The 71,599-nt window shown below is 32.8% G+C and overlaps 5 protein-coding genes and 1 long non-coding RNA gene across 8 annotated transcripts; 4 read left to right on the top strand and 2 right to left on the bottom strand.

The window, feature by feature from the left end:
• Positions 1-2,068: 2,068 nt before the first annotated feature.
• Positions 2,069-14,852, top strand: LOC129307733 (phosphoglucan, water dikinase, chloroplastic). Of its 2 annotated transcripts, none has more exons than XM_054948605.1 (19): positions 2,069-2,467; positions 2,861-3,476; positions 3,892-3,978; positions 4,071-4,202; positions 4,695-4,820; positions 4,907-5,085; positions 5,240-5,324; positions 6,720-6,881; positions 6,995-7,047; positions 9,278-9,486; positions 9,604-9,722; positions 10,059-10,129; positions 10,576-10,693; positions 10,960-11,046; positions 11,126-11,212; positions 11,295-11,371; positions 11,489-11,639; positions 12,127-12,235; positions 13,419-14,852. In XM_054948605.1, exons 1-19 carry the CDS (start codon positions 2,262-2,264, stop codon positions 14,321-14,323), a joined length of 3,579 nt encoding a protein of 1,192 aa, XP_054804580.1. In that variant the 5' UTR covers positions 2,069-2,261; the 3' UTR covers positions 14,324-14,852. The 2 variants fall into 2 exon arrangements, with proteins under 2 accessions (XP_054804580.1, XP_054804581.1); XM_054948606.1 differs by having other exon boundaries at positions 2,070-2,458.
• On the bottom strand, positions 13,311-16,559 carry LOC129307734 (uncharacterized). The gene is made up of 2 exons (XR_008592473.1): positions 15,471-16,559; positions 13,311-15,037 (listed from the first exon to the last, which is right to left on the bottom strand). It is a non-coding gene; the product is annotated as an uncharacterized LOC129307734 (long non-coding RNA).
• Positions 16,560-17,086: 527 nt separating this feature from the next.
• On the top strand, positions 17,087-20,177 carry LOC129308345 (CRIB domain-containing protein RIC4-like). Its single transcript, XM_054949423.1, has 3 exons — positions 17,087-17,343; positions 17,445-17,612; positions 19,781-20,177. The coding sequence occupies exons 1-3, from the start codon at positions 17,229-17,231 to the stop codon at positions 20,032-20,034; spliced, it is 537 nt and encodes a 178-aa protein (XP_054805398.1). The 5' UTR covers positions 17,087-17,228; the 3' UTR covers positions 20,035-20,177.
• An 11,777-nt stretch (positions 20,178-31,954) lies between these two features.
• LOC129310111 (chitinase-like protein 1) lies at positions 31,955-35,079 on the top strand. Its single transcript, XM_054951965.1, has 3 exons — positions 31,955-32,608; positions 33,245-33,404; positions 34,336-35,079. Exons 1-3 carry the CDS (start codon positions 32,221-32,223, stop codon positions 34,751-34,753), a joined length of 966 nt encoding a protein of 321 aa, XP_054807940.1. The 5' UTR covers positions 31,955-32,220; the 3' UTR covers positions 34,754-35,079.
• Positions 35,080-44,941: 9,862 nt separating this feature from the next.
• Positions 44,942-49,289, top strand: LOC129309112 (probable protein phosphatase 2C 33). Of its 2 annotated transcripts, XM_054950494.1 has the most exons (7): positions 44,952-45,288; positions 45,526-45,636; positions 45,735-46,118; positions 46,835-47,209; positions 47,292-47,409; positions 47,980-48,203; positions 48,378-49,289. In XM_054950494.1, exons 2-7 carry the CDS (start codon positions 45,628-45,630, stop codon positions 48,639-48,641), a joined length of 1,374 nt encoding a protein of 457 aa, XP_054806469.1. In that variant the 5' UTR covers positions 44,952-45,288; positions 45,526-45,627; the 3' UTR covers positions 48,642-49,289. The 2 variants fall into 2 exon arrangements, with proteins under 2 accessions (XP_054806470.1, XP_054806469.1); XM_054950495.1 differs by having other exon boundaries at positions 44,942-45,636; positions 47,120-47,209.
• Positions 49,290-57,654: 8,365 nt separating this feature from the next.
• LOC129308499 (aspartic proteinase 36) lies at positions 57,655-65,903 on the bottom strand. The gene is made up of 10 exons (XM_054949621.1): positions 65,470-65,903; positions 65,043-65,172; positions 64,577-64,824; positions 64,098-64,325; positions 62,785-62,947; positions 62,609-62,682; positions 61,446-61,533; positions 59,788-59,863; positions 59,003-59,074; positions 57,655-58,246 (listed from the first exon to the last, which is right to left on the bottom strand). Exons 1-10 carry the CDS (start codon positions 65,697-65,699, stop codon positions 58,089-58,091), a joined length of 1,467 nt encoding a protein of 488 aa, XP_054805596.1. The 5' UTR covers positions 65,700-65,903; the 3' UTR covers positions 57,655-58,088.
• Positions 65,904-71,599: the final 5,696 nt, after the last annotated feature.

The following is a 71,599-nucleotide window of genomic DNA, read 5'->3' on the forward strand; positions in this document are numbered from 1 at the left end:
TTTTTGGGCCGAAAACAATCCATACCTAACTTCCTCCGCCATCAATGGCAACTTTAGCATTGCAAACCCTCAATAAACCAATCCCTTCGGAACTCGTGGCTCTCTCTCTCTCACACTCTTCCAAACTCCCTCTATCCTCATACTTCTTTGTCTGTGTGTGACCATGCAGGACCCTGCCCGCTCAGTCCCTTGTGGTGGTTGGAACTTTGTACTAAGATTTTTCTCAAATTGTTAAACTTAATCATGGTGGTTGGAGCCCAAACAAAAGATAATTACGAACAAAACTCATTCATGGTCTTAAGATTCAATAAAAATTGTATGTGAATAGATTTTCAAGCCTTCATTTTACTGCCAGAAATCATGCCACATGACAGGTGTTTATTGCGTAAACTTAAATTTAGTGGATGTGAAAAATTCTATCACAATAAACTCTAATCATGCCTTCATACGAGAACCAAAGACCAATTCCAGATAAGATCACAAGGATCGACAATTAAAAACAGAGAAGTAGGAGCCAATATTCAATTTGGAGCAAGGAGAAGACAAAGGATGCAGACAATGAGAAAGGAAAAGGAAGGATCTAAGAATTTTTTAAGAAAATTATTTTCCAAGGATAACATATTAAAATTGATTTATGAACAAATTCCTAGAGACTAAAAAATAATTATCACCTTTTAGGATACTTGATTGTCATTTGAGTATTTCAACGATATTTTTCTATTATTTTCCCTTAAAAAAATAAAGAAAAAATATAAGATGCTATTAATTATAAAGAAAATGATAACAAAATTCTTTTAAATTATATAAATGACAGTCTGATTTTTTAAAATATCATAATTTTAAAAAAGCATCTTAAAACTTTTTTATCAATAAATTTTAAATCAAAAAAATTATTTTACCTTATTGACAGAAAGGTTTATAAAAATTTTATTGATATTACAATATTTTGAGAGATTAAATTATTATTTATATAATTCAAAATAATTTTGTTATATTTTTTCTTAATTATAATTAAGAAGTCTTGATTTTGAGTATCATAATAATATTAGGCGGGCATATTTGCATTAGAAGTGTTTACAGGACAGGATCGGGACATCTCGTCCCAAAAAAAATTAAGATTGAATTTTGGTTTTGTATCTTGTCTTATCCCAAAAGTCGTCTCGTCTCGTTAGGAGTCGGGAAGGGATCAAGATAAGATCGAGGCATCCCACCGTCTCGATAAATCGGATAATATAGGAGAAAGTTCTAGATAATAATGTTCATTAAAATTTTAAATCATATAATTTATTAAGTTTAAAATCAAAACAATACAAGTACATAAATTACAACAATTTAAAGTCAATTATTAAATTACATTAGTCACAACTACATATTATAATAGCAAATACAAGTGATCTTTATCAAGTAGCAATAACAGGCAAGTCAAACACAATATCAAATTATTGTTCTTCTACTTTAGTAAAGATGTACTAAGCTAATTCCTCTTCTAAAAATAAAACAAGAAATACGTTATAAATAAAAATTATTAAATAGATAGACATAAGAATAAATTATATTAATATAATTAATATATTATAAAAAAAGATATCACCGTGTTTACTTAATGTTATTAAAATTATTAATATAAAAATTTAATTTTAAATAAGAATTATAAGTAGTAAAATTATAATTGATATAATTAATATAAGTATAAATTATATTAATATAATTAATATATTTAAAATAAAAAATTACGAGACGTTTTAATAGTAATCCCATCCCATTTTGAACCCCTTTCTTATCCTATCTTGTAAAGTCTCGTCTTGATTATTTTTGAATTGAGACAAGACCCGTCTTCATATGATTGAGACGATATCAAATGAATTGAGACGGATATAAGCTAAACACCCATAATTTGCATTATTCATGGTTTATGACAAGACTTTGTTAAATAAAGAAAATATCCTTTCACACACACACACACATATTTGGGTGTTGCTTTTCGTCATATTTCAGGATATTTTTGCATTTTTCTGCATCTAAAGAGGGAATTGCTATTGCCCTGCATTACTGCGCATCATCTTCATGATTAAGATCCCATTATAGCAATTCTTTCAGCCGTTAAATTCTGATCCAAGTGTTTACAAGATCAGCCTTCCTGCTTTCGCTCCTTAGCCGTCATGAAAGCCCCCGCCTTCTGTTCTCCTTTCTCTTCACTCTTCAGTTTTAACTGTTACACACGCGCTCCGAGACTTAACCTTTGTTTCTCTCTTTGAACAATAATGGATTCTCTCCGTGTCTTCCACAGCTCTTCTTCTCCCCAGATCCACCTTTCCCGGAAGCCATTCCGATCCCTTCATCAATGTCATAAAACTCCACTTGACAATGCTTCCATATTCTTCAGGCACCCCATTTCTGTTCACTTCTACGGCTCGAAGCCCCATCATAGCGCTATTTCTGCTGTCTCCACCGAAGCAAGGTGCTCTATGTACATTTCTTTTCTTGCTAACTTCATTTTGTTGTATTGTTTTTGAATTTGCATTCGAGAGTAATCGGGGCTATGAATTCGTCGGAGTTGAAGTTTGTGGAAGCCTTTCGAGGGGAAAAAAAAGTTCTGTAGCTTTTCCTTGCTCGGGCTGAATTTTTGAATGAACAACCAGTGGTGGCGAAGCCTTATAACATACAGGGAGGATAAAGATAAGGCCAATTGCTGGTGATTTATTTGGAAACGATCAGTTTGTAGCAGTTTACCTATAAGAGACTATTTTTGTTTTCCTTACGCCACACCTTTTTTTGCCTACAAAAAGTCACTTTTTTCTATAACGGTATTGAATGCCCTTGAAATTTGATTATACTTTTAATGCTGTAATGATTTTGACAGGGACGAAGAAGCGATAGAAATGAAGAATAAGATGAAAACTTCAGGACATGGGAAAGTGAAGCTGCATATTAGATTGGATCACCAAGTCCAATTTGGCGAGCATGTTGTGATTCTAGGATCAACGAAAGATCTGGGCTCATGGAAGAGAAGTGTTCCGATGTCCTGGACGGAGAGTGGGTGGGTGGGTGACTTAGAGTTGCGAGAAGGTAAAAATATTGAGTTTAAATTTGTGATTGTGAGGAAGGACGGAAGTTTAGCATGGGAAGATGGAGAGAACAGGGTTTTGAAACTCCAGAAAGGAGGGAAATTTAGTATTGATGCTAGATGGAACTCGACAAAGGAGAATCTAGAGCTGCTTCCTTTGGTTCATGATGAGGGTGGAGAAACCGAGAAGAATTTGGCAGATGAAAAGTCTGAAGTGATTGATTGTGCTTCTGTTTTGGAAGCAGAGCCAAGTCCTTTTGTAGGACAGTGGCAAGGTAAAGTTGCGTCTTTCATGCAATCCAGTGAGCATCGCAACCATGAAACAGAAAGAAAACGGGACTTTACGGGTCTTGAAGGCTCGGCTCTGAAGTTGGTGGAAGGTGATCAGAAATCAAGGAATTGGTGGAGAAAGGTAATGCAATTAATAATTTTCTCTTCTGGATTTTTCACTTGCAGTACTTCTTTGTTATATTATTCTCTTATTGGTAGAGTTGCATTGATATTAATTAAGAACCTACAAGAAGTATGGATGCTGACATGGGCACAATGACAATGAACAAATATAAAGTGCTCAGGTGCCGTTTGAAGTGTTATATTGTCCCAATAAAAAGTGTTTGAATGTGTGTGGATGTGGCTTCCTTTTTAAAACTGTCCGTTCATATTTCAACATGATTCCTCTATAACCATATGTTTTATGATTTTGGCTCTAGGAGGGGTAGGTACTTTGTGCAAGCAACTTCCAAGAGTTTTTTTTTTTTTTCTTTCGCTTTTTTGAATAGATCACTAACAGATTGCAATGTTCACTTATCTATGATTTTATTTTGAAGCTTGATGTCGTACGTGATATCATTGTTGAAAGTTTGCAAGGTGAAGATCGATTGGAGGCTCTTATATACTCTGCTATCTACCTGAAGGTCTTCTTTACTCCCTTATCTCTGTTTTTTTTTTTTTCTTGATATCAATTCATGCATTCCCTTCTTATTCCCTATATGATTATCTTATGCAGTGGATAAACACAGGGCAAATTGCTTGTTTTGAAGATGGAGGCCACCACCGGCCAAATAGACATGCTGAGATTTCAAGGCTCATATTTCGTGAATTAGAGCGACATTCTAGTAGGAAAGATGCCTCACCACAGGTAGACTATTAATTTGTTTAACATCGGTATAGAAGGTTAATTTTCCAGCCGGTTGTCTTTTATATGCATATTCCAACCAAAGCATTGAAACAGATGCTGGTAGGATGCATTTGCCCCTCATGAACTAAAATCAACCTTTGCTTTACTGGATAACTTTTTTGTAAGATGATTATTGCCCAGAGTTCATCATGGATTGAAATTTGGCACATGTGTGCCATGCTCGTAAAATTTTACATTGGTATAAGACTATTTGTTCTCCTACTATATATAAACTAACATAAAAATATATATTTTGAAAAAAAGAAAAGATTAACTAGTTGAACACACTCATAATTATCTACTTTTGTTAAAACTTAATGAGCATGATTAATCATTGTATTTTAATTACTTAAAATTCATCAACAGGATTTCACTACTAAAGAAAGAATTGATAGTTTTAATAATGGTTGTCATGCTTATAAAATTTCACATTAAGTTGTGATTTACACCCAGGAAATTCTAGTCATTCAGAAGATTCATCCATGTTTGCCATCTTTCAAAGCAGAATTCACTGCTTCTGTTCCTTTGACTCGAATTAGAGATATTGCTCATCGAAATGATATCCCTAAAGATGTCAAGGTAATCCTTCCTGAAGTATTTGGGGTATCTATTCTTAGTATAGTTAGACAGCATTTTTGCTGTTTTACAATTTGTTTACATTCCAGCTTCAAATTAAGCATACAATACAAAACAAGCTTCACAGAAATGCTGGCCCTGAAGATTTGGTTGCTACTGAAGCAATGCTGGCTAAAATTACAAAGCACCCTGGAGAGTATAGTGAAGCATTTGTCGAACAGTTTAAGATATTTCATCGTGAACTCAAAGATTTCTTTAATGCTGGCAGGTTTGACTTACAAGTCCTAAGCATCGTCATAAGCCTCATTCCATTCCTTCTGTAAATTTAAGTTTATTTATATTATGTTGTAACTTATGGTAGCTGGTAAATCATAAGTTTACTGATTAAGTATCTTATAAATTATAATTTTATCCTTTTGCAGCCTTGCAGAACAGCTAGAATCCATCAGGGATTCTTTGGGTGAAAGGGACATTTTAGCTCTTAATTCATTCTTGGAGTGCAAAAAGGTACTTCTTCCATCCCAAATTATAGAATACTTTTGAAGGAGTTTCTCCATCCCAAAATATAAGATACTTTGGGTAGATTAGGGTTTCATTAAATGCACCAATTTCAATATTACCCTTTCTCTCTTTACAATTAATTTTTATTCCTTCTTTTTTCAATGTATTAAATGATTAGTATTTTTGAAAGTTTGTATTTATATTTTGGAAAGATAAGGTTGTTAAGTGTATTTAATGAGGTTTATTAGTATGTGAGATTTTGTCTAAAAGTGTCTTATAATTTGAGACAGAGGGAGTAATTTGATTAATATGATGTCCTTGGTATTATTATCTCCAGTTTGAAGATGTAATAAGCCACTTATGGGATAATATGAAGTTTTTTATAATTATTGTCAAAAGTGCTTCAATATGTAACAATGCACTTTTACTGCAAGATGTGATTTGGGTTTGAATTATTATCCTCAAAGTATGCAGTTAATTAATGTTTGTCTTTATGATTGCTTTTCTGCTATGGTTGTCTAAAGCTGTTAAGATGCATGGGCTCTTTTGATTCTGGATAATTAGATTAGCTATTATTTTCTTAATTGTAGAAAGTCATTTTCACTAGTTTTCTACCCTTTTCTGGTTGCCTAATACCATAGGTTTGGGTATTGATTTCACTTTTCTATTCTATGTTGACTTGATTAAGGGATTTATGGTAGAATTGTCAGCCTCCTCTTCCCTTTTTAATTTTCAATTTAAATTGAGAGATTCAGATTCACTTTTCTGAAAACTTTTTCCACATTTCTCCAGAACCAGACACAAATTAATGAGGGCATAATAAACATTCAAAAATTTTCATTTAATTCGATTCGTGTGACCATTTAAACTCTTGAGTGTGGTTAGATGTGCCTATAGAAGTAAATTTGAAGGCTGAGGAAAGAGAGTTATCGTTTTTAACTGTGATTTGGCTATGAAATCTAGTTGCTATAGTCTAAATACTCTACTGTTTCTCTTTTGCCTACTGAGAAAAGAACACAAATAATATTTGAGCAATATGTCTCTGTAATTGGCAGTTTACATAGGATGCTTAATCACTATCTTGGGTGATATGTATGTGATTCTTTCAACCATTTGTCTCCTTCTCTCCCTTTCTGTTTTCTCTCTTAATACTTTTCCACAATAGATACAGATGAAATAAAAATACAAGAATAAATTCTAAGTTATATTTGCTCCTGTCGAATTGATGAAATTAACTGAAATCTGGTGCTTTTTGTCAAACTCTTGTTTGCATAGAAACTGCCTTGCCTTGCTTTTTTAGGAGGAACAAGTACTATTGATGCCTCTCATTTGACTTTGGCTTCCGAAGGAGTTCTTATTCTTGCATCTACTGATAAGTGATTATGCATTATATATCTCCAGAATATGGATGCAGACTCAAATGATATCAAGGGAGACCAAGGAATTACTTTGCTGTTTAAAACCATGGACTCTTTGAATGCATTAAGAGAAATAATTATGAAGGGTCTTGAAAGTGGCCTTAGGAATGATGCTTCTGATACTGCAATAGCTATGCGTCAAAAGGTGATAATGATTTTACCTGATTATTCAGCAGAAGCTTTTGAATGGATATTTATTTCATGCATGCTTGAACTTGCTTTTTCAATACCTTTTGATTCAAAGTCTTGTATGTGCAGTGGCGCCTCTGTGAGATTGGGCTAGAGGACTACTTATTTGTTCTTCTAAGCAGGTTAGTATGTTCTTGGTATATCTTCTAATAGAGAAGTCCAATTATTGATAGGTGTTAAAACTTTTTCACAATACATGTGAAGGGCACAGCAGTCTGCTTAATGAAGAATTCTTATTTATTAATCTAAGACTAGCTGAGTTGTTTGGGCTTTTTTTTTTTTTTTTAAAATGTTGAGATCCTTTCTGTTTGGAGCAGTTCTCAGTAATCAATTTTCAGAGTTTCTGGCTGGAGGAACCGTGGGAAAATTTATTCTGTATGCAGTTTATGCCATTATTTTGTGCATCTGATTGGAGCCAAATATTCCTATTTTTAGTACAACAACAACAAGCAACAATAACAAGCCTTTATTTCACTATGTGGGGTCGGCTACATGGATTGCAAGACGCCATTGTGTTCTATCATTTATCAAGCTTTTAGGAATATTATTAATTAAGAGATCGCGTTCAACAACTTCCAAGAGTGTTCTCTTAGGCCTTCCTCTACCTCTCTTAATCGGACTCAAAGTTATATGTTCCACTCTTCTCACTGGTGCCTCCCTTGGTCTTCTTTGTACATGCCCAAACCATCTCAACCGATTTCCTCAATAGGTGCCACCCTCACTTTTTCGCATACGTGCTCATTTCGAATTTTATCTTTATGTGTATGTCCGCACATCCATCGTAACATTCTCATCTCTGCTACTCCAACTTTATACTCTTGCTGTCCCGTTAGAGCCCAGCATTCACTACTATATAATATTGCCGGTCTGATAGCAGTGCGATAAAACTTTCCTTTAAGTTTATTAGGCATCTTACGGTCGCAAATAACTCCTTTAGCTTTTCTCCAATTAAACCACCCAGCTTGAATTCTATGTGAAATATCTCCACTGATTTCGCCATCATTTTGAATAATGGCTCCCAAATATCTAAACTTTTCCACTTGAGGTATAATTTGATCTCCCAATTTCACTTCCAAATTATTGTCGAATAGTCCTTTACCAAATTTACAATATAAATATTCTGTCTTACTTCTACTCAGACGAAAACCTTTCGACTTCAATGTCCTCCTCCATAACTCAAGTTTGCAATTAACCTCTTCTATTGTTTCTGCTATAAGAACTATATCATCCGCGAAGAGCATACATTTCGAAATTTCCTCTTGAATGTGTTCCGTCAAAACATTTAAGATCAAGTTGAACAAATAAGGACTCAGAGATGATCTCTGATGTAGTCCAATCTTTATAGGAAAATCCTTTGTTTGACCACTAGGCGTTCTTATACTAGTTTTTACCCCCTCATACATATCTTGTATGGCTTTAATATAAGCAATCCGTACTTCCTTTTTTTCCAACGCTTTCCAAAGCACTTCTCTTGGTATACGGTCATAAGCTTTTTCTAAATCAATAAAAACCATGTGTAGATCTTTATCTTTACAACGATACTTTTCCATTAATTCCCTTAGTAAATAAATCGCCTCTGTAGTTGATCTACCTACATAAAACCAAATTGATTCTCAAAAATACTCGTCTCCAATCTCAACCTGTGCTCAATTACTTTCTCCCACAATTTCATTATGTGGCTCATGAGTTTAATTCCTATTTATAAAAATAAAGGAGATATTCAGAACTGTACTAACATAGAGGGACTATTTTTAGTATTTCAGTCATTTTCTTTTCATCTCTTGGGGAATAGAATAGTTTTTTGGCTTCACTTTGGCATCACGCCCATGGTTTTCTTACGGATCTTCTTGTTGTGTATGCTGATGGATGAAAACCCTAATTGCAGATTGCAGTGATGTGCTTTTTGCTGTTACTGCTGAAGCGTTTATCTTTCATGTATTTTTTTTTCTTTTCCAAAGCAATATCTTGCCATCTGCTTTTCATACACCCCTTCTTTTTCATTTATCGTTATTGATCCTTGGTTGACAACAAGCCTTATCCCATTAGGTGGGGTTAGCTACATGGTTGACCAAAAACATTGTGAAAAATAAATTGCTAAATATTAAGCAATATTTGGTTAATTTAATCCATAGGTGTCTTTAGAATATATTGTAAGGAGCACTGCTCAGCATATTTTGCTGGAAAAGGAGCAAGTGAATCGTGATCTAGGATCTATTTCTATAGCAGGTTGTGTGTTTAGAACTTGTTAAAAAATATCTTACTTCCTTACCTATGTATCAAACTTTCCCGTTGAAGTTTAAAGGTTTTCCAGATGTGCATGGATTATCACAATGCATTATACTCCTTTTTTAGGTTTCTCAATGTGCTTGATGTTATGGGAGGTGCTGGTTGGATGGCAGCAAATGTGGAATCAAAGAATGTAAATGCTTGGAACGATCCTCTTGGAGCCCTTATTATTGGAGTACACCAGCTGAAGTTATCTAGTTGGAAACCTGAAGAATGTGCTGCTATTGAAAATGAGCTCCTTGCTTGGAAGAAAAGAGGCCTTTCCGAAATGGAAGGTTGCTTTCTTGTATTTTTGTTTGTAGCTTTGAATATGGGTTTTATTACATTACTTTTAAAAGAGTCCCTGGCCTTTTCTCCATTCTGATTTTGCTTTCTGTTGTCCATTTTTGAAGGAAGTGAAGACGGGAAAACAATTTGGGCATTGAGACTGAAAGCTACTCTTGACAGATCAAGGCGGCTCACTAATGAATATACTGAAGAACTTCTGAAGATATTCCCTGAAAAAGTCCAGGTTAGAATACATTTTTCTCTTCATGGCCTCATACTTGTAATGTCCAATGCTAAAGTTACAATGAGGTTTTTCAAGGAGGATTGAATTCTATTTTCTTATTCCAAAATAACAAAGTTTTTTAATTACACTGACAAGTTTTGATAGTTGTGTCATTTTTGGCGTCCCATCTCTCTAGAATAATGAGTACTTATACTATCAATATACATTACGTGTCTTTCCAGTAAGTAGTTTATAGTCTATCTTGATTGTTTGACTCTATAATGTGAAAAACACTATTGTTCTTCTTCTGGTGCATATATCTTGGAGTGTACTGACTTGTCACTTGAACCGTTCCAGGTGCTAGGAAAAGCCCTAGGAATCCCTGAAAACAGTGTAAGAACATATACTGAAGCTGAGATTCGTGCTAGGTATGGTAATTTGTTTTCTTCACATTTTTGTAACCAGAAAATTCTCATGAATTATTAGCTATTGTGGCTTTCAGGGGCATCAATGGTTTGCTTTTACTTTTTTCTTCTTTACTTTTAAGTTTCAGTAAAACTAGACATTTTTCCCTGTGATGCATAGAAGAGATAACAACTAAAAAATGTTTCAAAAATTGTACTCATTCTTTTAACTTTAAACCACTGTTGAAATATGTGAAGAATTTTTAAAGCAACAAAAATAAAGTTGCATGGTTGCCCTCTAAATTTGTGGAAAAAGTCGGAAGAATTAAAAAAAAAAAAAGGTTTCACAAAGCCTAAAAGGAGCTGCATTGTTGTGACTCATAAATAGTGACATTTCTTATAGATTTTATATTTTATATTGATTAGGAACCCAGAAGATTTTCTAACTTTTCTTCTTTGGAAAATCTTAGTGTGATTTTTCAGGTTTCAAAATTGTGTACACTTCTTCTAAAGGCTGTGAGAAGTACTCTTGGTTCTCAAGGTTGGGATGTTCTTGTACCTGGAAATACTTTGGGAAAATTGATTCAGGTACACTAAGTTGCATCAAGTAACGTTAACTCTAATTTTCTTAAATTGTTGTTTCTATGCACCAGTGAGTTTTGATGCTTCAAGTTCATGGAATGGAATCAAGAAATGATACATTCTCAATGCTTACTGTTTGTAATTCCTGCATCATAGAAATAAAGACAAAGTCTAGTGCTGGCAGAAACTTCTAGCTCTTGAATGCTGTGTCTCTTTATGCTCATTGCAAAAGATGTGGCTGAATTACATGAGTCTCAGTTTCTTTGACTTAGGTCGAAAGAATTGTCCCTGGCTCGTTACCACCCTCAACAGAAGGACCCGTTATCCTTGTAGTTGACAAGGCTGATGGAGATGAGGAGGTTTGCTAGATTTATATTGACTTTATATGACCTAATTGAACGTTTTGTATTAATCAATAGGTTTTAACCGTTCTGGCAGGTAACCGCAGCAGGAAGGAATATAGTGGGAGTTATACTTAAGCAAGAGCTACCTCAGTTGTCTCATCTTGGTGTTAGGGCCCGGCAGGCTAGTTCCTTTCTAAGCATTCACTTCCTAATGAGGTTTATATTATATTTATGTCTTTGACATCCATAATTTCTTGCTGCAGGAAAAGGTTGTTTTTGTCACATGCGAAGATGAAGAAAACGTTGCTGACATACAGAAACTTCTGGGCACAAGTGTGAGGTTGTATTATTGTGATGTGTGAACTCATTTTCAAAACTCATCTCTTACTGATTATATCTCATTTAATTCTATGATGTTTTTCATGTTTATTCTTATTACTTTGATTGAACTTGTTAGGTTGGAAGCATCCACTGCAGGTGTTAATCTGAAGTCGTCATCATCGGTTGATACAGATGGAAGTTCTTTTGCTAAAATTGCTTCTGATGATGAATTTCCCAGAACTGAAATTCCTTCATTGTCTGCTGGTAGAATCTCCTATGCTAATCAGGTAGAGAATATAGTTGCTCACTCTGATAGATTCCGGGTTAACTTTATTCTCCCTTCCTGCATAATCTGGTTTGGGCCTTGTATAGGCAAAATGCTCCAGCTTAATAAAAAAGGATAAAGACTTTGAAGTAGATAATTGATTTACGATGAATTTTTTTTAATGGTAGATTTGGTTACTGCAGGGTAGAAATAAAAACTAATTTTTATAATTAATATAAATATTAGAAAAGGGCTGTCCCTTTGTGCAAGGGAGAATCAGAGATCCAACAAGGTTGATAGGTTCCTTGGAAGTACAAAGACCTGCTACATTTGGCTGTAATCATGTTCTCAATCCAATTGCTTCTTCGTTTTTAAATTCCTTGTTTTAATCTTTACATCTAGAATATCTATTGATAGAACTTTTGTTTTTTCGTATTTCCATAGTTACCATTACTTCTTATTATTTGTTTTAAAGCTTTCGGTCTAATAATTGTTGTACACATCTCCAGGGTGTTTCTGCTGGAATTATCCTGCTTCCAGATGCAGAGACGCAGACTTCTGGTGCTAAGGCTGCAGCTTGTGGTCGTTTGTCTTCTTTGTCAAGAGTTTCAGATAAAGGTAACAGGAATCTATTTAATAATTAAACATTTAACCTTCTTTTCATTAAAAACAAAATTTACAGCACAATTTTAGCATTTGGGGATCTAAGCCCTATACCTTGATTTTGACCACGTAAATCCTAAACCTTCCGTTTTACTTTGCATGACAAAGTTTTGTTTTTTCAAAACAAAATCTAGTATCTTAATTAAAACTCACAAATTGGTTTGAATTTCAAATTGGTATGTTTGGTGAAGTTGACGGAAGACTAATAAACATTGAACAACGAGAAAGAACTAGTAATGTAGAGTAACTCATCTAACACAACTTTCTGAATTTGGCAAACAAAAATGTTAACACTATTTTAAAATACAGAAACACTTCTCCAACTTAAGTTGGCTTAAACTCATTACTTAAGCAAATGATTAGATTTTCAATTCCCAACTCTTGTGCGTGTAGTAAACTTAGTTGGAAGATGTATATCCTTTGTTTTCAGTATGTTAGGAGAGATTAATCTTTCCCATTAAGTATCACCCAAAAAAAAAAAAAAAAAAATAGAAATAAAGATAGAAATATATACTTCTAACTAAATGGGGGCATTAGGCATCAATGTGTGTTAATGATGAAGGTTCTGATTTATTTTTGAAGTTTAGAGCATGGAAAGCAATCTTGGTTGGGTTCATCTTCACCTGCGATATCTCATCTCATCCTCCTGTTAATTATTATTATTATTTTTTGAATTAAAAACTTGATAGTGTTTGAAGCCTTTATTACCCCCCAGTCTTGACAATTGCCATTTTTAAAGCACAAGGCTAACTTCCACATCTGCCATCTATTTTAAATTTGCTATTGACTTTAATTTCGTATAATGGAAATTTTGTGCTTTTTCGTTGCTGAAGTCATCTTAGCTCCAACTTGTCATGAATTTATTTTTTTCCAAATCTTTTTACCTCCTTAACTAAGGATTCATTTGTTTCTGTAATTTGCCCCTTCTTTATTGTCCTTAGCTCGAGATCTTGAAGTATGGCGACTGATAGTGTTTGCTAAAGAATTTTTTATGAGGCATATGAAATCTTGTTTATTAACAACCTGCAAATATATGAACATTAATATAATTACCAATCATGTATTTTCACAAATTATATTATTTGTCAGCTACTCCTTAGTGTGCTTAAATTTCTGAAATTCTGATTCTGTGTTACAGTTTATAGTGATCAAGGAGTGCCGGCGTCTTTTCAAGTCCCTCGGGGGGCAGTTTTACCTTTTGGTTCCATGGAATTGGCACTGGAGCAGACCAATTCCATGGAAGCATTCAGCTATATGGTGGAAAAGATAGAGACAGCGAGATTGGATGGTGGTGAGCTTGATACGTTATGCCATCAACTCCAGGAATTGATCTCTTCTCTGCAGCCTCCAAAAGATATTATTGAAAGCATCAGAAGGATATTTCCAGACAGTGCACGTTTAATTGTTCGTTCTAGTGCCAATGTTGAGGACTTGGCCGGCATGTCAGCAGCTGGACTTTATGAATCAATACCCAATGTCAGCCCATCCATCCCAACAGTTTTTGGTGCTGCAGTTAGCCAGGTTTGGGCCTCATTGTACACAAGAAGGGCTGTCTTAAGCCGTCGTGCTGCTGGCGTGCCTCAAAAAGAAGCTGCAATGGCAGTTCTGGTCCAAGAAATGCTTTCACCAGATTTATCTTTCGTGTTACATACTTTCAGCACAACAAACCAGGATCATAACTATGTAGAGGCAGAGATTGCTTCTGGCCTTGGTGAAACTCTGGCTTCTGGGACCCGGGGAACCCCATGGCGTATCTCATCTGGGAAATTCAACGGGCTAGTGCAAACACTAGCATTTGCAAACTTCAGCGAGGAATTGCTTGTACGTGGCGCAGGACCTGCAGATGGGGAGGTTATCCGTTTGACAGTGGATTATAGCAAAAAACCGTTAACAGTTGACCCAGTTTTCCGCAGACAAATGGGTCAACGTCTTTGTGCAGTGGGGTTTTTCCTCGAAAGGAAATTCGGTTGCCCACAGGATGTAGAAGGATGTCTCGTTGGAAAAGACATATTTATTGTCCAAACTCGGCCACAACCCCATTAAAACATCTCTCTCCAACTCTATCTCTTGACTGGAAGCCTGAGTGTCATAATACATGTAAACATTCGCTGTTAGTTTGGATATTTGCATCAGTTGATTTAGGGTACATGGACCAACTGCTCCACCCTTTGGTTCCATCAATTTGAAGATCAGACATACGAGGGAAGTGCACCCTTGTATAGCAGTATGTGATGGAACAAAATCACTCTGAAGGAAGTTGAAGAGTTTGTTGAACAAGCTGATTATCCACACATGGTGATAAGTTGTGTTGGATTCTTCAGGTGAGATCGAGCATGGCGGGTCCATTCTACTTGGGTGTATAGTAATATTTGTCTAATAAGGATCAGAAATAATGGTGAGCTATGAGAAAGGAGTCGGAAATGCAACAAACGAATCAGAATTTCATAGGGTTTAGGCGAGTGCAGATACCTTAATAGAGATTGACTTCCTGAATCTTATTCTGTTCCATGTATTGCTTCCAACTCTTGGTTCATGCGTTATTCAAATTTCCCTGAAAGTTTCCTGATCTCAACATGTATTGCACTTGTTAATATAAGCAGGATTTCCTATTGAAAAATTATGCCACGAGATAGTACAAGCAAGTGATTGAGGATTCCTAAGTAGGTGCTGAATTGCTTGCGGGATCTTCAAAGATTGATATGCGTAGTCTGATTGACTTTTCATCATCAAATTTGGCATCTCCAGTCAAATATCAAGCTGCAATTGATTAAATAAATTGACTGAGTTGAAGATGGAAATGTTCCTTTTCGTACAATTTTCCAACTAACTTGGATTTCATGATTGGTTAATCCTTCATTTTTTTAGATTTTTTCTTCTCCTTCCAAGCACCCTTGTCTCTCTGGTTTTTTTTTTTTTTCCTGGGTACTTCCATGGTAGGTAATGTGTGCTTGTCGCTGTGGGCTTCAGATGAAAAAGTTACGCCTCGTTTGATACAAAAAAATATTTTAGTAGGAGTTGAGGTAAAAATAAAAGTAAAAATAAAAGTGAAATTTAAAAGTATATTTAATAAAAGTAAGTTTAATATGTTGACAGAAGTGGGATAAAATTTTTATTTAATATTATATTTATATTTTAAAAATATCAAAATACCCTTGAAATTCAAAAAAAAAAAAAAAAACGGAGAGCCAACCTCCAGCACACAAAGCCACCGTCATGGAAAAGGAAAACCGCCATTGGAGAGCAAAGAAACTATCGTCCAAGAAGAGAAACTGAGGAACTCAACCAACAAAGCATTCACATATTAAAAAAAAAATCAACAAATTAAGCATTCAAACATAAGATAATTCATCAAATTTCATAAAACCATACTAAAAATCATATAACATATTCAAAGTTCAAACACAGATCTGGAATGATGAAGAAGATGGAGATCCACAACCTGAATTTGACGATCGACTCAGACGGAGATTTACAACCTGTGAAGATCTAGAGGAAGACGAAGAGAATGACGGAGTATGAACAAAGTTCGCATGGACGACAAAGGTAGAAAGATTGACCGGAATTTTCTCACAGGTTGAGGAAGAGGACGGCGAAGTCCGAACATCGAAAGATTGGTCATCGGTGAGTACTATTGCTATAGAAGATCTGGAGCATGCCGTCGAACGTGGGCCTCCAACAGCTTCACCGTCATCCTTCGATTGTTCAATGAGGGAGGGTCTCGGGGCAAAATGGTCAGAAAGAGGAGTTCTAGAGAAGTGGAACTAGGTTCCTTTAAATTTAATGAAACCCAATTCTCCAAGAAGCCTTTTCAAGCATACCAAATACACAAAATTTTGAGTTCCATGTCTACTTCCACGTCTCTCCTCCCAATTCCTTGCTACCAAATAGGCCATTAATTTCTAATCTCAGAAACCATACCATTCCCTCAGATAACTTAGCGGGGATCATAAACACTTGACGACGAAGACTTCTTTCTGTGAGTTAACATTATTTACAGTCCAATAAAAATATGAGTGCTTGATACTTCAGCTTATTCATGAATGTTGGCACAAACAACATTTGGAAGGTCAAAAGCATCAGACTTTGCTTGCCCTGACCCATGAAAGTTACTTGAGCTACCCATCTTGGGTACGAAGAAATACTTGAGTCTCCTTTTGAATTCCATTTGCAGAACTCCCTTGTTATTTACTCTATCATGTCTATGGATGCAAGCTAAAGTCAGCGTCATCTATAGGCTCGCGTTTAATTAAGATCACCTAATTAGTTGAAGTTAAACGGCTGACATAAACACCAAAGGTGAAACAAACCACCAAACAGAATCAAATAAACAAGGATTAAACTTGGACGTAATTTTTTGAGTATTGCTTTACTCACATTATAATTTGGGGGGAGGTGGGGGAGCTTGAATAAAACCTTCAAAGAACTGACCTTAAAATGTAATTTTTTAGGAGATCAAACATAATAGCATCTCTAACAATACGATGCCTTTGTAGACAAGTGATGCAGAGATAGGCCGAGCCACCGTGGGAATATATGACAATTGATTTGGGAACCATTTAGAGGAATAAAGGTAGGTTTAATTGGAGCTAAATGCTACTGGTCAAAAAAAAAAAAAAAAAATAGAGCTAAATGCTAATCCATAATTAAAAGCAGTCTTGAGTTGCACAGTTTAACCAACTAACAACCCTAACACCCACTCCCATTATGATATTTGTAGTATACTATTTCTCTCACACACCAAACTTGACTTCCCATATATTTCTTTAATTCTTCACGTAAATCATTCTAGCTTGCTCATGAAGATAAACAGTGCCTGATATAATAGGCCCCTGGTAGCCTTCCCTTGTATAGGTAAGCTAGGAGATTATGATGCTCTCTTGATTATATGCTCTGACTCTCAACAACTAGGAAGCTGATATACCTTAAGTTTGGCTGGCTTTTAAGAAAAATGAGAGAGAGAATGGAAGGATTTATGGTTCTGCCATTCTCTTTTGGGTGTGCTTCTCATTCAAGTGTTGAGTTAGGCGGACCTAAGGCAGATTCAAAAGGCTCCACTGTTACTAGTACTCTCTGTCCCTCTCCCCTCTCTCTCTCTCTCTCTCTGTGTGTTTCTGTTTCTTTTGGCATCAATCTATCAGTAATCTTGAGGTGTTTGATGTGTAAGGAAGAGAAGCAGGAGAAGGAAGAGGAGAGAGTTCATCAAAATCAGCCAAAATGATCATAAAGACAAACAAGTCATCTTCTGGGCTTCTTCATACACTGTCCAAGCCTAACATTGTCGGTGGCATACAGCACCTGATCAGAGGCATCAAGAATTTATCTCAATTCTTATGTGAGTTGATTTCTTCAAATTCCAATGATTTTTTTCTAATTATGATCTCGTCAAGTAAATGAAATAACAGAGCTCACGCACGGTTGGGGTCTTTTTCTTCTTGGGAGATGTTTGGTTAAATTTTAAAGCCTTGGCTTGAATTTGGAATTGATTAATATGTCAATGTAATTCAGATCCATCATGATATTAAATTTTAGAAATAATATAACTTTTAATCTCTCATATTTATCTCAATTATCAATTTAGTCCATCAATTTTAATTTTTATTAATTTAGTCTTTTAAATTTATTTTAATTATTGATTTAATTTTTATTGTTTAAAAAAGAGGTTACACAATTAAAATTTGCTAACTTTGATATTGGGATATTGATAACAGCCATGTAAATTAATGAAAATGAATATAATTATTTAGGTGTGAAAAACAAACTTTGGAATTTTAAAAAACAAGAACATAAAATACATTATAAGAGATTATATTGATAAAAATTAAATTTATTTAAGGGTTAATTTATTTTTATTTAACTAAATATGCATGCCAAATCATAAATATATTTATAAATTAGATTATTTTGAGAGTAAATATGTGTTTTAAAGCTTAAAAATTTGACATGATAATTTAATAAAAATAAAAGGGTTCAAATTGATAAAAATTAAATGTAAAAAACAACATCAAACTTAAAGGACTAAAGGTTGTAGGTTAAAATTTACATTTAGTCCTTTAATTTTACACAAAATTTTATTTTAATTATTTAATTTAATAAAGTGTCTTTTTAATTTTTTTAATTCTAATATCGTTTTCATACCAACAAACTTTCATATTAAATTTTTAAATATTGACAAAACATTCTTAAATTTTAACATATTAAGTTTAATTTTTTTAAATAATAATGATTGACAAAAAAAATATTTAAAACTAACAGTGTTATAATTAAAAGGTTAAAAAAATACTTTGAAAAATTAAGAGGTCGGAGCTGTATTATCTATAAATTTTAAATCAGATTTGATCAACATGTGATCATGCTTGATGGTTGTATTAGAGTTCGTTATCATGCATAACTATTATTGATCTGGTACATTTCTCACTTCTTGTGATTCAATGATGTTTTTCTGGTTTATTAAGGATGATAGTCAATCAAATGTGTTCACTTATTAGTTCATACTGGTTAAATCAACCATTTAGCGAATCAATAGGTAAAATTTAAGCAATAAGATACAATATCCACCATTTCAGCAAACCAAGCTAAACATAAAAGCTTTTGTTTAAAAAGTACAATAAGATAGCTTTAAAATCATCAAAGATATGAATTATATAAGGCATCATGTTTTTTAATGGTCAAACATCTTGCTTTTTTTTAAATAATTAAATGATATTTTTACCCCTCAACTCTTTGTTTAGGACATATGATATTTTAAATTTTCATGTAAGACAATTTCTCCCTTTAACTTCTAAAAATAATGCATTAAGTACTTTGTCATTAAAAAATTAACTTTAATTATTAATTAATTCAAAAAAAAATTAAAAAGAAGCACAAAAATTACAGGAAAAAAACTCATAACATTGCCAATAAGATAAAAAATTAATATCAATTGTTCCCTTTTTAATATCATTTTTAAAAATTTTTAAGTTCTTTTTTTATTTTTTTGGACTGGAGAGAAATTGCACCATTATGCTCTTGAACAAATAGTTAGAGGTCAAAAATATCCTTTTAACGTTTTCTTTTTCTTTTTGTAAACCAAGATTGTCGTAAGGATATTAGTAAGGAAAGCCGACAGCCAATCCTTCCAAAGTGAACATTGATTAGATTGCTGAAATAGATAATCAATCACATTTGAAAGATTAAAGGAGTTCGTAATAATTTATATAATCCTTAGTATAACCTGTAACACTCTACTTAGGAGTAGCAATTTTTCCATATAAATGTGCATGTATAACAGTAACAGAACCAATCACCGTAGTCCGTAGAATGGATCGATCAATGCGAGTGTGATCCAAATAACGTATGTCTAATACTTTTGCTGGCATCCATAATTGCAGTATATCATATCAATTTTATTTTTGGTAAGAAAAACAATGATCTCAATTTATTTGGATAAGCTATCTGCGTTATTGCAATTGGAAATGTGCAGCGTTTCATGTGATTTTTCTTTGTTCTGTTCTGTTGGATCAGTCTATAAAGAAGAAACAAAGGAGATGGAAGCTGAGATGGAAATTGGATATCCAACAGATGTGAAGCACTTGACACACATAGGTCTCGATGGGTCTACCACTACCACCACACCTAATGACAAGGCCTGGGACAATCTCAAGCCCCCTCCTGAACTTCTGTCTCTCTCTTCCATCTCTTTCAAGCACTTTGAGATTGCCATGGCTGCCCAAGCTCACCACCCTCTCTTGAATGATCCCTCCTCCAGATTTGGTTAACACCCTACAATTCCTTCTTGTTTTTTTTTTTTTTTGTTTGGGCTCTACTTGTAGATTATGATGGTGAAAGTTGGTGTTTGATGGCCATGTGTCTGAACGCTGAAGAGTTTACCTACAAGTTACGCAAGATGATATTCTACATTCGTAATCTTCTTAAAAACCAGAATGGAGTCTGTAGATTCTCTCGGGAATCTTGGAACTAACATCATCACCGGGTCTTTGTCGACTCTGTACTTATATTATCCCAGATTTTCTTTAAAAAAAAGAGAGAGAAGAAAACAAGCATTGTTGGATAAAACTTGAAGTTCATAAAAATGAGAAACAACGACTCCAATGTTCAAACTTAGTTAAAAAAAAAAAACCTGAAAAGATCCTGGTGACTTTGACCACCATGACCCTGAAAGACTTTGAGCTTGAACCTTGAGGATTCAAAGAAAGACTAAAGAGATTGTCTGATAAGCAAATTTGGATAAGTAGTTTTGCTTAATAGGAAGAAAATAATCAAATCACCAAAAATCGAATATGCCGTCAAAATCCTACAACCAACACCCACCCAAAAAGCAAGGAGTCGAGCCCAGAAGAAGAATATGCATTTTTATCTACGGAGAAACAAACCACACAATAACATACCTATCGAAGAATAGTGGAAGCAAGAGTAGCAAAATGATCTAAAAGCTAGAATATACGAAATGAAAAATTAAGAAGGAAAAATATCAGAAGAAAGAAGTAGAAGGGATACAAAATGTAGGCATCATAGCGAGCCGAAAGCTGATGGAAAACAGAACAGCGGCTTTCTGAGATGCCATTAGATTCACTGTCAGATCCGTCAACAATGGTCGGCGATGACCCTCCAAGCAACTCATCGATTGGCGGTCTAAGCCTTCCGATTCCAGAAGGATCCATTTTGAACTTCCCATTCGCCTTCCGCTAGGTTTTGATACACTACATGCATGCCTGGGCTTTTCTCTATTTTGGGCTTTACCCTATCGCTACTACTATAATACCCCTCCTTTATTTCCTAATGACAATGATACATTCGCTTCTGCGGCTGTTTACAAGTCCATAGCTTCAGGCCCAAGTGTCTCCAAGCCCATTTCCCAGTTTCAAAATCTTTGCTTCTAATCAAATTTTTATTATTTGATTTGATTTATTCAATTTTTTTTGGTTCGATTCAATTCTTGTAAAGAAATATATTTCAGTTGATCAATTTAATTCAATTAATAAGATTTAAAATTAAATAGACTGAACTGCCAGATTATCATATATATAATTATTAATTTATAAATTATATTTATTTTATTAATTATTTTTTATATATAATTTATTAACTTATAAATAATATATTTCTGTAATTAAAATGGGCTACTATCACTTTACAAGCCCAATTTTAAATATAAGCTTTGTTTGTTTTAGTAAAAAAATAACAAATTTGACCAGAGTCCAAGCATCCCAACATAAAACCAAAAATTGAATTAACCAAATGAACCAAATTGTCAAATTTCTATTTAGTCCTTGTTCGGTTCAATTAGGTTCATATTGTTAATGTTATTCAATCGATCAGTTTTGCATATTTTGGCACCTAACTAACTGATACTCACCCTAAATGCAAACAAACAATTGAAGGGCATGTTTTGCAAGAAGGCAAAGGGAAGAATTGCACCTTGGTCCCCTAAACCAGAGAAAGTTGCATTTAAAACCTAATACATTCTAAATTTATTCCACAAGCTCAAGGCCTTTATATGAAATTATGTTTTAGTGAGATTAGACGCATATGCCCTTAATGAATGAGAAAGAGAATAAGCTAGAATTGTTGAAAACAAAGACGTGTGAGGAAGGAAGAAGGTAGCCAACTCCATAGATTGTAGCTATCTTAGCTTCTATTCTAACTAGACTAACTCACAAGGTGGGTGAAAGTCAAAATGTGTCCATCCTAATTAGTGCTTGTGTGCAAAATTTTATAAGCATTATGGTCTCTTGTGACTAATGCCATGGTCATTCATTTCTCTACTAAAATAAGAAAGAGATAGAGTTGGAGGAAGGAGCTTAGTAAGGTAAGTGAAACTCCTTGGTCTATGCAAGCTTGGTGAGGTAAGCTAAATTGATCGATTTAAATAGGGTAGTTTCTTGCATGTCAATTTCTTGCTAAATGTCAATAAGGATTCAGCCTTTAATTCTAATTCTAATCTAATGTAAAAGTAGTTGCATTTAATGGGGGGTTTATATAAGGTGGTAGAGTGCAAATTGGATGGATTATTTGTTGTACAAAATGTAACACCCTTAATATAATTGATAATAATTACCTTATCTTAGATAAGACCCATTAAGTTAATTAGTTAAACAATGGGATTCCAAGAACAATCGAGGCTTTCTTGCCTACAACACATCTTCATAATTAATTCCAAATATAGCTAAAAATACGTTAATAAAAATAATATGACTCGACCAATTACTTAAAGAGAACTAGTTAAAGTAACTCAGAGAACCCAAAATACCATATTTATTAAAATGTTTCGAAATCAATGATAATGAATTAAATAAACAATCCTAAGCCATGGCAATAACCAAAGTAAACTAGACATGTGCAATGCTTACAAGACAACTGCACAATTGCTCAATTCTTTAGTGCGTTCTATCTTTATCAGATCAAATTTAATTTACTACATGTGGTGATAACCTATTGCTCAATTTACAAGTACATGTTTAGTTATTCCCAAGTTAAATTCCTTACAACTTCATATGTTCACAACTAAAATTTAGTGATAGCAAATTCCATTTTTGCAACTGCATGTTTACATTTTTATGATTTTAGATTCTCATATTAACAATTAATATCCATTTTTTACTAACTCCTTATAAATCTAAAGAAATAAATGTATAGGACCAGGCTCAAATTTCACTATGATCCAATTATTTATTCTTTCCAAGAATTCTTTTATAAACTCATACCATCCTATAAAAAATATATCTTTTTTTTTCTGTTCTCCTTAACCATGTTGCACACCTACACAAATCATTAATGCAATCAACATAGACAACTATTAAATTGCATAAAGTAATTACTTAGATTTTGCATTGCAATTTCAATATTTTTAACAACAAAAGGATCACATATTGACAAGTCTAACTTAGATATTTACGATTAAAAATCTATATGTATTCACAAGCAAAGGTTTAAAATTGACAAATTTGTGTTGACAAAGTTCAAATCAGGGAAACAATGATAAAAATAATCAATTAATTATGTGAACCTATAATAAACAAATTAATATAATAAAATATTTATATATAGAAGCCCAACTTTTATTTTTTACAACTGAACATTCAACACAAATAAGACAACATTTGTAATATTCCAAATTTTAAACCTTGGATTACTAAGGGATTATTCAAGTTTGATTGTGATAATTGAGTGATTTGACGTGGAGTGTGGCCATAGGATCTAATAAGTGTATTTGATTATGATTTCAATGCTATTTATGGGTTCAAAGTAAAGTCGGGCCACTTAAACATCGAATGGGAGAGAAAATATAGGTGTATGGTTTCGTACCACATGTTGCAGCATTTACATGTTCCACTATGACACAATGAGCTGAAGAAGAGAGGCAGAGCCTCTTTGTACCACACACCGTAACACATGGCTCTTTTTTGCAAAATTTAGTCATAAACTAAGATAGGAATCAAAAGAGGAAGAAGGGTAAAATGAAGGAGCTTATTCTTGCTCTACTAAGGTTTGCCACATTGGTGGTCTGAAAGTATTTTAGTACTGGATGATAGGAAATTAGTCGCTTATCCTCAAAATTACACTAAAGCTAACCCTAATGCAATATAGAGCCAACCCTAGGTCATCTCCCAAGGAATGGTTTTAAGTTTAACTGAAAGTTATCTAGTGAAATAAATCAATCAAAGTTTGTAGGAATTTAGTTACCTAACTAATTACCTAATGTGCAAGTAATTAAAATGCTAGTGAAAGTGAGTGAAATGAACTTCCCTTTTCATAATAATGGAACCCTAGAGATTAGTTGATTTTGGACTCATTATCTTCTCATGATTAGGCTAAGTTTAGCTTCCCTTTCCTCTTGACTAAAGCTGTCATGACTTAAGAAAATTATCCTAAGCCAATTAACCGAATTAGCTAACCTCCCTAGGTCTTAGATTAAAGTCCCTAGCTTAATTAACCAATTGGTGAAGACATTAGCCAAGTAATTCACTCAAAATCCTCTCTCAACAGCCATGGTCAAACACATAAATTGAGCAACCATAAGATTATGTCAAGCTACTCAACAACACAAGCTTAACACCACAAGATTATGCAATATTAACACAAGAAATTCACTAATTGAAAAACACAAAATTATGTGCCAAACAAAGAGTGGCAAAATTCAGTCATGGCTGTCCAAGGAAGAAATTAAATGAAACAATCCTCTCTCTTTACATCAACATCAAATTCAAATTAGAATTTATAAGCTAAGATGATTAAACCCTAGATTAAGGAATCTAACCATCTAGTAAAAAGAGAAGAGGATAGGAAACAAAAGAACTTAGCCAATTTGAAGCTCAAGACTCATCCTCCATCTTCATCTCTCTAGGATTCCACAAAGAAACTTAGCCGATCTTCATCTTCAAGAACCCTAGTGATTGCTTGTGAAAGCCAAACTCCATAGCTCTTGAATGATGGAAATGAGGTTCAATCCTTGTGAAAATGGAAGGGATGGAACGAAAATGAAGAGAGGAGAAGAATGGTATGAGTTTTGTGGAGGTTTGGTGGCTGAAAATGGAGGGTAGGGTGCTGGAAAATGAAGAACAAAAGAGAGAAAATGAAGAACACTATGAACAAGAGAGAGAGAATGTGGAAGATGAATGAGATATGTGTTGGATCCCATTTGGGGCTTAAAATGGCGTGCTCCTTGGTGTCTCCCATCAGCTGAAGCTTAATTAAAATAAGAAAAAAGAAATTAAAATGTAAATGGGAGCCTTGTCACACTTGCAAGGTGGCAACTTCCTATTGGTTTGTAGATGATTCCAATATGTGCCTAATTTCCCATGTGTCATCCACATCATTTTAGCTGATTTAACCCCTCAAAATAATCATAATTCACGTGCAAACCATCAGCCATTGACCTCAAGGAGTGTTGACCTCAATTGCCCAATTGATGCACAAGTCACACATGCCACCTATGCCACATAAATCACATAATTCAATTAAATAGCATATGATATAATAAAATCTAATTCATGTCCAGAATTAAATTCATAATTAGAAGGGAGAATTTATTAAATTAATCAAGTTTCAGGCTGCACAAAATTATATAAAAATTTCCACACAAAGGCAAACCAAAAACTAGGACAAACTAAGACACTTAAGAAAGTGTTAACTTTTTTATTTAATTACTCCCAAACTAAAATGAATTTTAAAAATATAATTTCACCATTCATCAACTGGACATAAAATGCACTTTGTCAATTTTTCTTGTACATTTTCTCAAAAGTTCATTTTTTGGACCAAAATGCCCCTAGTGCACTGAACCTAGAAACTTAGGCAAAGTTCCAAATCTAATACAATGTGTGCACTTGAAGGTGATAAATCATTAATAAAATGGTCCTAATTGACAAATAAAAGTGGGTAACAAATGTGTTCTATCACTGGAAAACACCTAAGGTAGGTGTCCTACACTCTTTTCCTCCCTCTCTCTCTTCCATTTTATGATGATTTAAGGCTAAGGTTTGAGATGGGGTGGTGATTTTCGGTCTATATAAGTTATGGGTCTGAACTCATTGACTCAAATAAAGTTGATAGGAGTTGTTTAGAGTATTTAAACTTAGGAATTTTAGGTTTTGACATTTTTTGTTGGTGAGCTTAATTAATGTTCGAGAATGGATATTTAATTTGAACTTATAAAGGTTGTTGAGCCATTAATGAAAATGTGAGAGTTTATTGAAGCTATTGGGAGCTAAAAAAGTTAATATACCTAATGGATCAACCTGAAGGTGAGAAATAAGGGTGTTGGGTATTTTAGAAGTAAAAATATGAGAGTGAAAATGTGTTCTTGACAATGTTAATGAGTTTAGAATTAGTTAATTGTATATTAAGCATTTGGGCACTATATTTAGCTTGGTAAGCAAGCTTATAAGCTAATTATTGAGGAGTGAACCTTTAACCTCTCAAGATTTAAGATAGTCAAGAGAACTATAGCTTGGTAGTTGTTTATTAATGGCATTGTATAGTGAAATATGTCTATTTGTATATATATTTGTGATTGTGAATGGATAAACATGCTATGAAACATGTGATAGTGTATTTGTTTTGATTTGAACATAAATACAAAGGTGAATTTGAAATGAATTTCAAACTACAATATTGTATTGGAATGAGAAGTATGTGATATGGGATGTGATGATAGCATAGTTGTGTTGATATGTGGGTACTATGTTGTAGCTAAACAAGAAATAGGAATATGTTATGAAATAGAGAATTTAAATGGATGATGATTGTGAAAATAATAATGATACTCACTTGAATAGCATATTATTATAAGCCCAACATGTTAATATTGAAATAATAAAATTGTGAAATGAGTGAGCATCTTACATTGCATAATCAGTTAGAGGAAATTCACCTAAAGAGAGAAGTAAATAAAATTCATATGGTATATACAGCTATCTTTTGGTGCACAAAGGCTTATCTTTGTCCCATTGTTTATTGATAGAATATCTTATAGTTTGTTGAGAGACTAAAACCTAATTATCTCTACTAGTTTATAGAGGAGGTTAGCTTAAGATATATGACATCTCAGAAATTCGAGAGTGGACAAAATCATGGTTTGAGAGTGAGTTCTGTGACCTTTAGCTAGGTTGCACCTTATAATTGGTGATCTTGAGTAGTTCAGTGATACGGACAAAGCCTTGTTTGATATTATAGCCCATAGTTTCAGTCAAAAGGTATAAGGAGGGGATAATGTAGTTTTATCATGCATATGTGTTTATATAATGTTTCACATAGTTTTTAAGTTTGTGACAAGTTTTGATAATAAATTGGATTATTGTCACCTATCTATGTGTCTTGTGGCAATGTACCTGTGATTTGAGATGAAAATTATGAAAATGAGTTAAAAGAGGAATGACAACTTGTGTTACATGTGACAATACTTATATTTTGAGAAATCAACTTCAATTATGTGTATTTATTCAATTAATATACAACTGCATAGGGTAGGTGTATCTTGATTACTGAGTGGCTAGACTCACCCTTCTCTTTTAATATTTTACAGGCTCTAATTCTGGTGCGAAATGAGAAAAAGCTATAGAGGCTTAGGAATCTAGGATTTCTATTGTATGGCCTTTTAACCTTATTTATCTTTATGTAATAATTGATATATTGCCAATTAGGTTTAAATTTTGTATACACTTGCACTTTTGATGTTTATGATGTTAAAATGTATTTTGTGCCCTAAGTTGTTGTTTGTATGATACTCAAGTGTATTATAAAGCCAAAATACTAGTGCAACTATAGGGATGTTTAATTAATTATAACTATAAATGTTAGTGTTAAAATGTAATGCAAAGACCTCCCCATCTGTCTTTGATATCAAAGGGGTTAAGGGGTGAAAATATAATAGGGTGATTTATATGTGCGTATTGTGTGTTATACTATTAGTCATAGGTCCAATAAATATGATTTGGGTGTTATGAATGGCTTTTGACACTATATGAGGCTTTGGACATTCTTTGGTTGTAAAAGTTGTGAAACTCGTGAAAATGTGTTTAGGTGTCCATCTTTCTGATATAACTTGATTTGAAAGTGAAACCTACGCCATTGGCTAATTTATGAAAATAGCTTTTTGATGACTTCCAATATTTTAATAAATTTAATAGTGTTTTTAATACAATTGGAAGTCATTTTGTGGAATTAATTAGCAAATGTGTGATTAAGTGGATTAGTATTTGTGATATTTGATGTGGATAAAGTCCAAGACAATTGTTGAAGTTAGTGGATCAACTATGGCATTAAAATTGAGTTTTATTCATATAGGGAGGCCCAACTTATGGGCCCAAAGCTGATAATTTTGAAGTCCACAAGAAATTAAATTCTGCCCAGCAATGCTGCAGCACCAATTTTGGATGTTGTGACATCAGACCAATTTTGGATGTTGTGACATCAGACCAATTTTTAGCAAAACGCACAGCTTCACTTAAAATCATGTTTTAAGGGTTTCTGGCTTTCAATTCCGAAGCAGTTCGTCTTCAACTAGCAACTACACGTCCAGGAGCATTTTAAGGTGGAGAAAGAGTTGGAGAAGCTTGGGGAACACTTGGGTCTTAAGATTTGTGATAGAAATCATCCTTCCTAAGCTTTCTTCTCCCTTTTCTCTACATTTTAATGTATCTTTTGCTGAATATTGATGCTTCATGCTGTCTTAATGGGTGTTAGTGGCTGAATTCGTTTGACCTAGAGTAACTATGAACTTATTAGTGGATTAGAGCTTGTTTTTACCCATTGTTTATGCTTAATATTAATTTTGGTTGCTCAATCTTGCATTAATTTATTTATTTAATGTTTGGCCATTATTAAATATGAATTTGGGTGTTGGGGTTTTTCCTTGACAAAGGGAAATCTCATTTAGACCCTTAAATTGAGTAATATGAGATTAGATTATGATCTAATTTGTAATTAGGATAGAAATATACCTAATTACCTCATATAATCAAATTAGAGTGAGTTGGAATTAAAGTTGCCTCTTGGATAATTTTGTTAGAAATAACATAATTAATTTGAGAGAGGGTTATTTGAGGTTCGAAAGGCCCTTATAGCTATTAATACTCTAGATTAACAAAATTAGCATTAAAATTAATTAATTGGGTAAAAAGCAAGATCTATGAAACTAGCAAGGGATTAGTGACTCTAGGTTGCATTGGACATTTGTGATTGTTGGATTGGGAATCTCATTGCATTTTATTCATTTCACTTTTTAATTTTGCTTAATCAATCACTTCTAATTAGTTTTGCTTAACATGAACAAAAATGAAAACTTTATTGTCTAATTGCTATTTTGCTCGAGTTCTTGTGGGATCGACCTTGATACACTATTATATTGCATTTTGACCCGTACACTTGCGGTGAAACATTTCGTGTGCATCACTTTTCATAAACACTTAAAACATTTCATTCGAATGTCAAACAGAGAAATGAGACATGCTGAAAGTTGCCTAGATCTGTTGTCAAATGACAGCAAAAATGTTATTATGAACATGCAACACGCCACGGCACATGGCACTAGGAGTGGCAAGCCACAACGTATTTCTCTGTTTCTCAACTTTAGAAATTTTTTAACCTGTTTTGTATTCTTTCACACTTCTGAGGTATTACATGCTTTGAAAATATTATTTTTCTCTAATTAAATGTTTAATAAATGATTTTGACTTATTTTAAATTATGAAAACTTAGGATCCCGTTATTTCAAATTACAAACTTAGTAATTTTCCTCAGAATTAATCCCTTGATTATCATGAATTTGTTAGCTAAGCGTATTTAATAAAGGGGATATTCCAAAATTTGTGTCTTCACAACAAATAATCCAGTGTTTCTAATAGGGCATTTTCATAATAAAGGACAGGTTGTGAGTTTCCTAATTCACATGTGAACACCTGATATAAACAAGTAAACTATCATAATTTTACAACAAATAATCTACTCTAAAACATTAATTACCAACTTAGTCTAGCAAATAAATCAGATTATATCGAAAATAAAATCATAACTACAAAGTCTATAGGACAATCCTACCATTTTTTATATGTTTAATACAATTGAACACTTGCATTAACAATACAAATTTCATGTTTTACAATACTACATTATAATTTTCACATAACAAAATTCATTTGGTGTCGTGGGCAATTTCAAATTCAAAGAGTTTGACTTTCACCATCTGCAAAATGCAAAGTGCAAATTTATCATTCTTTGCCTATGAAACCTCAAAACCTCACATAGCTTTAATACAATCTCTCTTAGTATGCATGTGCAATCTTTAAAACAAGAGAGAGAAAGAGATGGGGAAGTAAGTTTAAATTGCTCACCACTTTAGTGCCCGCAACCACATATCCTTGAGCACCAAAGCAGAATCCCACCAAGACACCTTCACTTCACTATCTTCATGATTTTAAGCTGAATCATCCTCTCTCCTAAGATTAAATACAAGATCAAAAGCGAGAGAAGGAAGAGCGAGGAAGAAGAATGGTGATATAAGACTTGCATGTCCTTGCTTTTGCTACCACCAGCCCCATTTGTGATCAACACAAGCTAAGAAGAAGAGAAGGTAGTAAGAGTAAGGATGAAAAGAGTTGCATGAATAGAAGCTGATTATGGGTAGGGCAAATGGTGAAATAGATAATTCCTGTAAAAAAAAACATATTTTCAAATAAAGTTTTTGAACCCTTAGAATAATTTTAGATTCCAATGGGTCTTTTTTGCAATTTTCTTGGTTCCGAGGGCCTTAAAGGTGGTTCTCCCAAGATAAAATCACTGCATGAATTGGATCTACTATAAAAAAAAACTAATTTTTTACGACGTGATAAATTAATATTTAATTTTTTGCTAGGAAAATGTCACATTTAGTACTTGATCATATCATGAACAAAATTGCTTCTCATTAAAGAAGTACACATGTGCAAAAAAAAAAATCTAATATGAGAAGCTGAAACCCGATTAATTAGGGGAAACATATGTTTGACAAATTATCAAGTGTGTACTCCATTGCTCTCTATTTGCATTCTGACACTTTCTTTTGTTATTTAGTTGATTTGGTTAAATTTAATAGGCTTGTGACAGAAAATGAACATGGGATGTAGGTATGTTTTTTCCTCTACTCTAGTCATATTTGCGTTTTCTTCTTTTTTTAATTAGCGTTCAAATTTTTAAAACAATTGCCAGTATTAGTTCCACGGCCAAATGTTATCAGGCTTGAACTTAAGGACCAAAATTCCCTTACTAATTTTCACTTCTCACTTAATCATTTTGACTCTTGAAAATCATAAACTCGTCCATGTCGATTCATAGTAAAAAGAAATTCAGCCTTATCATTTGTCAATAAGACAATAATCAATAATCCTCAATAAACCACGTGTAACGTACAGTGTGTCTGCCAAAAAAAAAAAAAGAAAAGAAAAGAACGTGTAGCTTGGTTTTGAGCGCCTATTTAGTTAAGCAAAATAATTGATTATTTTACTAAAAAATTGATTAATCAAAAAAATATCCAAACACATTAAAATCATGTAATCGATTTTGTTGGCTAAAATTGATTTTTCTCAAAAGTTGGCACTTCAAGCGTCTGCGTAAAATCCATCAAAAAGGGTTGGAAAAATTACAAAAAAAGATTTAAAAAAAATTAAAAAAACTCAAAATTTAATAAAAATAACCTCAATAATATATTTTACTTCTTCAATAAAATATAACAACTTTAATAGTATTAAATATAGATTTATTAATAATTTAATTTTAAAATGTGATTTTTTTCATAATAATTTATACAATTAAAATTAATTTTAAATAAATTATTTAAATACTTTTAATTCTATTAAAATTAATTTTAAAAAATAATACCTAAATAAATTAAATTATAATATAAGTAATTATAATTAAAATTTATCATTTAATTAATTATTTTTATAATTTATTATATTTAACTGAAATTTAAATGGGCACATAATGCTAAGGAAATTTTAGTGTGCAGGCGAGATCACTGTCATAGAGTAGGCTGGCAAACCGAAGAGGCCCATGTCACCTTTGAGGAAAACATCAAGGGTAATATTGACACTTCATCCTTTCATTGGCTGTCGGTGGAGTAGCCCGATGGGCCAACCCCTGCAGTGGGTTCTTTGCTGCAAAGCCAGTCTGTTCTCGCTTAAACATCGAATAGTTTCTATTGTCATTACCCTCCTAGCTGCCGTCCATCACAAGAAAATATGTTCGAGATTTAATCCCATCCAGCTCCGTTGGTATCTTCCATCCCAGAGAATGACCTTCCATCTAACACTTCCCTTTTCTATTTGATTCTCTGCAGGTCTGCCCTCTCTCTTGCATTCCATTCCATCATCCCCACTTCGGCATTCAAACAAAAAAATCCTTGATTTATTGAGTTTGAGATCAAGACCCACCCAGATCAGCTGTGGTGGTAGAACCTTCGGGTATCGAGAATGAAGGCAACTAAAAGTGGGGCTCTCCTTTTTCTTGCTCTGTTATTGCTGAATCAGCTTGTTGTAAACGGGGATGAGTCCAATACCAAGACTCTGGTGAAGTATGTGAAGGGGAAGAAGCTTTGTGACAAAGGGTGGGAATGCAGGGGATGGTCCAAATTCTGTTGTAATCTGACTATCACTGATTACTTCCAGACCTACCAGTTTGAGAATCTCTTTTCCAAGCGTAATTCGCCTGTGGCACACGCGGTAGGTTTCTGGGACTATCATTCTTTCATCACTGCTGCTGCACTTTTTGAGCCATTGGGCTTCGGCACCACCGGCAACAAGACCACGCAGATGAAGGAAATGGCTGCTTTCCTGGGTCACGTCGGCAGTAAAACTTCTTGTGAGTGTCAATCTTATTCTTTATGTTTTTTTAGTTATCGTTGTTATTATTATCATTTGGGTTTCATGGTGCTATTCTTTATCTTTATTGGGTTGTCGGTGATGTGAATCAGCGTCAATTGGTTTTAGGGTATGAAAATTTGGCCATTTGGCGTTTTGGTTCATGGGAAATCTTATTTTTATTTGGGCGACGACACTATTTAGATGAACAAGTTTTAGTGGGGTTGACTAGCGAGATTTTTGTATCTAGATTTGCCCAGCTTGGGCAAGCTCCAGGTGGAGTGTTACATTTATGTCTAAAGTAGTAGTAGTATTTTAGGTTCTGTAGACAATCAATTCTCCAAACTGTTTTGAATGACTTTCATTTTTGGTGGCTGGTTTGATTGGTCAAGTTTGAAGGTTGCTTTGCTTACTTCTGCTGTGGGGTTGGGCTGAATATATTTAAAGAGATTATGCATCTACTGTTTATTTATAGCTGTTTGATTTCTTATAAATGAACTAAAAGGAGAAAACACTGGATTTTAGTATATAGTATTGTTTAATATCTATATCCACTATCACAAGATGGAAACCAATCACTCCTTTTTTAATTATATAATTCTGTTGTTGATCATTGTTCTGCTGATGCTAATTTCAGGTGGTTATGGAGTGGCCACTGGAGGACCTTTGGCCTGGGGTCTTTGTTACAATCATGAAATGAGTCCTAGTCAGTCATACTGTGATGACTATTTCAAGTACACCTACCCTTGTGCCCCCGGTGCCCAATATTATGGACGTGGTGCCCTACCTCTCTTCTGGTATGTTTAATTTAATCCTGAATGATATTAAAATATTTGCTTCTTCATTCTTGATTTTCGCTTTGTTTGCTTTTTGCTGGTTGTCTGAGATGCTTTATTTGATATATGGATCCAAAAAGTTAGTGTCTACATAAAAAATAACTAAATAAGTGTCGCTATTGAATTGTCTGCTTTTTCCCCCCTCTCAAATTAGATGAGCCTCCCATGCATTGCACAAAAGGAATGGATCGTATTGTTTATGGCTTGATGATAGTTTGAATTGCTGTAGATTATATATTGATTAACATTGATATCGATATTTTCTATTGATTAGTTCTAAATCTGATTCCCGCCACTCCCCCCTTAGTGCTCTTGCAAACAAATCACAACTATTCCTTACTGAATTTCTGCAATTTAGTTGGGCACTGCCAACAGTTTGCAAAGAAAAAATAAGACAGTTCGAAGCCCCGGTAAAAGAAAGACAGGATAAAAAAAGGGAAGAAGAGTAAAGCAAGTTTTTGTTAAACTGAAAATGATGGGGCTGGTGAGAGTAGATATGTGAAGTAGAGTGTGGACTAAGACTTGCAGGGAAGTAAATCTGGCAAGGCATATTGGGTTGGAAATACTTGGCAAGAAATATGCTGCTTGAGAATGGTTTGTTCCTATAAAGAAGGAATTGGTTTAATCAATGTAATATATTTTCCACTGTCTGTATTACTTAGACGTCCATGATTGGCGGAAACTAGGTGAAACCATTCTGTCAGTCAAGGATAGCCACTTGTTTTAATGGAAAGATTCGAAAGCATCCCTTCTTATTGAAAGTGTGGAGTGGGCTGCTGGAGAAACTTATATAATGTTTCATTATTGCACAGAATTGCTAATCTAAATATGAACACATCCCTTTGCTTGTTGAATACGGAGGTTGTGCTTCTTTCTGATGTTTTTATTATAGGAACTACAACTATGGTGCTGCTGGAGAAGCTTTGAAGGTAGATTTACTAAGTCATCCAGAATACATAGAGCAGAATGCAACCCTAGCCTTCCAGGCTGCAATTTGGAGGTGGATGACCCCAATCAAGAAGATGCAACCTTCAGCCCATGATGCCTTCGTTGGCAACTGGAAGCCTACCAAGAATGACACATTGGAGCATCGAATTCCTGGTTTTGGCACTACAATGAACATTTTATATGGTGATGGTGTATGTGGGAAAGGCGATGACGACTCCATGAACAACATCATTTCCCATTACTTATATTATCTTGACCTGCTGGGTGTGGGCCGTGAGGAGGCAGGGCCTCATGAATTGCTTAGTTGTGCGGAGCAGGTTCCTTTCAACCCATCAGCTCCTACCGCTGCCGCATCTTCTTGAAGTCATGGCTGTTTGGAGTAAGTAGCGTGTGGTGGTGTGCTAATCCCATGAAAGTGGGGGGTGAATAAAGAATTCTTAAATTGCAAGTATTCAATGACGTTCAGCTGTATTCAGTGTGTGGATTCTTTTGTAGCTTCTCTTGGTTGCTGTGTAGAAGCATAAAACTTTATCATTAAATTATACGTGAAAATTCTGGATCTGGTATATACGTGATGTACGTCTTGTTTGAGGGGATAATCTACGTGATGTACTGTTTGTTATACATGTTCTATGGTTGCAGACTTTGGAAATTCGAGGTTGTTTATGTCAAAAGAGCCGTTCTTTCACTTCTTTGGCAGCTATTGGTTCGTTTGTTGTTTTACATGCATAAGTACGAGAGGGTGTGTGGGTTTTTTAAGCGTCTTGCATTGACGTTTTCACCAGGGCGAGGGTGAAGGAAGGGGGTGGGGGGGGGGGGGGGGGGAGAGATCCCAGGGGGTTACAGCTTCCCAATTTTTTAATTTTTTTTAATAAAATATAAAGATTATACATTTATGACCTTTTAAATTGACACATTATAAAGATTGAGATATTAGATGAAATTTTTATTTCAATTGTCATATAGCCTTTTATGATATGTATAGTATAACTGTTTTAATAACTTAAAAATATAATTATCATATGATCTACTTATTTTTAACAAGAAAATGTTACACATGCTTTTAACGTATTAATGTTATTTTATTTTATTTTCATTTAATATTCAATAAAAGAAATTATGAAAATTATTAATAGCAAACTTTTAAAAATCTTACAATATATTGAATATTATGTGGTTGATATCTATCATAAAATTATTTATCCAAAAATTAAAAGATTAAAGTTAATGTGTTCTTATAAGAAAAATTATTATTTTTTATAATCAAGCTATTAAAATTTATTATATGAATTATTTTTACCTTGATATAATTTAATTTCATCTATGTAAATATTTTGTGATAATTAAGCATCATTACTGTATTAATATATTTATTTATAACAATCATTAATTGAAAGAATTAAATAAGTAAGTGATAGAGTTTATTACATAGAACAAAACTTTAAATTTTAATTATACATTTAAATCATTTAATACTTATAGGAAAGATAAAATTTTTGCTAATTTAATGAAAATTTATATTGAAAATAAAATTGTTAAAACGTTTGCCATAGATATGATAACTAATTATTTTTATCTCATGAAAAAATTATAAAAAATTAAAAAATGAAAATATATTTATTTGTTTTGTACGTGTAAAATTGAATATGAATATATATATATATATTAAAATATTTATTTTACATTGGTGTGATATATATATATATATATATAACTTTTCTTTAATTATCATATATACTTTCTCATTCGGATCCTTTTAATAAAAATTCTTAGCTTTACCCCCCTCCACCGGGAGATTACAGCGTGTCATGGGGCTCGAGGTCCAACGACGACGAGATCTGAAACAATGATTTTGGTAATGTTTTTTACCTTGTGTTTAGAATGAAAAGCCTCGTGAACAATATGTCTCAAAAGCAAAAGGCAATGGCTTATTTGTGGTTTTATGTCAAGGGTGCTTCGAGATCATCGTGTTGAATTTCTAGGATTTACGCGTTTATCGGCAGAGCAATCGTGGGTTGGTGAAAGTATTTATTTTGAAGATTGAACGTATAAGAAATGATCGAATATCGGAAGAAAAGAAAAGGAAAAAAAAAAAAAAAGTTGAAGAATAAGCGAGAAAAGCAGGGGAATCGTGATTATGATGATGAGGCGGGTTGTGGGATGCAGCTCGCGGGGGCGTTGTCGTCGTGGAGGCTTTGTTTGAGTGATCCTAAGACCAGAAATGTCGTCAAACAGATGGAATGAAGAGAAATACAAGAGCCGTGCCAGCCAATCCCATGACATGAAAGTGAGAAATTATTAAATTGCAACTTTGCAAGCATACATATAGGCAAGTTTTCATCACATCGTACGTGAAAATTCTGTATCTGACATGGACGTGGCTTGAATTGTGACGAAGTGGCATGAGAGCTCCTGCTGGTGGGTGGTCACAATTAAATCATATTTTAATTTATAATTAAAAAAATATAAATAATCAATTGAAGAATCTATTGAATACATTTAAAATTATTTGTCACATCAGTTGTGAATCTATGAAAGCAAAATGTGAATCTCATTTTTTCGCTACTAGTATACAGATAAACAATTTGAAAAATTAAGTAATTACACTTTATATTATTTGCAACTTTAATTAAGAATTTATAAGAGTAAGTTGTAGATCACAACCAATTACTTGTCATTTTTTTACTGTCAATATATAAATAAATTGCTTGGACAACTTACTAAATATAATTGAAATTATTTATAATGTTAGTTGAAAATTTAACAAAATTAGTTATAATTCGCAAACCAATCACCTATAATTTGTTGTTATTGTTTGAAAAATCAACAAAAAAATTGTCAAGAATTTTTGTAGTATTAGTTGAAAATTTATTAAAATTCATTGTAAATTTTACTTCAATTAATATTAAATAATTCATTGTAAGTAAAGATCATAATCTTTTATTGATATTTCAATAATTAAGGGTCTGTATTGTCATTAATATTTTTATGGGGCCCTAATTATCATTTGCCCTAAAAAATAGTTCAGACCTAAGAAATTGGAACTGGTTTGTTGCAAATAGGCCCTTGCCCCTTGCGTGGCAGCTATACTGGGCTAGATAGTTGCGCGAGGGCGGCATTCTTCCCCCACTATTTTTTTTGTACTATGTTGGGGTATGTATGTATGACTGGGTTGAGAAAGGACTTGGAACAATTATTGGGCTGGGGGTCCAAATTTGTGTTGGGTCATATTCGTTTATGGATGTTTATGAGTAGAAGGGGGTTGGATTATAGCCGTTGCTCTCAATATCTTGAAAGAGAGATTTATTACCATAGCCAAAGCGAACTCCTTCTGCTTGCTAAAAGAACACAGCTACAAAAGAGAATTGCCATATTGGAATGGGAGAAAACACAAGCAAAGTCAATTTGTGGCTATGGTCAAGTATTGGGGGGACGAGGAGTGATACGTGTGGACCGATTAGATTTACAATTTTTATTTTATATTTATTAAAATAAAATTTATAAAAATTTAATATATCTACCTCATCATTAATTTAAACAATGCAGGTTTAATTTAAATTGCCCAATTTAATGTTAAAATTTTTTATAATTTTTATAAATTAATTATTTAAATGTACCCTGAAAAGTCTAGGTTTAATTTTAAATTTTTAGCTTTTTATATGATGCTTTATTTTAATAAATATAATATTTACAATAATAATAATCTTTAGATTAACACTTCAAAAGAAATTAACAAAAAAGTTGAGTTAAAATTTAAACTCTAGACTATCTAGAGTAGCTTTAGATAATCAATCTATAAAAATAATAAAAAATTAATATTAAATTAAATTATTAAAATTAAATTTATATTGTTGAAATTGATGATAAGGTAAATTTATTAGTTTAACAAATATAAAATGAAGTGTTTAAATTTGGACGGTGGAAATTAAAAATGTGAGGAGGAGGGAGAGAAAGAAAATGCGGCTCCGGGGTAGGCTTTAGGTGGGGTCCACGCCTACACTCACACTTGGCTCCCAATTTGCCACCTTACCCCTCCCTTCAACACGCTTTGTTTTGAGATCCCTCCTTTCTTTATTTCTTTTTCTAATTATTCTCATTCACTCATGTCTGCCTACTTCCCTCATCGTCCGTATCTTCCCTCCATGTAATCATTTCTATAATTCCACCGAAAGTTTTCTTCACTCTTCTCTTCCCTTTTCCCATTATTTATTTCCGACTTGCCCCTCCTCTTCCCCCCCCCCCCCCTTTCCCTTTTCTTCCCCTCCGTTGTTTACGAGTATGGTCCATGAATCTGACGCAATTATTTTTTATTTTTTATAAATTAAAATTGTTTTAAAAATTAATTTTTAATAAAATAAAATAAATTTAAAATTATGTTTTATGTTTTAGTTTTTTACAATTTAAATTGTACTCCTCCGTTTAAAAATATATAAAAAGAAACTAACTACATTCATTCTATATATTTTTCTTATATAAACACCTGCCAAGAGAATTGCTATGAATTAAGCATATATCTTTATAAGTTTTTTTTTTAAAAGCTTAAAATGAAAATTAAACATTTTTATTATTCATAAAGTTGCAACTCCACATATCCTTAAAATAGTTTATATTTAAAACAGGTATTGCGTTACAATTATTTTCTCCCACTTTGTAATTAATTCCATGTCTTGTTAAGTAAAGTTTGTTAATGCTGATTCAATTAATACAACTGCTAAACATACAGTATTATTGAAAAATCATGTGTCATGCACCATTCTCATTTGTTCCTTTTTTGGTTCAAATATAATTATTAAAGTTGACTTGTTCAAGCGTCCCTATAACCATCACTTGATTAAAATGTATTATTTTTATAGTATAAACACGTGTTAACAAAATTTCAATGAATTTAGTACATAATGTTACGCTCAACATTTTACTCATCAAGATGCTGCTCCCAAATTTCTTTAAGTTACTTCAAAATAAAACCAAGAATTCTATTCCAGTTACCTTTCTTTTCTCTTTCTTATTTATTTCATGATTCATATCTTACCAAAACACGATAGTCAACATTAGGTTTGATTAGTGAAATAGTTAAATATTGGGACATCATATAATTTAACTAGTTCTCCATTTCTTTTAATCGTTTTTTTTTTTTGTTCAACCTCAAGTCATACAATTGTTCCATTCACATCGGTGTAACGCACGAGGATCACGCTAGCTGAACATTAAAAAAATGTAAAGCCTTTTACATGTTTTAATGTATAATTAATGTGCTTTTCTTTTCAAAAGTATTCATAATAAATAAAATATTTTATATTTATTTTAAAATAAAATGATCTATTAAATACTCTCTTTAGTCTTATTTATGACGTAAAGAGAAAAAAAAATTTATCCTATTTATAAATCACTTCATTAAATTTTCATTATGAATTTTTTCATTTAACCTCATTAAATATAGAAGAGAGAAATATATTATTAAATTATATATATTTAATAAGAATAAAATTAAGAAATTATTAACTTTCTCAATAGATTTAATGTGTTTTAAGATTTTTTTTTATTCCGATGAAATATATTAAAAGTGTCTTATAAATAGAGTCAAATGAGTAAGGATGAATACGAAAAAATGATATTAGTTTGAACCGACTACTTTATTAGGAGTGAATTGTTTAAAAGTAAATTACACTTCTTAAAATAAATTGTGTGAAAATAAAATAAATTATTATTTATATTTTTATAGTCTAATAACTAAAAAAAACTTCTCATATTGTACTAGCAATAAAAAATATAATTAATAATAATTGTTAAAGAAATTTAAAAATATACTCTTTCAGTTTAAAAATGCAAAATATTTTTAACTAAATCTCAATCTTAATAAACTAACTATTTGTCTTTAAATTAATATTATTTTTTATATTTATTCATATTTAATAAGGTATTTTACTCTAAAATAAAAGTAAAGTAATTTTTTTTGTTTGGGATACTTTAAAAAAATATAATGATTATATATCGAAATACTCAAAATATCTTATATTTTTTAGTATTAAATTTTTTAAAAAATATTTTATATTTTTTAACAGAGTGAGTAGTTATTTTTACTTATCCTTTTTAATATAATTAATAAAATTTATGTTTCATTCTTCTCTTGTATATATTTTTTAAGTAATGCGGATTAATACTTAATCTAGTAATGATGTGATTGGCGAACACACGCCCTTCTTCCTCGTTCCTTGTTGTTCGCATGATGCCCAGTTCACCCACTATTTTGGACCACACATGTATCCGGAACACTTGTTTTCCCTTAAAAAAAAAAAAAAAAAAATCCTCCAGCGTTTCAATCAATGATTTAAAAATCAGTCCGACCTGCACCATTAACAGCTCAGTTTAAACTAAAAACTAATTTTTATCATTAAACTGGATTGAATTGAAATTGAGCTGCCATTAAATTAAAAACTGAAGTAAAACCAAGAACCAAAGATGTTTTCAAAAAATCAAACAATTTTAAATATAATATTAAAAAAACTTAAAAATAAAAAAATAAAAGTTAGATCATACTAAAAGCCAATTTTAATTTTAAATAATATATATAAATGATTTGAAATTATTTTATTATAAAGATGTTGGCAATTATAAGTGCAAATGTAAATACTTTTAAATCCACTCACATTTAATTTAACCAAAATTAATCTATATTTGACAAGTTATAAAATTATAATTATAATATTATTAATTTACGATCATGTTATATAATTTTATTAACATATTATATATTTTTTCTTTTATTTATTTTATATGTACATTTAATATTATTTTTTTAATTATTATATCATTATCCAACCGTTGATTTAATTGATTAAACCATAAAAATTGAGAATATATTACTTTTTAAGAATAGATTACTTTTTTCAATTTAAGATCCAGTCTAACTTTTAAAATATTGATTTCAATTCAATTCATTCATACCCTAAGAAACCAAACCCTTCACAATTTCATGAAAAAATTACATCTAGGTCCTATAAAAGAGAATTTATTATAAAAAAATTCATAAAATTTATAAAATACTCTCAAATTTCAAACATTATGCATTTTATAAGTTGTAAATGCTCATTGTCCAGTTATAAATATCCCTACTCAAGTTATAAATGCGTAAGATTTAAGATTTAAAAATATTTTATGAATTTTATTAGATCTCTTGGTAATAAATTTTTTTCTATGGAACCTAGGTATTATTGTTTTTTCATTCCTATCTGTTACATGGATTAAATCCAGATTGAAATTTGAAGGAAAAACATAATTATCAATCTTCATAATTTCATCAAATTTTATTTTTAATTCCTTTAATTTTTTTAATATTTTCAGTCCTTATAATTTTTAAAAGATTGAGTGGCTGTTATTTTTTAGGTCCATATAGTTTTAATTTTTTTAGTATTTTTAATTCATATAATTTTTTAAAAATACTAAAAAAATTACAAGGAGTAAAAGAAAGACTCAATGAAATAATATGGATAAAAGATTACTCTCTCCGTTCAAAAATATAAAGAATTTTTAACCAAATCTCACCCTTCAGCAAAGTAGTTACCTAATTTTAAATTAATTCTATTTTTTATATTTATCTTTATTAAAAATCCTATAATAAATATAAATTCGTTATCAATAGGGGCATTTTTGAAAATAAGACAATGATTACATTTCAAAAAATTAAAAATGCCTTATATTTTTGAACATTTAACTCTTTAAAAAATATTTTATATTTTTTAGCGGGAGTATGTTTTTCCAAATTTGAATCATCATCCCATATTGGTGGTAGAGTCGGTAATTTAGGCCGAACCTAATAAACTAACCCGAACTCATTTGAAAAAATTTAAGACCGGGCTTTAAAAAATTATATTTTTTTATGTTCGGGCCTATTCTGGCTATCTTGAATAGGGCCAAAGAAATTCAGGCCAAGCCCGATTGGCCTGAATATCCAAATAAAAAAAATTTATCTTTAAAAAATATATAAAATATAATAAATAATAATTAATTTTTTAAATTTTAAGTTATTTTATTCTAAAATATCATATATTTAAGTCTTATATATTATTTAATTATCAAAAATATATATTTTATATTTTTATGAAATAAGATAATTAATTTTAAAATTAAAAAATTAATTAAAAATAATTTTTAAAATAAAATTTAAATATTCAGACTGAGTTTAATTATTCAAGTTTTTTAAAAAATAAATCTATTTAGGTTAAACTTATTTGGGCCAAACCCGAATAGAGCCGGTCCGCACCAATTTTCAGGTCTAATTCGTGGTACAGTGAGTGGAGGGTGAAATTCCTAAGATGCGCTGTGATCATTTTATCGCTTTGTCTGACACCTGTCGCTTGCCTCCAAAGCATTCACGCTCACGTGGCGCGTTTCAAACTTCTCGCCTTAACATGTCACAACACAAACTCTCACTTTCTTTTCCACCTTTATAATTTTCCGTCACGTTTAAACTGTAGCTACTATTTGTTTAATATTATATTAGTTCAATAATTATTTCAGTCCCGTACAATTTACTAACTGAATATGATATGCTAACAAACAGATCTGACCCAACGGGATAAGAACAACATCCGATGACGTGTCAGCTCACCATTATTGCTCTTAACATGACCTCGTGGCAACTACAAAGTTATAAGTTAGGTTACTGTTTATTGAATTCGATTTATATAAAATTATAAAGATTAATTTATTTAAATTTAATTAATTAATGTAAATTTATAATATTTATAAATATTTTATAAATATTCCAACACTCCATCGTTACATGTAATCTAATCTTCACAACTTAATCTAAACTCATGCGTCTATATAGATCAATATTCCTTGCGTGATAATTCACTCGGTCCAAGGATTTACTTATTCATGCCCAAAGAATTTTATGGTTTTTTTCTTTCCTTCTTAAAAAAAAGCAACAAGAAAAACAGGACGGCGCTTGAGGAAAGTGCCAGCTGGGCTCACCAAAATTAAACTTATTTGGATATGCAGTACGTCACATCCAATTTTATTTTTTTTATATATACTAGGAAAAGGAAATATACCCAGAAAAAAGCAAACAAGGTCCGTACATTAAAAAAATTATTGGAAACTTGGGGTGGATACAAATTTTTGAAAATAATCGTGTGGTTAATGATTTATAAACATGAACATTTAAAAAATATACATTTTGTACTGTATTATTTATTGGATTTTATTCACAGAATTTTTCCTTCTATATGGGTATCTATTTTAAACTTTTGCATTATTTTAAAAAAGAAGTTTAACATAAAATAAAATAATCAATTTTCTTTAAAGTAATATCATATTTATATTTAAAGGTTATTCGTGATTTTATATTCAAGATTATAAATTCAACTCGTTCATTAATTTAAAGCTTGTTTTACATTAGTCAAAGATATGTTTAAGAAATATAATATCACATAAAGATTAAATATATAATCTTATTAGAGTTGAAATAAATATTATTTTAATTCAATAGTACCCAAAATTCAATAGAAAATTAATCACAATGATTACATTCAAAAACTACTTATTTTTTAAGAAATGTTAAAAGCTTGAACGGATGCATGTAGTTTTTGTAATTTGTGTCTTGGTTTTTATGAACATTTTTTCCCCAAATTTTAATGTACTGTGTATTTTGATTTTTGATTGGAAAACAAAAATTTTGAAAATGGGAGAATGAAAAAAAAAAATACTACCAAAATATATAAAGGCTAATTAAGTATCATGTGATAATTATTATTTAGTTATTTTTTTTAGAAAACACGTGATTTAAAAAAAGGATTACTTTTTTTTGAAAATGGCTATTTTAGTTGTAGTTGATTGATAAACAAATTTAAATATTTTACATTTTTTATTTTATTTTAATCAATAATTTAATTAAAATAGTCATTTCTTATAATAATCACTTAAGGCAAATATATCATTTGGTTTAAAATCAAAATGTCAAACAAGTTTTTCAAAACTAAATGATAATTATCATATATTGCGGTATCTAATTATTTCTTCCATCTTAAATAATAAGACACTTTTAAATAAAATTTTATATACTAATAGATTTTATTAAATATACTTAACAATCTTATCTTTTCAAAATAAAAATATAAACTTTTAAAAATAACTATCATTTAATATATTGAAAAGAGAAGGGATAAAAATTAATTATAGATAGGGAAAGGATAATATTAAAATTAATGTATTTAATAAAATATTAATTTACTCAAAATATATTATATTTTAGAATGAAAAAATTTATTTAAAAGTGTCATATAATTTGGAATGGAGAGAATATTAATTTTTTATTTTAGAGGTATTTTTTTTGTCATTTTTGATAAAATTTATGTATTATGGAAAAAAAATTATCTGACCTTTTTTTCCAATTAAAACAAAAAAAAATCCTAATCCATTCTTCATTTTTAGCATTATTTATTATGTTTTTTCCAGCTGAAATTGATCTTCGAATTAGTCTAATTTCGTGGGCATCCAACATCTAGAGTGACAGTGAATCTCAACGGTATGGAGTATCACCACCACTTAAATCGAAGTGATTGGTGTTCGTTGAAGACCTACCTGTGACGTTAAAATAGCTATTTTTTAAATTTATTTTTCTTTTTCCGTTTCCCGGAAGTTATGGCTATTTGTGGGAGAAAGGATCAGGTTCGGGAGGGGTGAAATAATACCGGGGAAGTTCTCTTGCGCGAAAATTTCCAGGATTTGGTCTGAAGAAGAAAACTTTGCCGTTTCAACCTTGAAAATTGATCGATAGGAAATTTAGATTCACTGATTAATCCATCGATCATTGATTTGCTCCTCTGACTTGCTCGTTTCAGCGGCACTGAGCATTGTTCGTTGCTTTGTGTGTTGTGATTGCGACGTGATTTATATGGTATGATTATGCAAAGGAAGAATATGCACAAGGAAACTGCTTAAGCGAATCAACAATCATTGATTGTTGTAGGATTTTCTATATTTGGTATTGTTCGTGGTTTGGATCGGATTCAAGAAGCAGCGTTCGGTTGTTGAATTTCTTTGATTCACGCGTTTATTGTCGGTCTTAAGGTCGTCAACACTGAGACCGTTGAGCTGTTATTTGTAATCTCTTTGTTCTCTCTGTCAAATGCAGTAGAGCTTTGGTTGGATTGGCGTGGGTAGTTCTGGTTATTTTTCGGCCCACAAACGTTTTCGGGGAATCGTGGAATTGGAGTGAATTCAATTTCATTCGAACATGACACAGGTTGTTATTATTTGGTTTCTGAATCTGGGTTTTATGCTATTTTCTTTTTGAAATTATGGTCGATAGTTCATTTATCTGATAATCACAATTTATGGTAGGCTCTAAACACTGCTTTGCTGCTGAAAGAAAAGGAAGAGGAGCCGGTTACCGCAAGCCGGTTAGAGGCTGCCGATTCAGTTGTGGACGTTAGGGGCTCAGACTGTTTGGTCGGTCTAGAATGCTTTCTTAACATTGTCAGGGCACTGGGAATGGGATCATGCCTCTCTGCGCCCCATCCCCTCCCTTATTCGCCGGAATCCACTTCAGACAGTGCGAAGCGAAGGAGGAGATTAAGGAGAAGCTCTTCGCTTGATTCTAGAACGGAATTGGGCCTACATAAAATCCCTGGGAGAATGTTCGTAAATGGATCCAGCGAGGTTGCGTCCCTGTTTTGTAAGCAAGGCAAAAAAGGGATTAACCAGGATGCCATGCTTGTTTGGGAGGTTAGCCCATCTCTTACATATCATAGTATATGCTTTCTATATCTAGCACGTCTTCATACCATGCAATTGTTAATACATGAAAGGTGGAGATGGTGTTATATTTTGGTCTATCGACTTGTGAACCAGGCCTGTATTTATTTGAAAGTTGACAAAGGTTTAATGAATAGTCTTTTCCGATTTCTACTTTACTCCTATCGGCTTGTAAACCCCACAAGGCCTGATTTCCGTTAATTTCCTATTGTAATTTGCATAACAACCCCCCCCCCCCCCAAAAAAAAAGAGTCCCCTCCTCACCTGGAAGGTTTTGTATGCGACACGTAAAAAATGATTTCCTAAATGTCTGCTCAAGGGAAAATAATCTTTCTATAGGTTTTAGTATTTTTGTTTATTTGCTTTTGTCCCAATGGATTCTTGTCTTCACTTCCGTTTTGTAGTTTCGCACCTGTTTGATAACATTAATGTTCTCAAGAAAATTCGCGTTTGAGGCATTCTATTAACTAATTTTATGAATGCCTCGATGTCCTTTCTTTAAATTTCTTTGGCAAGAGGTAAACTTTTGTGGCACTAGATTTGTTAGTGAAACTAAATTGATGCGTCGACGCTATTTTATTCTGTCTTCGGATATCCCTATTCATTTCCTTCTCTGAGCTTCGCATTATAACTCATGGCATAGATATTATTAATGATCCCAAAAACTACTCTTTTTTCATTTTCAGAACTTCTGTTTAAAGGACACCATTTTTTGTGGAGTTTTCGATGGTCATGGTCCTAGTGGTCATAGGGTAGCAAAGAGAGTCAGGGATTCTTTCCCTTTAAAGCTTATTGCCCAATGGGAATTGCATCATAACAATAATGATGGACTAAGTGATGTCGGAAATGCTATGGAAAACCATAAGTCAGAGGAGATTGGATTTAGGATGGTTGATGGGAAACCTAGTCTTACTGATCATGAGCACAGCTGTACTAATACTTTGAAGGCGCTGAAGGAATCTTTTCTGAAGGCTTGCAAGGTTATGGACAAGGAACTGAAACTGCATCCTGGTATTGATTGCTTTTGCAGTGGGACAACAGCAGTCACCTTGGTCAAACAGGTAAGAGCCATAAATTTACTCATCATTTTTTTTTATCATTAACTGTTGTTTTTTAACTTTTTGGTGCCTTGTGTTCTTATAGGGGCAAGATCTTGTCATTGGAAATGTCGGGGACTCGAGAGCTATATTGGGTACTAGGGATCATGATAATTCTCTAATTGCTGTTCAGTTGACCATTGACCTGAAGCCAAATCTTCCAAGTACCTCTCTCTCCCTCCCCCCCATCCCCCCCTCTCTCTAGATGTGGATGTGCGTGTACATGCACATCAAGAGCTCCATCTCTGTATGTGATTATCAAATGTCAACGGGTGGACACGCTTATGATCAACCACTAGATATTCTTGATCTATGCAACTCCCGTTTGATTGTTAAACAAGAAATTTAACATATGGCACACCTTCATTTAATTTATAACATATATCAGCAGCCACCTAAATTGGTCAAACCACAATTTTCTCAGCCATCTAGGGGTTAGCAGCGTTCATTTTTATATAGCTAGTATATATATTTCAAGTTTGGCTTAGCCTGTTGAATCTTTCTTTTTCCTATGCATGACCTGGCTTTTCCCCATGGGCTTTCTCTGATATCTTTCTCCTACTAGAAGAACTTGACTTTTGTTTAGAACGAAGCGAGGATTAATAATTCTTAAGCATTGTTCAGTGTTTTATATAGTACTGTTATTCTCAGCGTGGGATTTGTTTTCACACATCAGACAGAATAGAAATGTAATTCTAATATATTGATGTAAAATCTGCATTCCTTTCATTCAGGGGAAGCAGAGAGAATCAAGCGTTGCAGAGGAAGGGTATTTGCTCTTCGTAATGAACCTGAGGTTGCTCGAGTTTGGTTGCCCAATGCTGACTCTCCTGGCCTTGCGATGGCACGGGCTTTTGGAGATTTTATTCTGAAAGACTTTGGTCTGATATCTGTTCCTGATGTCTCCCATCACCGCCTTACTGAGAAGGATGAATTTGTTGTATTAGCCACGGATGGGGTAAAGACATTATAGTCTACTATAGAATAACCTGCATATTTTGTCGGAAGTGCTTTGTTCTAAGATATATTGGCAAGATTGCACTCAACATCCGTAATGAAGATTCTTGAAGAAGTCAACAATTATTATAGATTTGACTTATTTTTTCTAACTATCTTTGTTGCTTTTTGGCAGATTTGGGATGTTTTGTCGAACCAAGAAGTTGTAGACATTGTGGCATCTGTGTCACGCTCTTCTGCAGCTCGAACACTTGTTGAGACAGCTGTTCGAACATGGAGGACAAAGTACCCTACTCCCAAAGTTGATGATTGTGCTGTAGTGTGTCTCTTTTTTGATTCAGATTCAGACTCAAAGTCAGTTTACACCACAGACAAGGAGATGCCCGAGGCGTCAGTCAACCTTCAATCTGAGGGACCTGCTCCTGAAAATGGAGTTTAACTGTTCTGAATGCTCTAGTGCTTCCCCTGAGAATTTTCCTATGCTTGGGAAGAAAGGATATGGAGTAGAAGCTGTACAGCAGTAGTAGCATTAGCTTTTACTTCTTGTCTCTGCCCAAGCCTTGCTTATTTTGTTGAAAGGTTGGGAATACCAGGTTTCAACACTGGAAGGGAAAGAAGAAAGTGGTCATTCTTTTGGTTTATTTTTTCGGTCCATTTTACTGCAAATTCTTTTCATTATTCAACCGTCACTTCCTTCAATGGCATTTGATAGGAGGGTGAGGGCTTCTTTTTACTTCTAGTTTTTTCTTTGTCCCCTTGCATTATATTTGGAGGGAAAAGGGTGCACCGGCCTTGTTTTTTTGCCGGAGATCTTCCTTCAAAGTGTATATTTGGTTTAGATTTGGAGGTTTTGTAAATCCAAGTCTGTGTATGGACATAATATGTAGCTTGTTAGTCTTCTTGTTGAGGGTGATCATTGGTGCCTTGTCCTTTTTAGTCAATTTGTCGGTCCTTTTCAACAATAAGGTCATGTTGCTGGGAAACTTGTGTTGTTTGGACTGTTGTTCTTCAGTTGTAGATTTGTGTTTCCGATTGGTCAACAAAGACAGCAGATCGGAAAAAGAATAATGAAAGGATCCTTGTTTCCCATGAACGCTTGAATGGCACCTGGCAGTTGGCAACCTGCCTGTGACTGCATATGGGCTGCTGTCCTGTTCTGCCTCCAAAGGCATTCAAAAGGCGTGTCAAATTAAATCTCTTACTACAAAACATTACAAATAAACAACATTCTTTCTGTCGTTTCGTTGCGGCCGTACCCCTTTAATGAAGTCTACCCTTTTTTCCAAAAAAAAAAAAAAAACATTATTGAATGATTACGGCATCGACCTAGTAAATAAACGGTCATTTTTTTAACTGAACAAAATCGAATCTATTCCTGCAAATACTATCAAATAAATTTTTATTCCAATATTTTTGACAGTGGACCTGACTATATATATTTGGTAAATCCATATAATTTTCATTATATAACTATGTATACATTTTTTAAATCAAAATGCTCACTCCAAACGTATAATTAAATATTTTTCAATATTAATTTTAAAATTTACCTTATCAAAGAGACGTTTACTTTCTATTGGTCAATTAAATTACTAACAAATTTATATACAATATAAAAATTATAACAAGTCGTACTAAGCTTATTTCTCAAACTCAGCTTAATGCATGGAATTTATATAAGTTATTATAAAACATATAACTAATATATATTTGAGTATTTTATTTAGATATTATTATTTTAGCATTTAATGTAAAAATATTAAAGATAATTTTCAACAGAATATATGAGTTACTGAGTAGAAGGATTGTTAAAAATTTTGGTGCAGATGATGCAACCGAATATTGTAACGAGAATCACAATTCTCAATTTCAATGATTTATATGTTATTTTCTGGTTTCGATTATCTTAATATTTACTGGAAAAATTTTCAATCCATTTTAATAATTCTATTTACTAAATTTTAACATAAAATTATATAAAAACAATGCATTATATGAAATTTAAGTTGTATTTCTTATTTTTCCATTAAAAAATGTAAGGTATTTTTAACCGAATCTCACCTCCTAATAAAATAGTTACTTATTTTTAAACTAACACTATCTTTTCATATTTATCCCTATTAAAGACCCTATAATAAATAAAAAGTCACTATCAATAGGAACACTTTTAAAAAGAAACACTGATTACATTTTAAAATATTAAAAATACTTTACATTTTTGAACATCCAACTCCTTAAAAAATAATTTATATTTTTTAACAGGAGAGTATAACTTATTAATAATGTGCATACATTCATTGAGCACAAGTGATTTGCCTATACTTATTGCATGACTCCAATTTTTTTTTCTTTCAATAAAGGACAAACATAGTCAAACTATCATCATTATGCATAAAACATAATTTTAAAAAATACTATTCTCAAATCATCTACAATATCAGTAAACGAAGAACAAAGCCTAAACTGAAAGTGTGGAGAGAGAGTAATGAGAGAGACTTCTAGAGAGAGAGTGTGTGGGGGCTCGAATGCTAGTGGGGGGCCTCCTCGACTGAGGTGGTTGGAGGCAGGACGACGGACTCACTAAAGATGAGGAGGATGCTATTGCAAGAAGTGTGAAGAAGCTATACGATGGCCCTGGTAATGATGTTGAAAATACAAATGGGGACGTGAATATGTCAAAAGCTAACATTGAAAAAACTTACTTCACCAAGGAGCCTGAGGTAGGAAAGACTAACCATGGTCCCAAATCTCTTATCGAGACCTTTTGATGGGGAAGGAGAGTATGGATATAGAAGAGAACTATGATGAGACTTTTAAGGAATGGCTGAAGGAAGAGAATGAAGTTTTTCCTCCCCTGACAGAGGATCAACAGAAACTTTTCGACCAGAGACCAAGAATAGACATGGAAGATGAGAAATGGAAGAAGTTGTGTGAGCCATTGAGGAATGCTCTAATAGTGACACTAATGGGGAACAGATTGAGATTGAATGAGTTAAGGAAAAGACTCGAGTACCTGCTAGGAACTATGGAGTTCAAACTTGTTGATATGGCAAACAACTATTTTGCCGTAAGGCCAAGAAACAATCAGCTGCAGTTGAGACTACTTAACGAAGGTCTATGGGTGATCCAAGGACAATATCTCGCAATGCAAAGATGAAGTCCAAGTTTCAATCCCTTTAACAACAAGGTGTAGAAGCTAGCAATATGGGTGCGGATTCCAATACTACCCATGCATTACTACATAGAAGATATGCTGCATGATGTAGGTAACAAAATAGGAAAGGTGTTAAAGGTGGATAAAAACACTCTTGTTAGAGTAAATGATCAGTCGGTGAAGGTAGAACATGGAAGATTTGCTCGTGTAGTGTAGAGGTTGATTTGAATAAGCGTTTATCTTCTAGGTTTGTTATCAGAAAACAAGTCTTTACAATTATGTACGAAGGTTTAAATGTGATTTGTTTTAATTGTGGTCAATATGGTCACAAAAAGGAGGATTGTCCATTACTGGAGATGAAAAGTAACATGCAGGAAGAAACCAATCCACAAGGAACTTCGACGAAGATGAACGAAGAATCACCGGTGATGCCAAGTCATAATTTAAACCCCAATCAGATTCCTCTTGACAAGGAGTATGGAATTTAGATGATGGAGAGGAAACCATACAGGGCACGATGGACTAGGTCCCCCGCGTATGGAAGCTTTCCCCAATCGTAAGGCAACCCAAGTCAGAAAAAATACGCACCAGCTGCTCCTAATCCGACTGCAACATCGAGGTTTGGTGTGTTAGCTGATATGTTTGAGGAGGGTGAACCTAGTGAAATAAAAAATTCTTTCATAAGAAAGCCTATAGTGACAGAGTGGAGGCGCAAAGAGGGACAAGGAGATGTCAATCAATATGGGAAAGCGGCTAATGGTGATGTCGGAAGGGACGTGCAGAACCGCCAAAGTGAGAAAAAGAAAGAGGAAGCAAAGTCTAAAGGAAAACAAAAGGTAGGCTCCAGTCAAGGTAGAAATATAGAGAATGTAATCAAATCGGCCCATAAAAGCCCAGAAGGTGCAACAGAACCGTTTTGTTTTAACGCAAGTATCTTTAACGAGAAAGGCTCCAACATTGCGGGCCCAAGCCAGATTAAACATAGCAGCAAGTACAGCTCAATATCTCCAGTGAAGGCAAGTGGGAAAAAGAGAGGCCAGTCGACCAGACCCGAGGTTCTTTCGCCACTATTGAAGAGGAAAATTAAAGGGAGACTACACAATGTCATTGAAGGGTCTATATCCCACAGGGGCCCATTATTCCTGAAACGAAGTGCGCAAGACCAGAGTTAATCCATACTGGAGATAGGTGACATCAAGGCGAGCGGTGACTGAATAGATGAATGGAGAGAGAGCCTAGTTCTGTGCTCAGTAGCGGAAGAAGATTCTCAAATCCACCATCAACCAAGACCGCCTGATGCACAGATGGGTACTCAAAATATTATTGTTCAGCTTGATGGAATGATGGAAGTTCAAGAACAGTATTTTGACGTCAAGGAAGAAGGGATGAATGGTGTTGTCACCATGGGTCATCATACAGAGTAGGGTCGAGATGCTTGAATCTCGAAGGTACATGATCCTCCTCCAAATTGTTAAGTTTATAGAAGTAATTGCCTGGAATTATAGGGGGCTGCTGCTAAAACCTTCCCTAATAAAATCAGAGATATTCTTAGAGGTAAAAAAGTAGGGATCTTGGCTCTATTTGAAACAAGAATTAGTGGAAATAAAGTGGATGCTGTATGCAATAAATTGGATTTCTCTAATTGGCTTCGAGTGGAAGCAACAGGTTACTTAGGGGGGATATGGTTGCTTTGGGATAAGAGCAGAGTTAGTGTTGATTATGCATTCTCGACTACTCAATTACTACATGTGCGGGTGAAGGTCACGGGAGGTCACTCATCTTTTTGGATGACCAGTGTTTATGCTGAAACAAACTATGTTCTTCGCTCTTATATGTGGGAGAGCTTAGAAGTATTAAGCAGAAACACTAACAAACCCTAAATTATAGTTGGGGATTTCAATGCTTACTTAACTGCGGATGACAAATATTGAGGGGGTGTACCAAATACAACTTTCATGAAATGTTTTAGTAAGGGGATTCAGAAGGCTAAATTGTGTGAGCTTGAAACTGTGGGAAACCGCTTCACATGGGAAAATAATTTAGTTAAAGAAAGAATTGATTGGGCTTTTTCTAATTATGCTTGGTTCTCTTGCTTCACTGACATAAAAGCTTATCATTTGGGTAAATTTGGGTTTGATCACCGTCCCATTTATATTAGAGATTCTAGCCAATACCATCATCATACTGGAAGTCTCTATTTCGGTGCCAAGCAACCTGGTTCATTGAGGAGGGATTTATTGATGTTGTTTCAACATGCTGGAGCAAGGGGAATTGGAATGAGAAAGTCAAAAGGTTTGAACAAATGGCGACCCACTGGAACAAATCTCGAATAGGCAATATTCCCAAGAAAAAGAATCAACTGTTAAGGTAACTAGAGGGTATTGATGCTACTAGAACCAAAAGAGATTCATAATATTTAAAACAAGTTGAAGTGGATCTATGGACGGAATACAATAAAGTCTTAGCACAAGAAGAGCTCATATGGTATCAAAAATCGAGATGTAAATGGTTAAATTGGGAAGACCGAAACAGTAAGTTCTTTCATGCTACGACTGCCATAAGATGAAGAAATAGGGTAGAAGCACTCAAAGACAGTAAGGGTATTTGGTGCTTTGATCAGAATAAGTTGAGGTTTGAGGCTTTGGAGTATTATAAACAGCTCTATAAGACTGATTTGAATGTACAAGAGGGGCTGAGAACAAATGTCTCCTATCCAAGACTTGATGGGGAAGAACTTCTCTCTCTTTCCAGTGAGGTCTCAGACGAAGAGATCAAAAAGGCTACTTTTGACATGGGTGCATTTAAAGCTCCAGGACCGGATAGCATACAGGCAGTCTTCTATCAATACTATTGGCAATCTCTTAATGGACCTATTTGTGAGTTGGTCAAAGATATATTCCGGGATCCAAAGAAGGTGGAGGATATAAATAAAACTCATATTATACTCATTCTAAAGGGAGAAAATCTTGAGACTATGAGGGATTTCAGACCAATCTCTTTGTGCAATGTGAGCTACAAAATTGTCTCCAAAGTCATTGCTAATCGACTTAAGGGGTTAATGGATAAAATCATTGGAGATCATTAGAGTAGCTTTATTACAGGAAGACAAAGTGGGGATAATATCATCATAGCACAGGAAGTTATAAATACCATGATGAAAGAAAAGAGGAAAAAAGACTTTGTGGCTATCAAAGTAGACCTTGAAAAAGCTTATGACCGTCTTGAATGGCCCTTCATCCTTAGTTGTTTGAAAGAGGTGGGGTTTAAGGACAAGTTGTGCCATATCATTATGGCCTGTATCAATACCCTAAGTACCAAGGTGTTATGGAATGGCGAGTCATCAATGGAGTTCAAACCATCCAGAGGACTTAGGCAAGGTGATCCACTTTCTCCTTACATTTTCACTATCTGTATGGAGAAGTTGAGTCATTGTATTAGTGATGTGGTCTCAAGGAATGAGTGGAAACCCATTCATCTCGTCAAAGATGGTCCTTCACTCTCGCACTTGTTCTTTGCAGATGATTTAGTGCTATTTAGTGAAGCTTCTCGACAACAAGTACAAGTGATGAATTGTTACATCAATAACTTCTGTGTGGCATTAGGCAAAAAATGAATAGAGAGAAAACTAAACTCTTTGTCTCATCTAATGTTCATCTCAATAAAGCTTTAAAGTATAGCAGAGACCTCGGAGTAGGTATAACAGGAGACTTGAGCAAGTATTTAGGCATTCCACTTATCAATAAGAGAGTTACCAATAACTTGTTCAACCCTATATTAGATAAAGCTAGACAGCGGTTATCAGGTTGGACAAGAAGATACCTCACCTTCGCAAAGAGGTCAGTGTTGATAAAATCTGTGATCTCAGCTCTTCTAAGTTATTATATGCAGACTATTCTCCTTCCTTCAGGAGTCATAAAGGATCTGGAAAAAGCTAGTAAAGAGTTCTTATGGGGGGAAACTAAAGGTGCTAAGAAAGTACATCTCATGGCTTGGGAAGATATTCAAAGTTGAAAGAGTTTGGAGGTCTGGGCTTAAGAAACTTGAAATACCAGAACATGGCTCTTATTTGGAAACTTTGCTAGGGTTTGGTAACTAAACCAGAGGCATTATGGGTGCAAGTGTTGAAAACAAAGTATAGATGCGAAAGGTATACACTACCAAATGTTAGAAGACGAACGAGAGCCTCTATTACATGGAGAAGTATTACCAAAGGCTGGGAATCTTTCTAACAAAGACTAGGGAAATATGTTATTTCTGAAAATCAGACTTCCTTCTGGCTTGACAAATGGCTTCCCAACAAATAAATCCTCTTTAATTGGTGCAATCGGGCAGGGAGTTCATTGATTTGAATGAAACGGTGAGAGATTTTATCCTCCCATCGGGAGGGTGGGATGTCCTCAAGATGGTACCATGGCTATCGAGAAAGGTGGTGGATCTCATTACCAGCATTAGAGCCCCGAGCGATGAGAGAGGAGAGGATAAACACATTTAGTTGTATTCTAATGATGGAAACTTCTCTGTAAAATCTGGTTATCTTTCTCTTATTGCAGGTGAAGGGGAGACAAAAGAGCCCGTGTGGCAGAATATCTGGCGATGGAAGATACCGGAGAAGATTAAAATGATCTTCTGGCAAATGGCGCACGACAAAGTCCACTCAACAGACCTTTGGACGAGAAGAGGATTACACGTAAACATATTGTGTCCGTTTGGATGTCAAGAGGTGGAAGATACAATGCACTTGTTCTGTGATTGCTGGCATGCTAAGCGATGGTAGAGATACTATGTGTGCAAAGACTTGGAGGAGAAGTTTTTCAATCTGCCTTGTAAGAAATGGATTAGCTGGAACATGTCAGAGTAGGTAGGTGACTCTAAAACAAAGATTGTTCCATAGGATGTACTATTTGCCTATAGTTACTGGAATATATGGCAGTGTAGATGCTCTATTCTTTTTAATGAATATGAGAAAGAATTCCTTGAGTAACCTCATGATTTCATCTATAAGGTGGCAACAAATTATAAGTTAACAGGCAAATTATATGCTTATAAGCCAGTATCATCTTGCATCCAAGGAAGGCCCCGGGAGGCGGTTAGCTTGGAAGTAGATGAGTCTGTACTTACAGATGGATGTACTGCATGTGGTGGTGTTATCAAAGATACCAATAGATCTTGGGTATTGGGCTTCAATCAAAGGCTTGAGCATGTTCCAATTACTACTTTTGAAATATTTGGCATTTACAAAGAATTGGAACTGTGCTGGCAAAAAAGTTTCAGATTCGTGGAGGTCTTTTGTAATTGTGTGAATGCAATATCTATGATCACAAGGGACAACCATAGTTATCATCCTTTTCAAAATATCATTACCTCTACTAGAAGTCTTTTATATAAAAATTAGTCTGTAAACTTTAATCTTTTAAGTAGGGAGGATAATAACATGGCCAACTTTCTTGCTAAGTCAGGTCATTATATGTTAAATGATCTTAATTTTTTTGATTTACCACCAATTAGTTAGTCTTTTGGGTGGTCTATAGGTTTAGTTTTGGTTTGCTTTTTACTTGTTTTTTAGGTGGTTGTTTCTTGTTTTACTTTCCTTGTGAATGAGATTTCATGCACTTGTTAAAAAAAAAAAAAAACAAAGCCTAGAAAGATTCTACCAGCCTCGTCTAATCTGGCTTTCTTGGAAAGCAATATCCGCAGATTGACAAATCATAAAGATTGCCCCATATGATTGATTAAAGATTGTCCGTGGCCAAAAAGAAAAAGAAAAAAAAAATCCAATATGATTTTATCCAAAAACAGCAAACTTTTGGAAGTTTTTTTTTTTTTTTTTGGTGGGGTGGTTCCAATACATGTTCGAAAATTTTGACTTCATAATCAGCACGCGAAGGATTAGTCAAATATAACTTTTTATGATTTCCATTTTAAACGTCAGGTCATGAATTCTTGAACTTTACTAATTCAGGCAAAAATAAGCCTCTAGCTTATTAAAGCGATAAACCAATCTCTCTCAAACAACTATGTTCAAACCATTTTAGAACCTTCAGGCACATTATATTCAATTTGCGAGGTGGGGATCATGAGATGCAGATTTTATTTTTACTTTTTTCTTCACTCCCCCCAACCCCAAAAAAAATCTCATGCCATAGCTTAATGTTTAAAAAAGCAATACATGATTTTCGGTAAAGAGGTAAAGAATACTTCAAACAAAGTAGGATCATTGTCGATTATCAACATTTAAAAGAAGCTTGCGATGCCACGTAAGGCTAGCTCAGATAATAAAGATAAGGGTTAGACAGAGACCTAACATTTAAAACCTCCTAATGTTAGAATAGCTATAATTCAAAATTCCAAGACATAAGCTCCACAGGCGGGCTTGGAGAAATTATGATGCATCAGTCTACAAATAGCTATCTCAAAAGAGAACTAAAATTTTGGCTTGTAGCATCTAATTATACACTGCCAATTTGCCATTAGGATCCAAGCCAATTAATAATCAGCTAGATTCTAAGATCATATACAGTTGGTGACCACTGTTTAGTGGTAGGCTTTCTGCGATTTACAAATTCACCATGGGAAGAAAAATTTTTGCCCACAGTATTATGCTATGCTAAGGTAGTATCCTGCATTTTCCCTTTAAATTATAACATTTACAAGTCATGGAAGTTTCTCCCATAATTTCAAGACTCCCATCCTAATTTTCAATTCTTTGTACTGTAATTTTGACTGACATGTTTATTAGCTGCCGCATTTCAATGAATTGACTAGGGCGATTAGAATCAAAATGATCATCACCTGATGAATATATGAAGTGCAGGCCGAAGAAGAAATATAGTGGGAACCTACTAAGTGAACTGTGCCAGTCTGCTCATCCTTCACTTCGATGCTTGAAGAACCTAAAGATAAAAATATCGGTCACAAATAATGGAAAAGTGGAGCAACAGAAACAGAAAATAGTGCCACTACTTACAACGGATTTCTTGTAATTTTCCTAGTTACTATATCCAACTTTCTTTAGATCGCATGCCAGTAAGCAAATCATACACAAATATGATTTCAACTTAAAATATGTGATGTGCTGTGGACGGTGTTAAAGAATCTAACATACATCACTTTGATATAATTACGCTATCTGACATGATACAACTCATAGGTAATAGATCAACCCCATCACTTCTGACGTCATGTGAGTTATTTAATCAACTACAAGGAAATTGTAAGTATTCTTCTCTTGAAATATAAATACACACACACACACACACATATTATTGAAGCAGAAAATTTACAGATCAAAACGAGAAACTCTTGTAAAGAAGCCAAAAGTTCCAGTGCTCATTCAAAAGTGCTAGTTATTGTGGGTTTCAGCTCATGGTATAGGAAAATTTTCATTGTACTCATTTTTCTCCCAATGAGTTAGTCATGTGTTGAGAAAGTGATTCATACTTCGGATTTTCAAGGTGTTGCAGGATATCTAAGCTAGAATAATCACCCAAGTTCAATCCCATATGAACTCTTTAACCAAATTAGACCATGAACAGCCTGAAGATATTGGCATTTTTAAAGTCCCTTATTAGTTTGTAGTATTGTACATGTACAAGATTTTCAAGACCTACCCGGAAAGAAAGTAAAAGGGAAAGAGACGCAATACTCACAGTTATACTCAGTCCACCCAATGGCCTGCTTTTCAAGGTCATACAATACTAGTTTATTCGAAAGCACTAGATCTGCAATGAAAAAGGATATAGTTGAAACAACAAAATAGGGTCATGGGGAGCAAACTTTGCAGAGATATAAAAGATTATCAATAACCTCCATTAAAATTTGAAAACAAAAATGGTGATCAGAAAATATCTTCCACTGGTCAAAGAAAACTTGACATGGCTAGCTAACACCATTTTACTGAAGTACATGAACTAAAGCTAACAAACTATTCATATGGGATTGTGACAGCCATCTCGACATACAAATGGTCCAGCTCCTACATCCCACAGGCAACCCCCTTTTTAATTCCCCAGGCTCCAAATTATTCCCTCAATTCCATGTACTAGAGCCTAATGTGACTTTAGTATTTCACTTATAATGCCTAGCAAACGTGCTTATTGAGATCCAACTTAAAATTTCAGTTTAGCGACTTAATTATAGGTTGGCCTAGTTGGCACAAAAATTGCATTATTAGCAGGTCCAACCAGTGGAAATCGAACTTCCCTCTCCATTTGTCAGCCATTTACCAAGCTATGATGCTTATGAATCTTCAGAAACTCCATTTTAGACTTCATAATTAGGTTATCTGGATCATTCAACATGAGATGCATATAGTAGTATTCCGTATCTTGGCACTGACTAAACAACCAGACAAGAAACTAAAAACTAGAAGCATTGCTCAGCAAATTAGTGCTAAAGTGTAACATCCATGTACATAAAATTCTCACGAGAATACCTCCCAATAAGGTCATGTTCTTGCTATCTCTTGATTGCATCCCACTATTTTGCCAACCAATGCACCAGTAACCTTCCTGTAAAGATATTCACTATAATTAGCTTTGGCACATTTGATTGTGAATAAGATAAATCTTAAAATATACCAATAGCAAGAAATTTAGTCCCCGTGTGTTTTGACATGGAATTAGTCTAGAAACAGAAGACAAGGACTAAAACTACATGAGATGCTAAAGATCTCACAGCTTCAATTGTCCTAAAGTGCCTTTTTTTTTGAAATGCAAAACTTTAAATTCTCATTCTTGAATATGGAGCTCTGATCAAATCAAGGAAAAGATACGGAGCGCTGAAAAATTATTTGATCATGGGGCATACCAAGAAGCAAAAATCAAAACAAGATATCTGTTGTGATTTACTAGAATGTTCAAGCTGCAATTGAGAAGACTATTCATGTTGAAAAAGTCACAAGGCTTTGGATAATTTGAAGGCATGTTTTTCCACAAAGCTAAGAAGACAGAGTACTCACTAAAAAGTATCAACTAGAACGGCCTACACAGAACTAGAAGAATGAGAAGCATATTAGAAAACCACATTGATGAAAAGCTCAGAAGTATTTTGCTATTTAAAAAATACGGTCCACAGTAGATGCAACCACAACACCCCCCCTTTTTTTTTTCAGTTAAGAAATTTAACCCCATTAAGACCCCCTCTAAACACCAACAAGGAGCACATACATTCAGCTCCTCCAACGAAAGATGCCAGTACCAAGGCGTAGGGCCATAGACAGAAGTAAGCCACCACTGGCCCTCCCTCTAATGTTGAGCAAGAGAGAAATTGTGTCAAGTCATGTGAAAGAAATCAATCTTAGTAGCCTATCCCGTACCCCACATCACCATTGCACCAAAATCACTCTAAGAGTTCAAAAATTTTACTGCAAGATTACTATATGAATATCTACCTATAATTACCCAAAAAAAAAAAATCATTACAAGTTTAATTCAATATGAATATGAGGAGACAGTGATTAAAATTCCATAGGAGGTGAGGAATATTTCACATTTACATTAGCTTTCAAAAGCATGCACCCCCACTCCCAAAACCAAAAAAAAAAAAAAAGTTTCTAAAGAGAACATATGATTTATAAAATGCAGCAAAAGAAACATCCTCTTTTAATGTAGCATTTACAATTGTTTTGGATTTCACTGGGGATGAGTACAATAATCATAAGCCACAGCATGCCTAAGCATGCTGTTAGGATAGAAAGAGATGAAGAGAGAAAAAAAGAGATAGGCAGACGAAAGAAAGAGAATAGAGGAGACTTTCTAAATAGTACGTTCTGATTAATGAAAGATCAACAACTCATCACATAACTGGACGTAGGGTATTTATGGGGCTGGACTATTAAGACTAAATAACAGTAACAGTCCCTAAATAACATTTATACCCCTCTCCCAACTAATTCTTATATTTCCTAATATTTACATATCATATGACCACATTAAAAAGTCAGAGATACCACCAAACTAAGAGGACAAACACTAATAATATTTTCCAGGTCTAGCTGCCTACAAATAGAACCAAAGTCCAATTAACCTTCAATAATTAGAAAAGAAAAGGATATTCAGGAGAGAAAAGGATATTCCATTTCCATATACTTACAGAGGCAAATAGATAATCATGTGGGTAAACCTTCAAAGAGAGTCCATTTTCAAAATAAAAAGTGACAGCCGGAAATCCATCATCAACACTACAATTGTAACATAAAATGAAAGTCAATATGCACCTGAAGGGAACTGATAATAAAAGTAAGAAAAAAATGATAGGTCAAGTAAGCAAATAACTTTGTTATTTTGGCCAACAGTTCGGCAAATAGAATGAAACAAAAACCAGAAATCAAGGCCAGTGCGTTAAACTTAAAAGCATCTGTGTGGAAGAATAGCGCCTACTGGAATGGGCTTTTCTTTCGAAATCCTAAGATTGCTGTTGATATTAAAGAGATTTCTGAGACTAGGTTTCACTTTGGCTCGTTTCAAAGCCTAAAATTTTTATTTCTCTTAAAGTACTTTTTCCTCCTCTTCCAATCTGGCATGCACTCAACGAGGAAGTTTATAAAACTTAACCAAGAAACTTTTAACTACCAAACATGAAAGGTATCAGTAACATTATCAAGAATTCCCATACATGTAAAGCTTATTCGTTGTGAAAAGCATATGACAAGAATTACTAAATTGAAAAGATTATTGCTTCTTCTTTAGAAAAGGAAACCACACTACTTAGTTTTCTTAAATTGCAGTCGCTAAGTTAGTGCTAGGAATACTTCTATCTTGGCCAATTATATATCTTGTTTATGAGGTAAAACAACAGAAAAGACTGCAAACCCTTCATAGAAGCATACTCAAGTAAGCCCATTAATGTACTCCAGGAAAAGAGAATACATTTCAGACCTAATACAGGAAATATAGGAAATAGCACTGATTTTGGACTAAATCATTGTTAGTATTCTGTTGTTTTTCCCCTTGCCATAAGAGAAGAAATTTTTGCACAAGGACGCAAAAAATTTATCATCAAGACAACAGATGCCCTCAACAGAAAATGGCAGAACTGTTTTAGGTCCTTGGATGCCCTTGCAAACACTAACCAAACCACCATTAAAATCATATATTTCCATATATTACTCCTTTCTCACAAAACATCAAATATTGAGCCTTAGCATCTATTTCATGTATGTTCATATTGACAAATCCCAAGATCTATTATCGTCTTTATGACAAAAATCAAACATAACAATACAAAAAATTATGAAGGCATGTTAAGCATCATACCTTTCAAGATACTGAAAGCATGTATACTCATCATGAAGAGTTTGAACCTTTAAGCCAGGTTGCTCAGAAATTATCTAAAAGAACATAACTCAATCTCCTGTATGTCAGCCCAAAAAAAAAAAAAAAATTCCAGCGTGTGAAATCAAAATGTAAGCTTTATAGTGATGCTTATATACCTTATTTACTAATGGCTCATAAATCCATTCAGGCAGATAGGCCAAAGTTGTGCCACTATCTATTATTGTGCCTTTACTGTACCCTGTCTCAGAAGCATCTGTTGGTAGACTAAGGAAAGCATGTCCAACTTGAACTCCTGTCATGTTGACACTGTAATGTGGCCTAAAACAAATTTGATAATGAGATGTATCTCACCAAATTGAATTCAGTAAGATAATCTATCTTAAATAGAAAGTTTTAGTGTCAAAATAAATAAAGTATCCCTGCATAAAAAATGCCAACATTTAGCATATATTGGATTACGAACATGGACATCTGACAGTAGCCTAGCTCTTAGTTTTCAAATTGATTCAAGTTGGTACATCAATAGTTTGAGCAACAAAATCATTATAAATAAATGTTTATGCAATAATAGCTTCTCAAATCCACAAGAGGAAAATAAAACCGATTTATATATATATATATATATATATTTTGTGAACAATCCAATTTACATGTTATTCAGTAGCAGATATATTGTAATGGCAACCAACTAAAATTCAATGGCATAATTTCTAACTTTTGAGACAATGAAAATGCTACGTTTTTTTTTTTTATTATTATGACAATGAATCACATTTTGGAGTCAGAAAGACAATTTAAAGGGCTTCCATGCAACCAGCAATCCTACATGACAGAGTTTAGATGTTGAAAAAATTAACATGCTAATAATGACTCCAATGGATGGAAGAAGCAATATTAAAGAAGGCATGCAGCAAATCAAGCAAAAAGAGGGTTAGATATAGATCAGTCACCTAGGTTAATAACCAAGGAAATTAAGTAATGCAAAAGACTACTAGGCAGTAAGCCATATTAAAAAAAATTGTGGCAGGAAAAATGCAACATTTATAAAAAACTAAACAGCTCCCTATGGTGTTTTATGGAAAGAGTTCATGAGGAAAAATCCCTTACGAGAGGATAAAACCACTGATGTGCTGTTAATTTTATTCATGTTTAGTCTCAAGTTTATTTTAGTCCATATTGTAGATTACTTCCAGCATTCAAAAGCATTACTAATTACTCACTTCCTTTAAGGCTTCCATTATCTTGGGTGATCAATAACACCCTTGTGGAATCCATCCAAAACCCAATTGTAAATTTGAAAACCGTTCACATATGATACTAATTAATTTAAGCTACAAGTTTTCTTCTGGATCAGACAGTACATTTTATCAAGAAAATTAAAAACCATAATCACACAAAGCATAGTATGAAATTAAAATCAATCTGCAATAACAAAAATAAAAAGAACTTAAAGGATGAGCAGCAATACTGGTCTGTCAATAACGGAGTCATATTCACTTTAGGTTGCACGACATGACCAATAGCAAATATACCGCCTCCATTTACTCCATTTAAGCAATGAGCAAATATTTTTTTCACTTTGCCAGAAGAAGCAAGTTGTGAAATCATCGAGGAATTTGCTTTTCCAAAACCAAGTATTCCATCAAGTGCTTCTTCGTTTGAAGAACTTAGATCTCCAGATTGCCTGGCACCACACCTGCAGAACAAAATAACTTTTGTGAAATACAAAAGAGGCGCAAACAAGAGCAGGCCACACTTGAATTCATACGGTTAAATAATCATGTAGAAGAGATAATGGGTATGTGAAGAAAAAAAATCTCAGGCCATGTTTTAGTGTTCATGTGAATTGAACGCTCACTAACAGGTCTATAGTAGTAAAACATCCACACGCATGCAAGCCAATATTTTGCTAATAGCAAGCATGGCTGCTATATATAGCAAGCTCACCCGAATATAACACTTCCATTAGCAGAAGCAGTTTCAAGGTCTCCAGACACTTGATCATATAGCACGACATCTTTTACAAAGTAACCAGCAGTGGAGCTTCCATCGCCATATATCTCTAGATATGGACAGGTTATATTAGACACGCATCCTTCCAGAAGACCTCCATTTATCTCCTTGCATAACTCTTCAGTACAGGGAACAAATTTACCAGTGGAGGATTCCTTTATGTTATAGAGTGTAAGATCCATCTGTTAAACCGAACGAAATCTTTGTAAGAAGAAGTGCTAAAAAAATAAGCAGAAAAGAAGAAGAATGGTCTCAGAACATTTTATAGCAGTATACGATTCAGGGTCTAGACATGCAAAGCGATAACAGTAAGCTCTAGCTAACAACTAAATAATAATAAAGAGAAGACACCAAAGATGATTGATGTCAAAGAAACTAGCTTGGTAGAGAAGAAGCATACACCGAGGCTACTTCTGCTGGGACATTCTCTGCACTGGATGCAGTTAACCCACATAATATCACTTCCGGTATCTACCTGTAAATAATAATCCTTTGAAGGTGTTCCAATCCCAATTTTAGCATAATAAAGCCTACAACATATTCACAAATCCATAACACCTAATTCAGGACAGCAATTGAAACATAAATGAAAATAACAAAGGATTTAACTCATAAATATAGCAGCAGGAAAATGACCAATCGCCCATTTAACCAATTCAAGATTCAGGCTATGAACAATTAGAATTAAGTTCCTAATTTCTTTCAGGAAGTAAAGTCATGATCAAATTGAAGATGCAAGGAAGTACTAAAGACACGAGAACTGCGTAAAACACAAAAAGAAGACGGAAGCCAAACAGGAGCAGGAGAAGTAAGAAAAGAAACCAGACCCGACGCCATCGGGGCGGCCACTGCCGCCCAAAGGGAGGTCGACGCCGGCGAGTAAACGAAGCTGACGACGACTGTCGTGGGCTTTTAGGACGGCGAGGGTGTGCTCTTGACCGGCGTACTTGTTTTTGACGCTGAAGACGCCATGGTAGGTTGAAGCAGAGGAAATCAAAAGAGAGAAGAAGAAAGCAAGGATGAGCAGGAAAGAGAAAGAGGGCCTAAAAAAGGGCATGGCGATGAAGGAGAAGATAATGATCAGAGCAGTCAGCTGTTTGAAAAACCAAAATTGCTCCTTTGTTGTGTAGTATACAGAGCCAATGGTGGTGGGCAAGAAGGTGCGAGTGCCTGCGTGCCAAGTCTTCGTAGCGTAGGACTTCTCTTCTACTGTTGGGTGTTGGCTGCTCCAAAAGGTTCGTTGTAATCGCAGATTCGCATCTTAAGCGCGTGAGGCGTTTGGCAACCATTCACTTACGTATAAAATACAAGTAGTACTTCTTGTATGGCTTCCACCAACTCTATACTCGCGTCGCGTTGTCAATGTGTTGTTTGATCTTTGATGTTTCGAGCTGCTGCTTGTTTTAGCCTATTCTATAAAAAAATTATTCATTATTTAAAAAAATTAATTATTTTTAGGAGCTATTTTGAAAAATAATTTATGAAAATAATTTGATATCATATATATGGAAAGATATTTTTAAAATATTTAAACAAATATTTATAAAATAAAATTTAAAAATATCATTAAATTTAAAAATAACTAACTAATAATTATTTTATTATTATTGTAACCAAGCAAAAAAAAATATGTGTTTTTTATAAAATTTATATAAAATAAAATAATTTGTAAAACCTCAAAAATATTTAAAAATTACTTATTTTTTAATTTTAAATAAATGAGCCCAAGATCGTCAAGGTGGTAATAAAAAACTCATTGTTTCAGTTTATTTTTATTTTAGAAATTACTTATTTTATAAGTTTTTATCATGTTTGTTTAAACTTTAAAATGATCAAAATAAAAAAAATAAATTTTTAATTATTTTAATAGGCTACTTTGAATAACTTTTGAAGATAATTTAATGTTGTAGTTGGGAGGGAATGTTTTAAAAGGGATGGATACTTGAAGATGTTATGTAATTTTAAAGTAATTAAATAATAAATTATTTTTATAAAAAATAAAAAATATAATTATTTTTATAAAAAAATATACTCCTTCCATTTAAAAATATAAGATATTTTTAACCAAATCTCACCCCCAATAAAATAGTTACCTACTTTTAAACTAAATTTATATTTTTATATATACCCCTATTAAATACTTTGCAATAAATATAAAGTCATTCATTAATAGAGATGCTTAAAAAAAAGCTAATAATTATACATTAAAAGATTAAAAATATTTTATATTTTTTAACTTACTACTTCTCAAAAAATATCTTATATTTTTAACAGAGGGAGTATCATAAATTTTAAAAATAACTAATTAAAAATATTTTGTATTGTTGTAACCAACATAAAATCATATTTTTTATAAAATTTCTATAAAATAATTTTTTTAAACAAAATTCTAAACTATTTTAAAATTACTTATTTTTTTTAATTTTAAGCAAATGGGACATTAATCTTAATTCAAAATAGTTTATATATTAATATAAAATTTAAGAATTAATAAGTTATGCATTTGCAAATGTTCAAGTATATTTTTATCCTCTAACTTTATACAATGTCTTAATTTGATCCTTTAATTTTTTAAAATATTTTTTAATATTCTAAACCCGACACTGATAATTTCAAATAATTATTTTTTATACTAATCATCTTTATTTTAAAAAATTAAATTTAAGATGTTAACATTTGAGAATTTTCTATTAATATTTAAAAGTTTAATGTGAAAATTTTGATAATAAAACTAACCATATTAAAATTAAAGGATTAAAAGATATTTGTAAAAGTTAAAATTTAAATAAAATGCAAGAAGTAAAGGTAATACTTTAATTTATTTGTGAATATAGCCTGTAACTTGGTTGAGCCAAATTCAATTCGAACTAAGCTTGTTCAAATCAAATTTAAAGTATTTCACTCTCTCTAAAAACCTAATATAGCCAAGTTCAGCCCTAACATTTCTAGGCATCAAGTTTATTTAAACAGGCTCAAATACTTGAAATTTTTTAAAATATTTTTCTTTATTTTTTTAAATTAATTTTAACTTTTAAATAATTTTATCAAGCATAAAATATTATTTTGACTTTAAAAAATAAAATAAAAAAGGGTAAAGAAACAAAAATACTTACAAAGTGGTCAATCAAGGGCATCCAACATCCTAAAGTGAGAAAAAAGGTATAAATATTTATAACGTTATATGAGTGGGTGTAAAAGTGATTAAACCGTTAATTTTGATCTAATACCATTAACTTTGATTATAAAATGCTGACTATGCATATGACGTATCAGTCTTTGCTGATATGGACTAATAAAAAGGCAAAAATACTTATAAAGTTATTGGTTATGAGCAAAAATACCTATAATATTACTAGAGTTAGTGAAAAAGTGACTAATCCATTAAATCCCTTGAATGTTAACCGTTTAGCTAATACCTAAGTAAAAGTTAACTTTTTTTTCATTGACATGGAAAAAATATATTCCCAGATGAAATTCTCTAGAGGTTAATACGTCATTGTATGATATCATGTGAGAAAATATTGTTTTGACCAAATATCAAATTAAATTGCTTGTTTTTTTGTAACAGTAGCAAAGATCATTTAAAAATTTTGAACCTATTATAAATGAAATTGTTTAAGATTGTGACAATATTCTTAAGGTAGGGCAGCATAGGAGGTGTAATTAGTCTGAATATTAAACTATATACAATTTATCTCACTATGTTAAATTTCAAGTTTTGCAAACAAGAAAAATGAATGGGGAGGGAGGTAGGGGGTAAGATACGTGGCGATAGAAAGGAATCATGTGCCATAGATTTTGATAAATTGATCACTATTGCATCTACTAAAATAACATTGTAAGTACTCATACGATGATCGATCAACTTTTAAAAAAATTCATCTGAGAATATTTTTCATCTACATTAGCAAAACAAAAGTCAATTTCTACTTAGATATGAGCTAAACAGTCAACATTTAAGAAATTTGATGGATTGATAACTTTTGAACCAATTTTAATAACATTATAAATATTTTTTCTCTTGGCTGATGATTTCATGGGTATTTTTTCTCCTTTGTTAGTATATGTGAACAAAGACTAACATATGATATGTATAGTCAGCATTTAATGGTCAAAGTTAATGGTGTTAGGTCAAAATTAATGGTTTAGTCACTTTTACACTCATATATGTAATGTTATAGGTATTTATACCCTCTTAGAGTATTAGGTACCCTTGGCTGGCAACTTTATAAGTAATTTTGTCCCTTTATCCAAGAAAAAATAATATCTTATCAACTTTGCACTTAAGTAACTCTTATTGTTTTGTTGTATCATATGTTTAATTTATTCATGAATATTTCCTTTACTTATAAATTAATGTCTTAATTATTAAAATATTGCTCTTATCATGGTCCTATATAAATATTTTATATATTTTAATTAAATTATATTATTTTAATTATGATCAAGTTGATTTCAATTCAATTATGACTAGAACACTAACTTTAAATCATTGTCCCGATTAATTTAAAGTTTTTAATAACTTTTAGGTAAATTGTACTTTTTGCTTTTAAAAATATAAGAAAAATAGTTATCATTATATTATATAAAAAAATTATTTAATTATTAGTAAAATGCTATCTTTTTGAAATTATTTTTTTGTAACTTTTTTATTTTGTTTAACCCTTACAGATGAAGAGTATTTACTTTATTTTATTCTTAATTTTTAACTAAATTTGACAGAGATGATAACTAAATAATTATTCAAGAATATTATTTAATTTATTATGCTTATCTAGCAGTAGAGTTAGAAATTCATACACGTTTGAATTTTATTTTTAAAATTATTTTTAATTTAATTTTTATTTTAAAATTAATCATCTTATTTTACAAAATATATTTTTGGATACTCAAGTGATGTGTAGGACACAAAAATTTTTAAAAAAAATAATTGGATCTTAAAATATAAAAATTATTATTAAAATATATTTTAAATATTATTTTGATATTTTATTGATTAAAAAATAATAAAAATATGAAAATATTTAAAATAACTATTGTAATGCACTCAAATATATAATATGTTAGTATAAATTAATATAAAGCTTAAAGATTTAATTAATATTTATTATATCATATAAATTTTTTAAAAAATATTATTTTTTTATTTAGGTATTTGAGGCCAAGCATGAACTAAATAGATCTGGCCCAAACATTAAAAAAATATTATTTTTTAAGTTCAGCTCTAAATTTTTTAATAAGTTTAAGTTAACTCATAGAGTTTGACTTAAATTACTAACTACATTTGCGAATAACACTTATATCACACAGGCGTCAAATCTTTTTTCATTGAGAATGACCACTTGCTTGGATCTATGTTGAGCGTGTGATCATTTGTTAAAATTTTAAAAAAAAAAAAGTTGTGCATTTGATGAAACAATTAATAATATTATTTCCGTGGATATTTTATTTATAATTTTGAAAAATATATATTTTTATAACAAGATCTTGTAAATCATCTCTTATGTTATGTTTGGACAAAGAGAAAATATGAGAAGAAGAAAAAAGAAAATATGAGAAGAAGAAAAAACTTAGGAGAGAAAACAAATTTTGGCCTGCTTATATGAGAAAAGAAAAATGAAAAAAAGGAAAATTATGGGAGAAAATGAGGTGTGGGAGTGATCAGAAATTTTCTCTGCACATGAAGAGATTTTAAGAAGGAGAATTTATTCCACACTCTATCCTCATGCTGATGCTGCATTGCTGTGCTCTCTCTGCCTTCACCATCTCCGCCAAGGACAATCATCCTCGCCACTCTCCTCCTCTTGCGTCTGCAACTTCCAGCTTCTTCCTCATCTCACCTTCTCAATTCTCAGCTTCTCGTAGTCGTTGACGTTGTTGCAGGTCCTGGACTCTGCCATGTTTATATCCAATTCTGCATATCTGTACATCGCCATATTACACGCACGCCTCTTCGTTAGTTGCTATCATCTGAGCATCTAATTTCTAAACTCGTTTATTAATTAAATGGCTACTCCAAGTACTAAAACAAAGTATTGAAGGGGAAAATAAAATCACCTTTAAAACATGCTTCTAGGCAAAAATCGGTGTAGGCTTATATGGTGGATAATAAAATACTAATTATGAAAATAAAAAATGTTTTTACCAATAACTAATTTGATTTTAAATTATTTTGATGATGTTAATTTTAATATAATTTTTGTTTTCAATTTATTTTTATGAAAATAATTACAAGAAACACAATGTATTTAAATAACAGTATTATAATCATTGTGATGTTTGCTCATTTTCTCTCTCTTTATTTTCTTTTATTTATTCAAACATAATGAGTGATAACATTTTTTTAATTTTTCTTCTCCTTATTTTTTTCCTTTCATTTTCTTTTCTTTCAATTTTTCTTCTCATTTAAATGGAGGGTTAATCTCTTAGAATAAGCACAACTTATGCCCAGGAAATTTTTTCAAACCTTGAGCTAGGAAGAGTTAATTTATATTGTGTTTGGATTAACGAATATTTGAATTTAAATTTGAATTAAATCTATCATTTGGTTATATGAATTTTGACAATATCCAAATCCAAATCTATTTGTTGATGTAATTCCTTTATATTTTATATGTAACCTAATTGTTTGAAATTGTAGCTACATTAGTTCTCTTTCAATTTTTTTTTTTTTCATGAATCAAGTGAATCACATCATTTGTATGTTGTCCAATAAAAACATGACATATCAAATTTTAGGTGGATGGTGTGCCACATCATTTGTAATTTGTCAAATAAAAATATAATATTTAAATGACATTAAATATAAATTGATTCTGACATTAACGACAATAAAGAGAGAAAATATAAAAAATTAAATATATATTCTATTGTAAGAATAATATTAATTAAAATAATGTCACATAGAATTTTATTTAAATGACTTGAGGTATTTTAATTAGACAGATCATAAATGAC

Source organism: Prosopis cineraria, unplaced genomic scaffold (genome assembly GCF_029017545.1).
Source record: "Prosopis cineraria cultivar Desert tree isolate PC_DT_omini unplaced genomic scaffold, ASM2901754v1 PC4, whole genome shotgun sequence".
Lineage (NCBI taxonomy): Eukaryota > Viridiplantae > Streptophyta > Magnoliopsida > Fabales > Fabaceae > Prosopis > Prosopis cineraria.

Excerpts from the sequence above, each read along its gene's own strand:
- LOC129307733 (XM_054948605.1), top strand. The coding sequence starts at position 2,262 with ATGGATTCTCTCCGTGTCTTCCACAGCTCTTCTTCTCCCCAGATCCAC. Across the intron at positions 6,882-6,994 it reads CAATAGCTATGCGTCAAAAG|TGGCGCCTCTGTGAGATTGG; the intron begins GTGATAATGATT and ends TTGTATGTGCAG. Across the intron at positions 7,048-9,277 it reads TTATTTGTTCTTCTAAGCAG|GTTTCTCAATGTGCTTGATG; the intron begins GTTAGTATGTTC and ends CTCCTTTTTTAG.
- LOC129308345 (XM_054949423.1), top strand. The coding sequence starts at position 17,229 with ATGAGAGAGAGAATGGAAGGATTTATGGTTCTGCCATTCTCTTTTGGG. Across the intron at positions 17,344-17,444 it reads AAAAGGCTCCACTGTTACTA|GAAGAGAAGCAGGAGAAGGA; the intron begins GTACTCTCTGTC and ends TTGATGTGTAAG. Across the intron at positions 17,613-19,780 it reads GAATTTATCTCAATTCTTAT|TCTATAAAGAAGAAACAAAG; the intron begins GTGAGTTGATTT and ends CTGTTGGATCAG.
- LOC129310111 (XM_054951965.1), top strand. The coding sequence starts at position 32,221 with ATGAAGGCAACTAAAAGTGGGGCTCTCCTTTTTCTTGCTCTGTTATTG. Across the intron at positions 32,609-33,244 it reads CGTCGGCAGTAAAACTTCTT|GTGGTTATGGAGTGGCCACT; the intron begins GTGAGTGTCAAT and ends TGCTAATTTCAG. Across the intron at positions 33,405-34,335 it reads GGTGCCCTACCTCTCTTCTG|GAACTACAACTATGGTGCTG; the intron begins GTATGTTTAATT and ends TTTTTATTATAG.
- LOC129309112 (XM_054950494.1), top strand. Across the intron at positions 47,210-47,291 it reads CAGTCACCTTGGTCAAACAG|GGGCAAGATCTTGTCATTGG; the intron begins GTAAGAGCCATA and ends GTGTTCTTATAG. Across the intron at positions 48,204-48,377 it reads TTGTATTAGCCACGGATGGG|ATTTGGGATGTTTTGTCGAA; the intron begins GTAAAGACATTA and ends GCTTTTTGGCAG.
- LOC129308499 (XM_054949621.1), bottom strand. The coding sequence starts at position 65,699 with ATGCCCTTTTTTAGGCCCTCTTTCTCTTTCCTGCTCATCCTTGCTTTC. Across the intron at positions 62,683-62,784 it reads ATGAGCCATTAGTAAATAAG|ATAATTTCTGAGCAACCTGG; the intron begins GTATATAAGCAT and ends ATGTTCTTTTAG. Across the intron at positions 58,247-59,002 it reads TGGGTGGACTGAGTATAACT|GTTCTTCAAGCATCGAAGTG; the intron begins GTGAGTATTGCG and ends TTTTATCTTTAG.